The sequence below is a fragment of the Aedes albopictus genome, chromosome 3 (assembly GCF_035046485.1).
Source record: "Aedes albopictus strain Foshan chromosome 3, AalbF5, whole genome shotgun sequence".
Classification (NCBI taxonomy): Eukaryota; Metazoa; Arthropoda; class Insecta; order Diptera; family Culicidae; genus Aedes; species Aedes albopictus.
In genome coordinates, this window is record NC_085138.1 from 288890633 (window position 1) to 288962721 (window position 72089).

The window sequence follows — 72089 nt, forward strand, 5'->3', positions numbered from 1 at the left end:
TGCTCACTGTGATTTTGGGATCATAAATCGGATTTTGTTTCTGGTTTACTGTTCCATTCATCGTGCTCTGTCGGGAACTCTTCGCGTTTATTGCCATGTTGTAATGCAAATCAAAGAAAACTATTTTATTGGTTCGTAAATTATTAGTACTTTGTCATATAGGTAGGATTGCAATGAGGAATGTAATGAAGCATTATGCGTAATTATGGTAAAAACTAGAACCACAGACGTAACACTGACGAAATTTCCATCGCCCACGGTTTAGCGATAAATTTAAATCTCCGATGTTGTTTGTTACTTTCACAACCAGACAGAGGCGCGCGAATCGTTTTTGTTCGCGTTTGACGTTACCCACTAGCGCCTACTGTTGACGAAATTGCAAAGCATAGTGCTTTGCGCAATATCGTCGCCAGCAGGTGCTAGTGTTTAAGGGATGACGGTAAAGCACTGTAGAGTTTACTGGCAGTAACGAGCCTGGATAAAACAAAGAGGAGAAACGTCAAAATTGGAACAGTCGATCTAGTGGTTATCCCCATAGTTCCAATCGAGCAGGAGACCTGTCAAAACAACAAGGATTCTCCACTTTGGTATAGGCTCAGTGTACCAGTTATGGCTATAGTACCTCAAATTCGCCATAGTTGATTGTCAACAAGGGGCGTGCAACTCTAAACTTTCTAGTAATATTACTTTTTGTCTCACGATAGTATTGCTTAGTATTTCTAGTATCGCCAATAGATTTAGATCGAAGCAGCTGTTGCTATCGTGGTTGTTATGCACATCCTACTAGCTCTGCTTCCCAAAACAAATTGTCAGCCTAGCTGTCAGCCGCTTCGTTACCACTTGGTCAGTATTGATATGTTTCGGTTAAAATGTAATATATTATGGTAAGTAACAGGCATACAATGGGAAGCCGATGTAATAATTTATTTCAATAATTATATAATTCATCTTCTAGCCGCTGATCTTATACTCTGGGAGCCGAAACGATACATTCGGAGGACGGATTTTATACAGTTTTTCGCTCAAACAGGATCAATAATTCAATCGCGTTCCGGAAGTATGCAATTGTCGAAAGAGAATCCAGTGACTAGAAATATCTGAAATGCCTTTGTCCCCAACGTGGTTCCACGATCAACACTCCCATCGAACGTGATCCAGATAAAAAAAAAAACAGCGTGACGTAATTGATCCAGAAGCTGTTGAGGTAAACCTATCAACTACGGAGGCACGGAGAAGCCATTTTTGAGAAATGTGGAGGAAAATAAACTATCAAATTGCTCAATTTAGTTTTTTGTACTTTACTCTAATTGAATTATGCAAAACTAGAACGACTGAAAATTTGACTTATGTGATTTTGAGTAAATCTAAGATTTTGTTAAAACACATCCTCATTAATCCTATATACTAATCCGTCCTGTACAGTGGACATTCGGAAACCAAGAGTGTAGCGATCATCTTGAGTAGAAAGCGTATTCTTGAATCCGCCGCTCAATCTCGTGTAGAGAGCAACAACGGACAAAATCTGTGTTACAATCGCTATTATAAGCTAAAGCTTATCAATTAACCATCAGCAGCAATCATTGAAAATTACCAGTTGGTTTTCAAGATGTGGACTCTATAAAACGAGAGATGGTGTCTGTGTCCCACAAGATTCTACGTCCCAGGTCCTTTGAACACAATTCAATTTTTATACATATTCCAGACACGGTGACGTTTGTTTCACTTTGCACTTCATCCCAGCCAGCTGCTTGCTTGGATGCAGATTTTAGGATAGTATTTTCTAGTATTTCTTAGTATTAAAGTATACCAGAAGAAGTTTAGAGTTGCAGGCCCCTTGATTGTCAATCTTTAACGATGCAAATCATCAAAAAAAAAATATGTGAACAATGGATCACGTTCATAAACGATGACTGCACTCATTTAAAGTTCACATTTTGCTCAAATTATGATAGAAATAAATAATTTTCCTTAAAATTTCGGCTTCCTTGCACCCTATTTCGCCATAGTGTACCAGTTATGGCAAATCCCATAAGGAATGCATGTAAATAGTGCGAAGTGGAACCGAAATTAAAAAGTATGTCCATAACTCGTACAGGGTTCCTATCATTGGCACACGCCGTAATAAATAGTAAAAGTGGGTTTAACTCAGATTTTATATTTTTCCTGTAAAGTATGAAAACAAATCTATCATTTGACATATCGACGACATTTGTCGGTCTTCTTCTTATTTTTGTAGAAGTAGTTTTTCTTAGGTAGTGCGATAACTGGTACAGGCACCCTACTCGAGACACTTTAACTGGCAGCATTCTTAAACTTTTTCTTCCCCATCTCAGTTCGGAATTTGATCAGAAACAGGTTACCTGCAGGTTAAATGCAGGTTGCCTGGACGACTACTGTTGACTACACGCAAAACAAGAAAAGCTACCAAAAATTGAGATATGCCTTTTCTACCAATTTATGTATTATATTAAAAACGTACAGTAAATGTGATAAATCATAATCCATTCGTTGTATTGAGATGCGCTACATGGTTTCACAGGTTCCATACCACTACACACAAACACCTCTATTCAAACCCGAGAAGTTGAACCGGGTTGCGTCTAAAATTTACTTTCGCTTCGCTGCTGAGCTTCGCGTCCTATTGTCTACTAGGAATTTTCCACTTGCAAACAGTACACTGCTGGATGCGGGCTTTTCAGTGCACCATGGGTCTAGAGTCGCATTTACGAAGACAAAAATGCTTCTGCTAACTTCCGTCATTTTTTTTTTGTATTAGGCGGTTACAAATATTTATTTCACTTTTCGTCCCACCACTTTTTGGCGGGTTGAGGGGGGGGGATAAAAATAATAAAGCATTTGATATGAAAAATATTTAAAACTCACCGGATTTGTTAAAGAATTTTCACTAAAGCCCGATATTTCGATAAATATTTTTTTTATCTGCCCCCTCAAAATGCATAATCCAAAAAAATTTTGAAAGGGGGGGGGGAGACAACAAGTCAAAATTAAATTTGTATCAGCCTTATTGTAAAATGAGTACGGTCACTCTGGTGTGACTTATCCAAAAATCTGCCGATTAATTATTCTCTATACAATTTCAAAATGTTCTACACAGCTGTAGCAAATTTGCACAAAAAAAACATCCAAATGATTAAAACTTTTCGAAAAGTTTTCAATAAATTGCACCGTAATCCGGGGTCAAATTGATCACTTTAAAACAACTTTTGCGGATAACATCAGTGCCTGTTCAAATATTGCCAAAAGAATTTCTGTAAGACCAGTACCCAGCGGGTCTCCATGGAACCATGTGACAGAATTTTGTTCAACTTTTTTTTCCCTTTGGACATATTTTAGTCGAGTCCAACGGTACATGAAGACCAATACATTAGTCTCAAACTTTCAAAATTTAATTTAATTCGATTCGCTTAATCCTAAGGTACAGTACATTTAATTAATGGAAGTCAAATTTGATACATTTAATTAATGGAAGTACATTTGATAAATGGAAGTCAAATAATGAGTATTCTACTCGAAGGGCTTTAATTTCGTGTAGTGTTAATCAATCAAGCCCAAATTTGTACCAATTATATCTAATTCATTGAGGAACAAGTAATCAAAATTTAAATAGTTTTAGTGGACTTAGTAAAAGGTTACATCTTGCTAAAAATGTTTTAGGCAATTTATAAAACTTTTGTATATACATACCACTAGGCAGCGCTAGAGGTCAAGCAAATTTTAAATTTCATATATCTCAGAACTCTGGTTACTTACAAAGTAGGTGTCTTCGACAATGTTGTTTGGTAGGTCAAGGGCTTACAGTTAGTGGTCCACTTTTTTTCAAAATTTCGCCACTAGGAAGCGCTAGTTACACATTTTCAAAATTATGCAAATGAATGATTTTTTTTCGTAAAGTTATCAAAAAACTGTAATTTTGTTTTCTTTGGACGTATTAAAGTCAAGTCAAAGGTTTTTCAAAGAGTTATGTATTAGTCATAAATGTGCGAAATTTCATTTCATTCGATTCACTTAATTATGAGATATAGCAGTTTAACGAAGAACACTCAAATGTGAACTAACTTTATGTAAAACTATCCAATCGAGCTCAAATTTGTATCATTTATAGCTTATTAGTTGTCCAATTAGCAGATAAAATTTAAGATTTTTCCCTACACTTTATAAAAAGTTACAGCTTGCTGAATATTTTCAAGATAATAAGTAAAAGTTGCATGCTTCTACTAATTTGCAACTACCGCCGTCTACTGGCAGAATCTTGAACTAATCAGCTAATCAACTGAAAGGCCTTAATAAACCAAACAACATTGCCGAAGAAATCAACTTTCTAAGTGATCAGATTCCTGAGATATAGGGGAGACTGAGCAGACTTGATCCCTTTTTCTTAATTTACATGAAACTTTAAGAAAAAACACAAAACTAGATCCGATTTCCGTACAAAATGGCAGGTAAACATCTATTGCAAGTTAATACACAACAGAAGGCCTTCAAATTATTGTTAAAGTTTTCAAAACTGTGTTTTTATGAAGGCATGTCTTATGATGTATTTTTCAAAAATGGGTGACACTTGATCCCCCTTTGAGCATATGATTTATTTAAAGGGAAAATAATTCCAGAGTCTTCCTATTCATTTTATTTTCGAGTTTTCTTGTATTTTCGATGAATATGGAGTGTTTTAAATTGAAGATTTCCTTCAATTTTTAAGGATATGCCGTATTTTCAAATTGGGGACACTTGATCCCCTTTTCTTGGTTTGTACTAAAGTTATAATTATCTTACACATTTTATCGTTGAATAGACTAGAATTTCGAGTAAATAGAGGCTTCCGAATAGAATTTTATTTTTCACATGTATAATGTGTGTGTAATCCTCGAGGGATCAAGTCTCCCCATGTCACTGTTGTGTATACTAAGCTGAATTAATTAAAATATGTTAACAACAACCTTATTTGGATAAATAAGTTTGAAAGTATTTTATTTGAACTGTCCCAAGTAACAATTTAAGTTTTATGCATTACTCAGAGGGTGTTTTAAAACAACGCGCATAAAACTCTGGTCAATGCATATTTATCTTCAAAACCTCCACCAAGAGGTTTTGGAGATCAAAATATGTCTAGTTGGCCCACCCTGGAGAGGATTGTGAAATGTATGTTTATACTCACAACCAAAGCATAAAGGTTACACGATCATTGCTTAGAAGACTATTTGAAAACCAAATACAAACTGTAAATAAAACGACACAGCTTTTGTGATAGCTATGATAATGCCGCTTTACCTAGATGAATGATTTTCTTGCTAGAAAATGATTTTATCGTAACTCTTTTGAATTTATAAATCTCATTCGACTTTGACGGATAAGCGTCTAGGAAAGAAAAAAAAAAGAGGTAAACAAAACTGCAAATTTTAGCGCAAGTGCTTCTTTTAACTTCGACGTGAAATATTTATCTCCCAGTGCTGAAGTTCCATGTGCAAAACAAGATTTATTGTGAAATGTACCTGAAAATATGTAAAATTCTTAGTGCCCCCTCGGAACTCGTTGAATTTGATATAAATTATGTATTACAAAAAAAAGCCGCCCGTACTCAAGTTTGTTAGGAAATATGGTATTTCTTATATACGTGTTGCAACAGTGTAAATTTGTGTTTTTTTTAGATCTTGCATACATATTTTCATCACCTATAGTTGGTTTATAAAGCAAAAACTCACTAAACAGTGCAAACCGTCATTGTAAAAAAATGTCGAAGAGGAGAAAGCAACATGGACGACCTTGAATCAAGATTTTTTCTGTAGTTATGTTGTTTTGCTTTTAAGAAATCCGAAAGAAGAGCAAATTGTTTCGATTTCGCATTTATGGATGCCATACTGTTCTTATAAATGCCAATTGCAGATCGCTTAGTTATTTTTCAGCTTTTATTCTAACCAAGCAGCATTTATCATTATTTTGACAGCTGGAGCGCAGTGTTTTCGTTTAAACCTAGGGTTCAACTGAGATTGTGCTGTTCTGTTGTATTTTTATTACCGTTTTTATTGATTTGAGCTGGTCGAAAGGACTGATCTGTAGAGCTACATAGCCTGTATTCCGCGATCGCCGAGAATGACTTCCTATAGGAAGTCTATAGCAGTTGACACGATTCACCGTCGTCCGTGTACCAAATTGGTTTGAGACGTTATCTGCTTGGTGTACTCCAATAGCAATTGCATCTACAGTTCTTGTACTGGATGTTTGATGGGGATGCCGGCGCAGACCACTCGACCGCCGGAAAAATGATCATCAAGAACACTTATCGGGATTATACTCGTAAAAATAATTAAAGTGGAAGCCGACTGCCCGTATAGATATGACGAAAGACGACATTGTTTCTACACCTGTGTGTTTCGATAGTTGTTAGCGGTGCTTCTCATTGAAAGGATGAAACACATATGAACGAGAATAATGCATTGCGTAAAGTTGTTCAGTATTATATGTGGGTGACCCTAATTTGCTCATTTTTTTCGCTTGAAAGGTGTTTTTTTTCTTCCGAATGTCAACATGTGTCTGTATTGAAAATAAAAGATGCAGAGGGAAGTATTTTATAATAGGGGGATTCACTTAACAGCGTAAACTGATTAAACTGATTAAACGTCGCGATCACCAAGGCAATCTTTGATGATTTCTTTCGCAAAATCATGAAACATTTCAAATAAGCAGAAAATCATGGTTTACGCAGCAATTTAATCTGTTTAGTGAGTACCCCTAATAACTATTTCCCAGGCCAAGTAGCAAGACATTTCTTTTTTTTTAATCCGTGTCGGGTATTTCCATCACTGCGACCAGTTTTTTGATCTATTGTGACATATGCCCCTGATAAGTTTTATTATAGCTATGTATATCAAGATGACGTACCACTATTGTGAGTGATCGCCATCGTTTGATTAATAGCATTAACCCAGCACGGTTCGACATTTCGAATGAACTGCACTACCGTACTGGGTGTTGTTCTCCAAATGTCAGAGGGTTCTAACAGCCCCTTGACGAAGAACTTACGTCTTGTTGTAAAGAGTGCCGGACAGTGGCACAGTAGATGTTCCGAGTCTTCTTTATCTGTGCCGCAAAAGCGACACATATCATCTTGAAGTTTTCCCATAAGCTTCAAGTGATATCGGCTCGGACAATGACCTGTTATAAGCCCAGTATATACGCTTAGATCTTTTTTGGAAAGATCCAGTATTTTACAAGTCTTAGAAACATTTGGAATAATAAATCGCCTTGCTTGTCTTGCTATACAAGTGTTTTTCCAATTGTTCGTCACTTTCGAATGTTCTCTTATTTTGAACTCCATTCGCAAAGCACAGGCAGATAGCCCACAAAAAGGTTCGGGCCCTATGAACTGAAGAGATGATCCAAGCCTTGCTAATTCATCGGCTCTTTCATTTCCATCAATTCCACAATGGCCAGGAACCCAATATAAGTTGACCTGATTACGACAGGACAGATCTTGAAGTGATTTAATGCACTCCCAAACATGTTTTGATGTACATACCGCTGACTTCAAAGCATTTAGTGCTGCTTGACTGTCAGACAATATGCATATATTTGAATGCCTATAGTTTCTTTGCAAACATATATTAGAGCATTCTAAAATTGCTTGAATTTCTGCCTGGAATACAGTTGGATACTTTCCCATGGGTATCGACAGGTTTATCCCTGGGCCAGTTACTCCTGCTCCCACTTTGTTGTTCAATTTTGAACCGTCTGTATAAAAAATAATCGATCCTGGTCGAAATTCTGGACCACCGACTCGCCACGAACTTCGATCAGGGTCATACACTTTAAACATACGGTCAAAATTGTACTTTTTCTCCATCCAGTCTTCGTTGTTCATAACTATGGAGTTTATGCCAAAAGTTTTTAGAATACTAAGATGCCCATTAAGGTCACCTTCCAAGAGGTTCGTAGATCTTTTGATTCTTAGAGCGCTCTTTTCAGCTTCAAATTGTATAAATTGATGTAATGGAAGCATGTGTAATAAAGCATCCAATGCCAATGAAGGAGTGCTTCTCAATGCTCCAGTTATTGAGAGAGTCGCTAGTCTTTGTAATCTTCCTAGTTTTCTCTGAGCGACGGATTCTGTGGTTTTCTGCCACCAGACCAGTGAGGCATAGGTAATCCTGGGTCTCACGATTGCCGAAAAGATCCAATAAATCATTTTCGGTTTCAATCCCCACTGCTTACCAAATGTTTTTTTGCTTATCTAAAGAGCATTTGTCGCTTTTGTGATTATCTGCTCTAGGTGTGAATTCCAATTCAGTTTGCTGTCAAGGACTACTCCGAGGTACTTGACTGTATTTGAAAGATCTATAGATATGCCTTTCAAGTATAAATTATTTATAGAAAATTTTCTCCTCTTTGTAAATGGTACAATAGTAGTTTTTGAAGGATTTACATTCAATCCTTCCCTATCACACCACGATGAGATACAATTTAGAGCAGTTTGCATTCTGTTTGCGATGATTTGGTCATATTTCCCACGAACTATTATGACTATATCGTCTGCGAAACCAATTATTTCAAATCCCTGTGATTCTAAGTTTTTCAGAAGATCATCAACTATCAAAGACCACAGAAGAGGTGATAAGACGCCTCCTTGTGGGCACCCTTTCACTGCTCTAACAGATATAGAGGAGCTTCCAAGGTTTGCTGATATCTCCCTTTTGGCTAACATTTCATTAATCCAATCAACAACACATTTATTGAAACCTCGTTTCATCATGGCCGTTGCTATTGAATTATGAGATGAATTATCAAAAGCTCCCTCAATGTCAAGAAAAGCAGAAAGAGCAATTTCTTTGGCATTAAGAGATTTTTCAAGTTTTGTAACAAGCTTATGTAATGCTGTTACTGATGATTTACCCTCTTGGTAAGCAAACTGGTGTTTGCTGAGAGGATTTTCAATAACATATGATGATTTTATGTGCTCATCAATTATTTTTTCCATAGTTTTTAGTAGTACAGACGATAAGCTTATTGGCCTAAAGGATTTTGGCAGTGTTTTATCCTTTTTATTGGCCTTGGGGATAAAAATCACCCGTACTTGTCGCCACCCTACTGGAATGTAACTTAAAGATAAGCTGGCTTGGAAAAGTTTAGTTAAAATAGGTGTTAAAATCGCCTTTCCCTTCTGCAGTAGTATAAGAATTCCATCCCTACCAGGTGATTTGAAGGGTGCAAAGGAGTCAATCGCCCATTCAACTTTCTTTTCAGTAAATATTTGTTTGGCCAAAGTGCAACTATCGATCCTGTCTCTATTTGATCCAGTCGTTCCGCTCATTATTTCATGATCATACGTCCTGGTTTCAATAACGCCAGTTTCTGTTACAGCTGAACTTTGGTCTTCAGTTGAATTGATTACTGAACAGGGAAAATGTGTTTTCATCATCAACTCTAACGTTTCATTTGCAGAATTTGTAAAAGTCCCATTTTCTTTTTTCAGTGTTCCCAACCCGTTAGAATGATCCTTTGCAAGGATTTTTTGCAACCTGGCGGTTTCTGGAGTAGTTTCAATGCTTTCACATGTATGCCTCCAGTTAATCCTTTTTGATCTTCTTATTTCTTTATTATAATTTGTAAGGGATTCCTTATATGGGCCCCACTGTTGAGTTCGTTTAGCCCAGTTAAACATTTTCCGGGTTTTCTTTCGAAGTTTGGCTAATCGGTTATTCCACCATGGAACATCTCTGTTTGTTGAGCGTTCTTTAGCAGTGCAACTTTTATTAAATGCATTCAAAATCAAATTTGATATTTGTTTTGAACTTTCTTCAAGTTCTGTGCATGATTTTGAGGATGTTTGTAATGTGTTTACTCCAGCTCTCAGCTCTGAATTGTAAAGCTCCCAGTAGCAAGACATAATGCCATTTTCTCTATACTGGAACCGATCAGCTTTATTCTGGTTTTTGAAATAACAAAACAGAATTGAACATTGAACATTTTATCAAGACAATTTTAAACTCAAAGCGACCAGTTTTATTGTGGTGGCTTTTTTCTGGCCAAAGTCTACGCTCCATTAAGATTTCAAAATTTTTGTATGGAAAAGAGTCTACGACGGGGAGGAGGGGGTCTGAGATGGCCAAAATTTGGTCTACGTGGTTTATGAACAGCCCCTTAGAGAGTTGGTGTCTTCGGCAATATTATTTGGCTGGTCAAGAACTAACAAATGATGGGCCATTAGATTAAAAATTCCACCACTAGGTGGCGCTAGTGAGCAAACAAATTTTATATTCCATATATCTCAGGGCGCTGATCACTTAGAAAGTTGATGTCTTCGGTGATGTTGTAAGGTTGGTTAAGGCCTCTCAGTTGATTAGCTGATTGGTTCAAGGTTCTGCCAGTAGACGGCGCTAGTTGCAAATTAATGGAAGCATGCAACTTTTATTTATTATTTCGAATATATTCAGCAAGCAGTAACTTTTTGTAAAGTACACCAAATATTCTCAATTTTTACCTGCCAGTTACACAACTAGTCAGCTATAAACGGTACAAATTTGGGCTCGATTGGATAGCTTTACATGAAGTTGGAGCAACTCTAGTAAAGTAATTCATATTTGAGTGTTCTTCGTAAAATTGCTATATCTCTGGATTAAGTGAACCGAATGAAATGAATTGCCGCACATTTATCACTAATACATAGCTCTTTAAAAAAGCTTTGACTTGACTAAGACACGTTCAAAGAAAACAAATTTACAGTTTGTTGATTACTTCACGAAAAAAAAATCAATCATTTGAATGATTTTGCAAATGGGTAACTAGCGCCGCCTAGTGACGAAATTTCGAAACCAGTGGACCATTAACTATATGCCTTTGACTAACTGAATAACATTGCCGAAGACACCAACATTTCTAAGTGGTGAGAGTTCTGAGATATATGAAATTTAAAATTTGCTTGACCTCTGGAATTTCCAATTAAACGATCCATCACGAAATCGTAAATAAAATTATTAGAAAACACAGTTTTGAACCAGATAAATCACCTTAACATAACAATAATGTGGAATAGGGTCAACAATTAAAAGGAAACTTTCTAAAACACAATATGTGTCTAAAAACTAAAAGTTTGTCTTCGTAAATACGTCTCTGGACCCATTGTGCAATGTGGCGGCTGTATCGCTTCCATAACCAAGCCACGTTTGTATTACACTCAGCGAAGTAAACTACCGAATTTTATCAAAATAGCTTATGAAATTTAGCCATAACTGTAAAGTATGGATGCCATAAGAATACCTTATGAAAATTGAACATGCTTATTATGACCTAATTACATAAGATAAACTTATGAAAAGAGCAGAAAAATCACAAAATTATGCAGACTGGAATCGATCCATGAACGTCGAGATCACTGAGCTCGTGCCCAACCCACGTGGCTATCGACGCTTGAGAATATCGTGTTGCTAAATGTGTATAAAAGCCAAACTGTGAGTCGATTCTGCGTCATATACCGACCTTATGAAAATCGTTCTAGCCGTTATGAATTTTTTAAAGGCCATTTCATAATCTAGACCTTATGATTATCTTAGGTTTATTTGCCTGAGTGTATTAATGATGGCTTTCAGCCTCTGATTTATCCATGTGTACAGCGAAAAAAACTAGCGAAATTCATCGAAATACCTTATGAAAATTTGCTATAACTAATTATTATGGATGACATAAGAATACCTTATGAAAATTGATCGTGCTTGCTATGACAAATTTCATAAGATAGACTTATGAAAAGAACAAAAAAATCTTTAAATAATGCAGACTGGATTCGATCCATGAACGTCGGGATCACCGAGCCCGTGTTTTATCCATACGGCTACCGACGCTTGAGAATACCATGTTGCTAAACATGAATAAAAGCTAAGCTGTGAGACGATTTTACGTCATAGAGTGACCTTATGAAGTTCATCCGTATCATTATGAATTATTTAAAGGCCGTTTCATAAGTTGGGCCTTATGGAATTCTTAAGGTTATTTGGCTGAGTGTAGTTGTAGTCGTGCTTGTTAGAACGCAGGGTACTGTGTATCACCATGATAGTGTGTCGGTTCGATTCCCGCCGCCGCCCGTATTCTTTTTAAACATGTTTTGGCAATTGATGCCGCCGCTGCTGCCATGACCAGTCTAAAAATAGATCAAATAATGAGAAACCGGTGCGACAAAGCACACGCACACATGCGAAATTTTCCTTTTCCAGATTCTAGGAAGCCAATACAATTTTTGGTATACTGCCACCTTCCAATTTTTGTATTTGCAAAGCCTTAATACAATATTTGTATATGTTTCATACCGCATTGTATTAGAATCTGCCATTCTCTGGTTGCGTGTAGTGAATCCCAAATCAACCCATTCCAAATATCCAACTCCTTGACACCTATGGGAGCGTCGGTGAGTCGCTGACCTATTGTAAAGTAGGTGTTATATCATCACATCCTTTCCTATCCTCGTAACAGAGAAGATGGGCGTGGCCGGGCATGGAAGTTTTCATGTCTTTTTACTTCATCCTCTGATTGGATAGCCGTTCCTTCCCAAATAGCATTCTATAAGCAATTAGGAATATTAAAGTTTTAACATGACAACTTTCAGTATGCAATCTACGAATTTCTCCGTTACCACACAACGCATGCTGTTGGGATCCGTCGGATCGGTCTGTTCCGTTAAAGAAACTAAAGTTTTCAAAGAAAAAAGGTTATTGCAACCATAACAAATTGCAAATGCGCCATAGAAAATCGGAAAGCGCTCCATAAAGAATGAGCATATGTTCCATGAAAATATGCAATGTTACCCATAAATAACTGAAAACGTTCCATACTTTATAAAAAATGTACCGATAAAACATAAAATTTTCTCATTAAAAGTGAAATATTGCACCAATAAATAATACTGAAATGTTCCATAATAAAATACAAATGCTCCATAGAAAAGTGCAAACACTCCATAAAAAATAAAATTGTACCCACAGAAAATTGAATATTGCTCCATAGAAAAATAAAATTGCACCATAAAAAATTGAAATTGCACCATAGAAAATAGAGAAATGTTCCATAAGTATTATCAAACTGCACCACATAAAATACAATTTGATCCATAAAAAGTTGAAAATTCTCCATAACTTTAAGCATTTGCACCACTAAAGCAGTGCATTGTAAAGCAATTCAGCCCTGTCGAATTAAATTATGAGAATATGCTATCTATGGAGGACTTTCGATTTTTCATGGAGCAATTAATATTTTCTGTGGTGCAGTTTGATAATACTTATGGAAAATTCATATATTTTCTATGGTGCAATTTCAATTTTTTATGGTGCAATTCAATTTTTCTATGGAGCAATATTCAATTTTCTATGGGTACAATTTTATTTTTTTATGGAGCATTTGTATTTTTCTATGGAGCATTTGTATTTTATTGTGGAGCATTTCAGTATTATTTATTGGTGAGAAATTTCTTTTTTATTGAGAAAATTTCATGTTTTACCGGTACATTTTTTATAAAATATGGAACTTTTTCAATTATTTATGGGTAACATTGCACGTTTTCATGGAACGTATGTTCATTCTTTATGGAGCGCTTTTTGATTTTCTATGGAGCGTTTCTATTTGTTTATGGGTGCAATAAATAAGCTGCCGTTTTCAAAAACGAGAAACAGTCCCACTCAGCATACTCTTCGACATTATATTTACAATGATAATCAATAGTGTGACGAAAAATATCACTGAATATTAGCCATAGCCAGAAAAAATGAAGCAGACCGTTGCAGTACCTACTGAACGACTTGTTTTCGAGAAACGACTCATTCGAAGAAAAACTTCTGGGAAAACTTTATTTGGGGAACTAGAGTGACTTGACGTTGAATCAGCAAAATATGTTTGTGCCTTTTTCGTACACCAAGGTGTACCGAAAGGCTATATGTTCACTCCAAAAATGAAATCTTGATAGAACCCCCGGAGGGCCAAGTCTTATATACCAATCGATTCAGTTCAACGAGTTGAGATGATGTTTGTGTGTGTGTGTGCATGTGTGTGTGTATGTATGTGTGTGTGTGTGTGTGTGTGTGTGTGTGTGTGTGTGTGTGTGTGTGTGTGTGTGTGTGTGTGTGTGTGTGTGTGTGTGTGTGTGTGTGTGTGTGTGTGTGTGTGTGTGTGTGTGTGTGTGTGTGTGTGTGTGTGTGTGTGTGTGTGTGTGTGTGTGTGTGTGTGTGTGTGTGTGTGTGTGCGTGTGTATGTGTACAAAAATGTCACCTCACTTTTGGATAGTAAATATCATCCGATTTCAACGCATTAGGTTTCAATCGACGCGGAATATTGTCCCATTGTTTCCTATTGAAAATGGTTTGAATCGACCCAGCCGTTCCGGAGTTATGGCCATTTAGGTGTTCCGGACCGGTACCTCAGGAAGGGGCCAGATATGAAATTGCAACAAACCCATGCGTGCGACCCATCAAACCACGGCATTTTCGTTCATCTGATGAACGGTAAGCAGGAAAATAGTCGCAGACTATATCTGAACCGGTAGTGTTCCGGAACCGGTTCCGGGTGTCCCGCCGGAAGTGGCCAAATATAAAAGTGTACCAAACCCATGCATGCGACACATCAAAACGCAGCTTTTTGTATAACCTGATGAACGGTAGACAGGAAAATAGTCTAAGACCATATCTAAACCGGTAGCATACCGAAACCGGTTCCGGGTGTCCCGCTGGAAGTGGCCAAATGTAAAAGTGAAACAAACCCATGTATGTAACACATCAAATCACCGCTTTTTCTGTAACCTGATGATTGGTAAACAAGAAAATAGTCTCTGATATCTGATCTGGTAGTGTTCCGGAACCGGTTCCGGGTATCCCGCCGGAAGTGGCCAAATATAAAAGTGAACCAAACCCATGCATGTAACACATCAAATCGCAGCTTTTTCTATAACCTGATGAACGGTAAATAGGAAAATAGTCGTGCACTATATCTGACCGGTAGTGTTACGGAACCGGTTTCGGATCATATCTGAACTGGTAGCATCCCGGTACCGGTTCCTGATGTCCTGCCGGAAGTGGCCTAATTCATACACGCGACACATCAAATCGTAGTCTTTTCGATAACTTGTACGATCAGCAAGAAAATAAGCTAAGCCCACATTAGAAACTACGGATAGTGTTCCGGAATCGGTTCGAGGTGTCTCGCTGAAAATGGCCGAATGCAAAAAACAATCCAAAAATATATTCGCGACACATCAAATGGCATTTAAGGTATCCTGATGAACGGTTACAAAGAAAAAATATCCCAGACCATGCTTGGGAGAACTAGTAGTGTCCCGGAATCGGTTCCCGGTGTCCCTCCGGATGTGGTCAAATGTAGAAGGGAACCAAACTCCATGCATGCGCTTCATCAAATCGTGGTTTTTTCGATATGCTGATGAACGGTTATTAAAAAAATCAGCTGAGATTACGTTCCACAACCGGTTTCAGGTGTCCCGCCGGAATTGGTCAAATGTAAAAATGAATCATGTAAATTTTCCGGAACCGGTTAAGATTGTCCCACTGTAAATAAACATATATAAAAGTGGATCAAACCCATGCCTGCGGTATCAAATCGGTTTTTTGTCAGTAACCTGATGCGTGGATAATAAGAAAATAGGCACAGTCCACATAAGTTAACACCGGTAAGTATTTTTAAATCCGGGCAACCTGATTAACAGTTTTCATAAACTAGTGAACATAAGGTAGTGTTCCAGAATAATTTCCGGGGGTCTCGTAAGCAATACAAAATATACTGAGACTACACGCAACCTGAGATTGGCAGATTCTAATACAATTGGGTATGGAACATATACAAATGGCTAAAATATAAACGACTCATAAGAAAGTGATCATTCGTCATAAATAATTCCAAAAGTCCCAGTGAAGAAACAGGGGTGTAAGCAGTAATAAATAACAAAAGTTCCATAAACAAATAGAAAAGTGCATAAATAAATCAAAAGTTTCCATAAATAATTGATTTTTGAGCAATTAAAAACGTCAAAAATGCAATGAAAAATTCAACTGTTGCAATAAAAAAAGCCAATTTTCCCACCAAAAAACTTCGAATTTTCCATAAATAAATCAGATTTTTCCATAATAAATTAGGAAATTCACAATAAAAAAATATCTAAAAAGCAATAAATAATTCAAAAAGTGCAATAACAAAAAAATAAATTATCAATAAATGTCAAAAAAACGAGCAATAAACGTAAATGCATTTTGAGCCAAAAATTACATAGACCATGCGGCGAAGCCGCATAGAGGATTGAGGAACTGAGGCGGCAGAAGGCCGCCGAAGTTTCCGATATCCGATGCACCGCAACTGCATCGATTCGGTTCTAGGCAAACCACAGATTCAAGAATTTGCCCGGTATAATGCAAACATAGATGTTATCCCTTTTTTTAGGTCCGACGAGCGGTAGCGAGTTCGGACAGCAAGCAATTGCTTGGTAAATTGCAATCATAGTTACGCAAGCTTTTCAGTCGATTCAATCATATAAGTGCGATTCAGCATTTCACTGTCTCATACTTTTCTGCATTTGTTTTTCATGGGTAATTTCGTCATTTTTTATTGCATTTTTTGAATTTTTTATTGCTTTTTCGATATTTTTTTATTATGAATTTTCTAATTTATTATGGAAAAATCGAATTTTTTTATGGAAAATTCGAAGTTATTTGGTAAGAAAATTGGCTTTTTTTATTGCAACAATTGATTTATTCATTGCATTTTTGACGTTTTTAATTGCTCAAAAATCAATTATTTATGGAAACTTTTGATTTATTTATGCATTTTTCTATTTGTTTATGGACCTTTTGTTATTTATTACTGCTTACACCCCTGTTTCTTCACTGGGACTTTTCGAATTATTTATGGGAAATTTTGTATTTATTATGGAACGTTTAATTGTCTGCCGTTGTAGCCGTGCTGGTTAGAGCGCAGGGTACTGTGAATCACCATTATAGTGCCTCGGTTCGATTCCCGCCGCTGCCGTATTTCTTTTTAAACATGTATTAGTATTTGATGCCGCCGCTGCTGCCATGATCAGTCTAAAAATAGAACAAATAATGAGAAACCAGTGCGACAGAGCACACGCACACATGCGAAATTTTCCTTTTCCAGATTCTAGGAAGCCAATACAATTTTTGGTATACTGCCACCTACCAATTTTTGTATTTGCAAGGCCCTAATACAATATTTGTATATGGCAGACAATTAAACGTATATTGTATTAGGGCCTTGCAAATACAAAAATTGGTAGGTGGCAGTATACCAAAAATTGTATTGGCTTCCTAGAATCTGGAAAAGGAAAATTTCGCATGTGTGCGTGTGCTCTGTCGCACTGGTTTCTCATTATTTGTTCTATTTTTAGACTGATCATGGCAGCAGCGGCGGCATCAAATACTAATACATGTTTAAAAAGAAATACGGCAGCGGCGGGAATCGAACCGAGGCACTATAATGGTGATTCACAGTACCCTGCGCTCTAACCAGCACGGCTACAACTGTACATGGATAGACAAGAGGCTGAAAGCCATCATCATCTACACAAACGTGGCTTGGAGATGGAAGTGATACAGCCGCCACACTGCACAATGGGTCCAGAGCCGTATTTGCAAAGACAAAACTGTTTACTTCAGCTTTAAGTTTTTAGCCACAAATTGTGTTTTAGAAAGTTTATTTTCAATTGTTGACCCTATTCCCTATTATTGTTTTGTTAGGGTGGTTCGTCTGGTTAAACTGATTCAAAAATCTGCTTTCTAATAATTTTATTTGCGATGCCATGATGGATGGTGATGGATCGTTTAATTAGAAATTCCACCAATAAACGGCAAATTTAAAATTTCATATATCTCAGGACTCTCACCACTTAGAAAGTTGGTGTCTTCGACAACGTTGTTAAGTGAGTCAAGGGCTTACAGTTAATGGTCCACTAGGCGGCGCTAGTTACACATTTGCAAAATCATTCAAATGATTGATATTTTTTCGTGAAGTAATCAACAAGCTGTAAGTTTGTTTTCTTTGAACGTGTCTAAGTCAAGTCAAAGGTTTTTCAAAGAGCTATGTATTAGTCATAATTGTGCAATGTCGCATTTCATTCGGTTCACTTGATCCAGAGATATAGCAATTAAACGAAGAACACTCAAATATGAACTACTTTTTTAGAGTTGCTCCAATTTTATGTAAAGTTATCCAATCGAGTTCAAATTTGTACCGTTTATAGCTTACTAGTTGTGCAATTGGCAGGAAAAATTTGAGAATATTTGGTGCATTTTTGAAAAAGTTACAGCTTGCTGAATATATTTGAAATAATAAATAAAAGTTGCATGCTTCAATTAATTCGTAACTAGCGCCGCCTACTGACAGAACCTTGAATTAATCAGATAATCAACTGAGCGGCCGTAACCAACCTAACAACATCGCCGAAGACATCAACTTTCTAAGTGATCTGAGTCCTGAGATATATGGAATATAATATTTGTTTGCTCACTAGCGCTGCCTTGTGGTGGAATTTTGAATCAAAAGGCTCATCATTTGTTAGTTCTTGACCAGCCAAATAATATTAATAATAATAATAATAATTAATTAATAATATTAATATTAATAAAGACAAATCAATCAAATCAATCGAATGTTTTATTTTTGTAAATTTGCTATAACTTTGTAAAACATTCTGATATTGTATAGAGGATAATTAATCAGCAGATTTTTGGATAAGCCACACTTGATTGACCGTAATCATTTCACAATAATGAAAAAAAAAGAAATGGCAGAAACATTTTTGTCTTCGTAAATACGACTCTAGACCCATTGTGCACTGAAAAGCTCGCATCCAGCAGGTTGCTGTTTGCAAGTGGAAAATTCCATGTAGACAATAGGACGCGAAGCTCAGCAGCGAAGCGAAAGTTATTTTTAGACGCAACCCGGTTCAACTTCTCGGGTTTGAATGGAGGTGTTTGTGTGTAGTGGTATGGAAGCTATGGAACCGTGTTGCGCATCTTAATACAACGAATGGATTATGATTTATCACATTTTCTGTACGTTTTTAATACATAAATTGGTAGAAAAGGCATATCTCAATTTTTGGTAGCTTTTCTTGTTTTGCGTGTACATAAGAGGCTACCGATGGTGTTGCAGAAGCAGCGTTGGGTGCTTCAGCGGAATTACGAAAGTGAACTAAATCAAAACAAGCGATGGATATGTGTAAGAGAACCAAAAACCTAAAAAAACTAAAGCGATCTCATTAAATCACACAATTTTAGATTCCTGAGACGTAAATTTACAGTAGGATGGGTCAACGTTATATGGAAAAATTAAAATTTAAGCGCATCAGCCCCGAACATTCTTTAAAATCATTATTTGCGTCTAAAATTACTGCACAAAATTTTGATGCGACTGGAGAGCGAGCTCTGTAATGTGGGTTATATTTGAATGTGATATAACATTGGCAATTCAAATTACTACATAACAAATTTTACATGGATCTTGTAACCAATGATAACAAAATATAGCATAAAGTGTGCACATTAAACTTTGTCAAAATGATCTATGAAAAAGTTAAATCCTGGCTAGTAATTGTCATCTTGGTATGAATCATCCTCCAGTGAAGATTATCAAACAGTCAACTGAAAGGTCTGATACTTTCGGCTCTGCCCATACGTTGAACATAACGTAGGAATAAGTGCCCCAATTCGATGATTACCTTGAATTTCTAAATAAAGTATTCTCATGATTCAGAAATTCGTAGGTGGTACACGCAAAAACGCAAAAACTTGGCTCAAAAATGTGTTCGGCCTGCACATTTTTAGTAAACATCCATGCCGCACATGACTGTGTTGGAAACATACATTTTTTTTAAATTGCTCGTACGCTCACATGAGCATGTATTTTGCAATAATTTCGACATTGAAACCTCACTGGGTTTATGAACCACCTTCAAATACCGAAAAATATTGATATTTTGCAAAAATGTGAGCGTACGAGCAATTTAAAAAAATGTGTGTTTCCAACACATTCCCTGTGCGGCATGGGTGTTACCCAAAAATGAGAGTTTTTATTTTAGAGAGTACAGTCCCAGATGGCTGTTATGAGCATTTCCTCCTTCTCGTCCGTTACAAAAGCACAGAGATTTGGGCCCCAAATTTTGGAGCTGATCACTGACTCTAAGGCAAGATTGATTGCGTCGACGGAAAGATTATAAGTACATATTCGACGAGAAAGGCACTATCACCACTAGGTGGATTAATCTGTTTTTTTTTTTTTCAAAACGACTCTTTCAAACTGCATGCCCTTGAATCATACGAAATGGGTGACTCCATATTTCAGATTGAATGAACTCATAAATAGTGATTCTCAAAGGGTAGGTCAAGCACCTTTCGCCCAAGATTTCTAATTTCTTTCCACAATTTTACAACGAAACCTTGAGATTACCCTTACACTCTCCCATGCCATGTAACGCAAACCATGTCGCACATAAAACTTACACGTTACTCGACGCAATTTCACCGCATCGGAAATGTGACATGTACTGGCCACTCCATAGACCATAAATATTTGCATAACATGTCCACTGCGCCTCTGTCGTGACAGTTCATTCCAGCATAACTCAAACTCTCCGACTGTCATTGGCTCAGCTGCTCCTGCAATCGGCTGCTGGCTGCAGCTGCTACCGGCCGGCGACCTGACTGCACACATCCATCGGGGCTAAACGCGATGGACAAATCCAGAAGCCCAGTTGACGGCCATCGTCGTAGTCGTCGTCGGTTGGATATGGTTGGTATGCAAAAAAGGGGATCCCAAACGCAACATCTCACGAGAATTTATCTCATGTTTCAATTTTATAGATCTATTCTCCTGATGATGGAGCAATTGATGGCCCCATATGTGTGCAATTTGAATAGCCCTCGGAGCATGTCCGTGGACATTTCAGCTCTGCTGTAGCCTTGCTCGCAGCGCGGAGTCTTGACCTAGGCCGCAAGGATCGCGTCGCCGAAGGGGTAATTTTATTGTCGACTTCATTGTTTCGTTTTGCATAAATTTTCGTTGATCTATGAGTTTATCGACACTTTTCATCCGAGTCCGTCGCTGGAACCAATATGGCTCTGCTGCTCCCGTGGTCATCTTCATGATGGTCATTTGAATAACTCGGCCGCGTCAAGCTGGTTGCACCGCCGTTGCACATCGGGAATGGGATTTATCTGATTTATCACCTGTTTTGCGAGATAGCGCGTCGTTCACTGATTGACGATAAATATCGCAGCTTGACACTCTATGGGTATTGGGTATTGTGTTTGTTCTTCTCTGGGCCTTAGTTTCAGTCAGTCAATGAGGCTGTTCGGGGGCTAGAACTGTAGCAGCAGCGCATCCTCCTCTGTTCAAGAAGTTGAACTCATGGGTTAATCGCCGTGGTCTCTCCCTAACCCGAATATGCAAATCAGTGTGAGGTGAACTTCATGATCTGGAATCAGGGGTGTGCTGCGGTTGTGAGGTTCGCGATCGATTCCAGTTCAAGCTAACCAAAACAAACCTTCGCATGCCAACGTGCAGTAACCAAAACCACTGTGGGAACGATCATTCTTCTTTTTCAAGACCAACCGAAGACCAGAGCAACAGTTTTTTTTTTGCTGTTTGCAATGCAGATTTCGTGGCATATTTGCATGTTTCGATGAATAATAAAATACATTCTCCAACATTGTTTCCGTGTAAATTAAAGCATTGATGTTTGTCGTCGTTCTGTACGTTGGAAGGTTATGCTCACGCGCTACCATGCATGCCTGCATCTCAGTGTAGAGCTCGGAAGGGAACTTAAACGCTTGAACATTACCGGGTGATGGGTGCTGCTTGCTGCCTGCCCACCATTCACCGGCGCGCTGTTCCTGCTTTGGTTTTACTTAGATTTTGTTCGCATTTGGTGATCGAGGTGCATTCCGGGAGATAAACGGAAGAAGGTGAGACGATGATATCACATACCATTGAGAGTGGCGCACAGTGCAAAATCGAGGACAAAAGTTGATTCAGTTTCGTTATCGTGACTGCTATCTGCACGAATTCTAAAGGTTGTGTTTGTTCGTTAGTTGTATGGAAGTAAGCATGTTTGTCAGCTAAATGTATTCGAATCATTGGAATGTCATGAGCCTTGTTTTAGTTCTGATTGAAAGTGTTTAGAAGAATACGTTAAAATATCTAATTTAGTCTGTTTTAATATTCATTTTTATTTCCGAGGCCAGCCAAACAACAGTCAGTCAAGAGTTTATTAAAAATGTTTTGAACATTATTTCTTGTCATGCAGTTTTTTTTTACAAAATCCAGTTTTATTCCAAATCTTTTGCGCAGCATGAAAATCTTTGGGTTTTATCTTTTTGACGTAGGACTACGTCTCTCTTTTCTATACCGGGTGTCATTCTAAATTTTCAGAAATCGCCCGCGTTACGTTTAAAATGGAGATTTTGAGTTGTCGTTCCGGTTCCTCATCCGATGCGAGGTTGTGAATCCATTGGTCATAGAAAATTTGGAAAAGCTGCTCGAACAGAATCCTCAAACTCGTTTTATGAGTGTGTACTACTGGTACATGACGCTGGAGGTAAGCCCATCTCCGGTTAACACCAATCGTGACAATTTCTCAAACTTCGACAGCTCCTCAGTGGATTTTGATCTCTCTATGAAGGAAAAGGTCACCGGTATTCCGGAATCTTTTCGTTCCGTAGGTATTCCACAGATTTTTGCAAGTAAGTTCGGGCATGTTGGCGGGGACAGACAGTTCTTCACAGATGATTCGACTGGGTTCGGTGTCTACAACGAATTTCACAGCGCCACCTACATGCTTCAAAAGCTATGTTCGGTATACATTGCTGAGCTAGCGGCTATATACTACACCTTAGAGTACATTTGCACTCTTCCACCTGAGCACTACTTCATTTTTACCGACAGTCTAAGTTCTCTGGAGGCTGTTCGGTCAATGAAACGGATGAAGCACTCAGCGTACTTCCTGAATGGAATACGCCAAGTATTGTGTGCTTTGACCAAACGCTCATACACCATCACCATAGCTTGGGTCCCTTCACATTGCTCGATTCCGGGCAATGAGAAGGCGGACTCGCTGGCTAAGGTGGGCGCTAGCGAAGGCGATATTTACGAGCGTCAAATCGCCTTCGACGATTTTTTTTTAATTGGCCCGTCAGGAGACCTTGATCAGCTGGCCACAAATGGAGAGATGGGTAGATGGTTGCACTCCATCATTCCATAGGTGTTGAAGAAGTCATGGTTCAAAGGGTTGGCTTTGAGCCGCGATTTCATTCGTGTAATGTGTCGGTTGATATCCAACCACTATTTGTTGAACGCACATACCTTCCGTGTTGGGCTCTCAGGAAGCAATCTCTGTGTCTGTGGCGTGGCTTACCAGAATATCGAACATGTCGTGTGGGGATGCAATGAGTATCGTGAGGTCGATCTGAGTTGCATGAAATTCTCCGGGTCCGAGGAAAACAACAGAAACCCGTTAGAGAAGTGTTGGCAGACCTTGATTTAGAATACATGAATCTCATGTATCAGTTTTTGAAACGTGTTGAAGTCAGAGTTTGATGTACGTTCCTTGTTTACGTTGTCCGCCGTTTGGTTTTGCTGTTCGCGCCTGTCTGTCGTCCCCGCCTACCGTTTGTCTTCTTCTTGCCGTTGTCTACCGATAAAGCCCTTGCTTTTTTGTTCCATTTCAGATAAGGACATTTTGTCCCATCAATGTTTTTAGTATAAGTTTTTTTTTTTGGTTTTTATTTCTGTGTATTTTAACTAACGCTAATTCTACACTTCTTTTAGTATAAGTTAGCAAATAATTTAGTTCAAGAACCCTAAATCCCTCCTTCCCAATTATTATTATTTTTTATATCCCTAACCTCGAAACAGCCGCGAGTACTTCGGCTCCCCAAACTAATATAGCATTAAGGCAGTAAATATTGTAAAATGTAAAATATATTGTAAAAAAAACAACAACAAATTATTTCGGCTCAGTTATGCCCATGAGGCGCCCGAGCCTTCCAAATAAACGAATATAAAAAAACCAAGTTAATCCACCTAGTGGTGATAATGCCTTTCTCGTCGTATATGTTCTCACGACCTTTCCGTCGACGTAAGTCAAAGTGTTCCTGAATCCTGATATTTAAAAAAAAGTAAGCATCTTATCAAGGCCATCATTGAAATGACTTAAACCCTATTGATGGCACAGTCCGACGTTATGTTCAACGTATAAGCAGTAGCGTGGTTCAAAAAATCGTTTTTGCTCCACACCGCTTATTCGATTCGTAACCAGATTCTATGCCTTCTCCCAAAATTTGAGCTCATTTGGTTGAAAATTGAGACTGCACAAGCCTTTCAAAGTTTGTATGGGAATTACTATGGGAAAACGATGTTTTTCATTCAATCGACCGTAGTATTTCCCCAAGTGCCCTAGAGTGTTAGTTGACCCTTGGTACTTCTAGGTTTCTCTATCAGCTACAACTTTGCCGAAGACCGCATTCAAATCGCATGCCTCATTAATTAGTTACCGATTTTTATCCAGAATGGAAATCTTTACTCATGATGGTTAAACTATTCGGTGGGCATCACTGCATTTTGCAGTGAAACATAGTAGCCATGATTTCAGTGTGCTATCTTTGGCGCCATATGCAGCAATGTTGCCTGCTGGGAAGCTGGAGGATCATTGCTAAAGTTTGTCCGGTTGGATACAAATCGATAATTAATTAATGGGGCGTCCGATTTGTATGCGGTCTTCAGCAAAGTTGTTGCTGATAGAGTAGCCTAGGAGTACCAAGGATCAATTAATCCTCTAGGGCACTTGGGAAAATGCTATGGTCGATTGAATGAAAAACATCGTTTTTCCATAGTAATTCCCATACAAACTTTGAAAGGCTTGCCCGAGCAAAGGCGGATAACAAAATGATAACAATTTCTGTTACCAGGTTATCATTCGTTTGATAATTGAGTTTGTTATCATTTAGGTTGAATTAAGAGCCAACATAACAAAAATGATAACTCATATTTACTTCTCGAATACCAAAATTATAAGAAGTTAAGTTATCATTGAGTTCAAGTTGATAACTAATTGTGTTATACAAAATTTTGTTCAACATTTCGTTTAGTTATCAACATGAAAAAATACATCTGACTGATAACTGGTTTTGTTATCACTTAGTTATCATTTAGAGCTATTTTATCGACCAAAATAGTAAAAATCTACTTTACCGACATCGTCAGCTATTGAAAAAAGTTTCGTATAATTTACAACCAATGTTTTCAACTATTGCGCCCAGGCGGGTCTCGAACCCTGATCGAGTGATTGTCGGTCGCAGCCGATAGCCGCTATACCAACGGAACTCATTGAGTGTGGGAGTAATAAAGAGCTACGCTTTCGTGCTGCAGTCGCATTGTATGCGGAAAACGGAATCTATTTTTAGATTCGAGGTTCATCAGACTCTCAGTTTTGGGAAAGCTTTGAAATGTGCGTTTGGAAACAGATAACATATTTTCTGCAATTCAGTGTCATAATTTCTATTTTATATTTCTCATTTCAGTATCATAATGGCCAACTTTTCCGTACCGGTTCATAATGCAACTGAAATGAGTTGTATAATGAAAAATAGTTGCATAATGTTCATAATGCAACTCATTTGAGTTGCATTATGAACATTATGCAACTCAAATGAGTTGCATTATGAAAAAATCATTGCATAAAATTTTGTATGGAACTCGTTGCAAAACTCGATTTTTTCAGCACTTTTCGTATTTATCCAACTCGGCAAGCCTCGTTGGATAAATGTACGACTCGTGCTGAAAAAATCAACTTTTTGCAACTCGTCACATAAATAACTATTGTTATCATTTAGTATTTTTATGTTATCGCGATAGACCAAAATTATCGATAACTAAATTCGTTATCGTCTGGTTATCATCAATTGAAGAAGATGATAACAAAAATAACAAAATGATAACACTGATAACACAGTTTATTATCAAAGTCATATCACTTTGTTATCCGCCTTTGCTCGGGTGTGCAGTCTCAATTTTCAACCAAATGAGCTCAAATTTTGGGAGAAGGCATAGAATCTGATTTCGAATCGAATAAGCGGTGTGGAGCAAAAACGATTTTTTGAACCACGCTAAAGCAGAGCTGAATAATATCAGATTTCTCTGTTGACTGCTTGAGCACCTTCACTAACACTGGGGGCTGATCAATATCAACACGATACTAACAAGCTAAGATATAACTTTTAACACAATCACAGATCACTTTGCGGTCTTCGATAAAGTCTTTTCTGCTCATTCTTGATTATGTTTTATTGACCGTTGAAAACAATAACGTAGTGAGTATAGTGAGACGTCTGTTTGTATGTGGGTTTAATTTGGCAAGATTTTGTTCTCTTACACATATTTATCGCTTGCATTGATTTTATTTATTTTCGTAGTTCCGGCGAAGCACCAAACACTGGTTGTGCAACCCTACCGGTAGTCTCTAATGTGGTATGAGCCTATTTTCTAGTTAACCGTTCCTCAGGTTATTTAAAAGTCGTGATGTGATGTGTCGCATGGTACATTTGGTTACTTTCGATGCGATACTGGAACAGGTTCCGGAGCACCACCAGGTTTACCAAATATTGAGACTATTTTATTGCTAACGTACATTAGGTTACCTGAAAAACACGTTTTGATTTATCTTATGCATGGGTACAGATCACTTTTACATTTGACCCCTTCCGGTGGGACACCCAGAACTGGTTTCGGGACACTACCGGTTATCTAAAATGGTCTGAAGCTATGTTCTTACGAATCGATCATCGTGTTATCAAAAAAGGGTCTCTAGTTGGCCTAGTGGTTGGATCGCCAATCCGGAAACGGCGAGTTCGATTCCCGTTCCGGTTGGAAAAATTTTCTGGACTTCCTGGGTATTGTGTATCATTGTACTTGCCTCACAATATACAAATTCATGCAATGACAGGCAAAGAAAACCCTTCAATTAATAACTGTGGAAGTGCTTTAAAGAACACTAAGTTGAAGAGAGGCAGGCCAATTTCCAATGCGAACGTCGAGCCATAAAGAAGAAGAAATTATCACAAAATCTGCTGTTTGATGTACTGTCAAACCCCGCGTATCCATCACTCTTTAATACGACACTTTTTAATTTGTATCCCGCTCATTCGACTTTTGTCGAATTAAAAAATGATCAAATGTCACAGTGTCATACACTGTAAGTACGGATGATCCGATATTGTGGTGTTACTCACACTCAGGGCCCGATTTACAAATGTGGGGGCCCGGGGCCACAGTGTTGTGGGGCCCTCTTTTTAAAGGATATTTTTTTTTCCTTGTAGAAAAATCCAGAAAATATGAAGAATTCTTCCATAAATTAGGGTAGTTATTGGAGAAATTATTCTAGCTTAATAAGCGTAACTAGAAAAAAAAGCAATCTAAGTAATACAGATATCCAGATATGAAAATCTAGTCTGAAGTCGATTGTAAAAGAAATTTTATCAAATAAATAACGCTTTATCCGAGAGTGTTCATATTATTAGATTCCATTGATCAAGTCGAAATTCATGAGAAAGTTCTTTAAGAAATTTAAAACTAGATTTTTGAGGAGACATTTTCGATAAATTTCAAATAAAATGTATAGCGTTATCTTTGGGGCAGTTATTGCAAAAGCTCCAAATAGAATTTCTTGCGGAATCATTGATGAAATCTATAGAGTTGCTAACCGATTACCAAGTTTCTTTTTTATGGAACTTGAGCATAAACATTTCTAACGCAACTTCGAGAGATGTTTCTGGTGTACGCGCAAAATAATTGTTAAGAACTCTTTGTGAAACTTCAAGAGGCAAAAATCCATAGTGGTATTTTTAGCGGAAATTCTAATAAAAGCTGCTGAAGAAATTTCATCGGATATCCATAATGAGTTCTTGGTGGAATTTCTGTTTTATTTTGAATAGAATTATAAGTGAATTTCGCAATAATCTTTGACGGATGAATTTTTAGCCAATTAAAAAAAAATGTTTGCAAAACTTTAAATATTTCAGGATCTTTCAAGAATTTCTTCACAAATATCTACTGCAATTTTTATAAGGATCCTATGGATTTGTTAAGAGTTCGCCTTAAATTACACATTTAAGCCAGGAAGAAAAATTCGTCATGAATTTAATCATATTAAAGAAAATCGGATTAGATCTTTGCAATAAAAAAATCCAGTCAAAATTCTTGCTAATTTTTTCAAAGAAATGTTTCAACAATTCTGGGTTTTGATTTGAATAATTCATAAGTTTGGTTAGTGGAATCGAACTCTACAACTCAAAAAACTTTTCTTCATTCGGATAGAAACACTTCCAAATCTTCAAAGAACTATATAGGAAATGTTTAGAAATAATATAAATAATTTTCGAAAGAAATAAACACGAATTTTCAGCAGAAACTTTTCGACTCTCTATTCCATAGAGTTTAAGATTTAATCCAAAACTCAGGTGAAGATGATCATTCCGAACCATACAAATCTTAACAACTTTCAGAAGAAGTTTTAAATTTTATAAAAAGGCAGATATCTGCTTCTTTCTAATTTGAAGCACAATATTTCACACACATCTTGATAGTAGACGTACTTGTGATAAAAATTAAAGCAGGATGTTTCTAGCACTACTTTTTTCGATTCCCATTGGAAGTTAGATTTTGTGGGGGCCCCTAAAATGTGGGGGCCCGGGGCCATGGCCCCCTTAAATCCGGCCCTGCTCACACCCGCAGCGGCTTCTCGTGCAGCTGCTTCTCCCGAAAGTTCAAATTTAATGCTTTCCTACACCTGATCCGTTTGGTGATCAACCGCAGTGAACCTCGGATCGGAAGCCAACAATCGTAAAAAGAACAAGCTATCAATTCGTACCACCACAATATCTGTAAGATTGGTGTTCTAAAACAAATCATACATTCTAAATAAAACTAAAATAGAGTTTGTTTATCGAATTAAAAGTTCTCGCAGGTTATTTGACAGCAATCATTGTCGAATTTCACATTTTACCACTTTCGGTTCACATTTTAGCACTTACTGATTGTCCATGATATGGTCTTAGACTAGTTTCATGCAAATTGTTGATCAGTTTTCTTTAAAAGTCGCAAATTGATGTAATGCATGTGTGGGTTTGGTTCATTTGTGCATTTCACCAGTCTGGCGAGGCACTCGAATCTGGTTCCGGAACACTACCGGTAAATGTGGCCTGAGACTTTTTTCTTGCTGATCGTTCTTCGCGTTATCGAAGAAGCCGTTATTCAATGTGTGCGTTTGGTTCCGTTCGACATTTGACCACTTCCGTCGGGCCACATGGAATCGGTTTCAGCACACTATTGGTTTTCCAAAGTATGGTCTATGATTTTTTTTACTTGTTAACCGTTCATCAGGTTACCTAAACATCATTTAATGTGTCGAATTTATGGGTTTGGTTCTCCTTTACATTTGACCACTTCCAATGGGGCAACCGTAATCGGTTGCGGAACACTACAGGTTGTCCCCAATATGGCCGGAAACTTTTTTTTGCCAAATCAAAATACCTAAAAATCCGCGATTTGTTGTGTCACTTGCATGGGTTTCGTTTAGCTGTATTACCTGTATACCATATATTTCGTTTAGCACGTATGAAAACAAAAAGAACGGAATCAATCGGTGTCGTAATTGCTTGTTTTCGAATAAGATGAATATGAATAACACTCTTAAACTATGGCAATTTACACTATTATCATTATACTAACCTTCTCCTTTCAAAGTACATTGTCGAAGACTTGACTTTGTGATCTTTAACATCGCGATCGTTTTTTCGGCCAACGACCGGAGCCGCTTGACCTTAGCTTTCTGGAAACAAACGAAAAAATAAGTTTAGTAAATCAAAAACACGGCTTGATTTGGGGTTTGGTGGTTCAAATACATACTAGGGTAAAAATATAATTTGGACATGCACGGCGATATATGTCTTGTTCCGGAGAGCTAATAAAAGTAGATACTTCTGAATATCGATTATTGTTGAAAATACGTTGAAAATACGCCTAATAATTAAGAGTTTACTTCAAAATTATCGAAAATGTAAATTATTTCACTAAAACCCCTCAAATGCACAGGTATGCAAGACGACATACAATTCATAGCCACATATAATATTCACCTCACAATGGTTGAATTAATAATTGTAAGAAATTTAAAAGCTTTTTTGCAATGAAAAATGTTCAATAAAGAAGCATTAGGCAGCCAATCTCTTAACGTACTTCTAGAACGCTTAAAATAGGAGGTGTCTAAAATACATTACACGTTTTCTACTGAAAATATATTTTGGTCATCTGACGAACTACATGGGGAAGCTGTGCGATTGCATACTTGGAGGCGTATTATGTGGTTCTGGCTATATTTCCTCCATTTTAACAAAAACTGTAATAGTTTTTAAAATAGATGACTGTTAAGCGGAGAAATTTGATTATTTGTAAGAAAATATTTGTTAATTTATGCTACTTCCATGATTTAGCAGTACTCTTGGTTAAACATTGTAATAATTGCCCTGTCCAAATTATATATACCTGAGGGTGTCCAAAACATATATTCGATGTCCAAAATGCAATTCTAACAGGCGATTGGAAATTGTGATTTTCTCAGCTTAAAATGCTTTCGTTAAGGTTTTTGTCACCAGGAACGCAAAGTACAATCATATTATAAGCGTATTAGTAACTTTGCAAAATAATCAATTGTTTTCTAAGGAAGCTAGGGTACGATTTTTCCAACGTTGTCCTCAGCCTGTCCAAAATACATGAATTACCGTAATGCTTTTACCACAGACCAACATACGTTACGAATAACAAATGTAAACTAAGTTATTATTGTTTACTTTATACAGTAGACGTTCGCTCGGTGCAAACGGTTTAACTGCAAGTCCGCTAAGTGCAACAATTTTGCAGTTATCGCACCGCTATCCAACAGCATTTGACAACTGTTACGAATTACATTCGGTAACTGAAACGTTAACATGTTGCACTTACCGCACGTCTACTGTAGCAAGATGCAGCCGTTTCCTTAAAATGTTATCCACAAAATGTTTAGAGAACTCAAACAGGGGTTTAGAGAACAAAAACAGAGGATCGATGACGAGAAATCGATAATGTCAGTTAGGCCCTAATGTAAAACCAGTACAAATATTAAATACAAATTTTTGGTAGAGTAAGGCCAGTAGTACACAGGGTCAAATATTCGACAAGGAAAGAACTCAAGAAACAACATCAGTTTGACACTATGGAAATTCGATCGAGTCAAACAAGATGTTTGAGCGTTGGTTTCTTTTTGGGCAAATATTTGACCCTGTGTACTAACAGCTTAAGCGATACTTCCCAACGCTTTCTCCTGCTTGCTGACGGGCCATTTTCTTTTTACCGTGCTGCCACTGCTGTTCATTCTGTTGTTGTTGTTGCTGATGGACGTACTGGTTTTGCAGCATCATACTATGGTAGTTCCTCAAGTTCTCGTAGTGCTGCTGCTGTTCACGGTGGAAAGCATGGTGTTGTTGTTGTTGTTGTTTATAATTCACATCGTCATGATAATAATTAGGGTCCTATTGAATGTTAAATTCTGCTCTTATATTTTGTAATATTATCACAACAATAAGAAATATTCATTAAGAAATAGAAAACTGCCTAAGTGCCAGGGGGATGACGAAGGGCCAGAATAATCAATCCAGCATCCGATTCAGTATGGCGCCCAATGTTTTGTTTTGATTGCTTAATTCATGGAAAAATGCACTTTAAACATCGACACTGCTTCGCAATATCGTGCAAAGTGATAAAGAAATATAAACAATCATAAAAAACAACAACAATTTCGTTTGAAATGTGTGATTTTCGAAATAAGCACTAGCAACACACGAGCCGCACACTCGAAAATCAGAAGCAAGTTAGGGTAAACCGACCAGAAAGTGGGTACCAAAACGCTCCGTACCAAAAACGATGATCACGGAACTACAAATCAACCCAAATTTAAGTTCTTTTGACGCAATCCCACACCTCCGTGGAATTACTCAAACTTGCGTCAAGCAGCGATTGTGGTCACTAGGTAGTTCTCGTTTGATCGCTGCAAAAATTTTCACCCACCGGTAAGTTATTTTCACCCAGCGGAGGCCTTATTTGACGCAAATTTGCGTTTAGTTAAAATAACCCCAATTTGGCTTCTTCCACGGATGTGTCGGTGCTTCTCTCTTCGTTTTTGACATTAATCGTATGGGGAGAGGGAGAAAAGAACCCAATGCCACAGACAAACAGACGTAACACCTTGAACGATTTTCATGGAAATCCATCGCCCAGTTCACACTACCATCACCTGGTGGAAAAGTTGCACGAATCACTGTGTTGTGCAATATCGTCAACAGAAGGCGCTAGTGTAAAACGTCAAACGCATAGAAAACCGATGCGAGCGCCTCTGTTTTTAAGAGCCACAACTATGAAAATTTATAATGATCGTTAACCCTTCAGCGCGCGCGCTGTTGTAAAAAGTACAACACTACCAAAAAACCTCGCTTTTCGTATACAGCGCGAGCGCGGTGCAGTTTTGGATTGCTTGATGGCGCGCGTCCTGGAAGGTTAAAAGCGTAGTCGTAGTTCTCTGGGCAAAGTCTACGCTCCATACAAATTTAAAAATTTTTGATGCACAAAAGTGTACGAGAGGGGGAGGGAAATGTTTTCTGAGATGACAACAATTTGGTTCACGTGGTTTATAAATAGCTTGTATGCTCGGTAGTTTCAGAATTTGCTCGAGCCTCCTCCTATGTTGTGATAATCTTTTCGGCATTGGCCAAGGATAATTCGCCTTTGCTTACCAATTGTTGCTAAGGTTCTTGTCTTTGATACCAGCTATTAAGCGGATCCAAAATAGCAACATCTTTGAAATGTTCAAATCCGCAAAATTCGACTTGAAGCTTTAAGTTTAAAATAAAATCCTCTGTGCTTTCATGTGGATTTCGTACTCGGGTACCTACTTAATTGGTACCTCTGTACCAGATCCGGGTCAGTTTTATCAAGGTGATTTTTAAGCTCAGTCACAATACCACCCAGTGCTGCCTGTTTAAAATTTCCAGTAGGTGTAGGGTATACAAAAATTTGAATTCTGAGAAAAATACTGGGTCACTCATTGTTATAAAATAAGCCATTTAGTCTTCCTCCTTAAAGTCTTTTGTCGTTCCAAGATAAGATTCCAAAAAGTAATTAAAAACGGTTGTTTTTCTTTTGGAGCTAAATTATAGAAAGCGGCAACAGACCAAAGATTTGGTCTGCTTGAACACCATGTGACCTTTGGTCTTGTACCGCAGTGATACTCCTTCACGAGTTTACTCGCTGTCTCACGAGATTTATCGTCAAACTGCTGAGCGTTAGTTTGCTTTACATAGGATAGGATTTCCAGAATAACTGCGTACCGTCTGATGAGTTCCTCGGAAAATTCTTCAACTTTTTTCGGATTTAAAAAAAGAAGTAATGTGCCTGCTCCTCCAGAACTCAATAAGTCTCATTTCAATCTTTAATCGACGTTGAACCAGTTTGTTTGTTCTTCTACTACTCTTTTCCGCTGTATTTATCTCTTTGTTGTAGATGCATAGCAAGTTGTTCATCTCTATTGGAGTTGCTTTGCATATGTGTGGATTTTGTGGATGTCATTGAATTTATTTATCGCCTTAAATTCAATTATGATGAATTGCATCTCAAATGTCGCCTTGATGTTTCTTTCCTTCGTGTAAAAATCAAGAGAAGCCAGCTAATCTATTTGCTCAGTGATGTTCCTTTTTTTTTCTGCGACAAAAACAATGTGAATGAGTACTGGATTCGAATAGGTCTGCAGGACCGTGATTTCGGGTGAAATTGATCGACGTGAGGGCAATTTTTATTTGTCAAAAATGAAGCTTCGAACTTAAAACAATTTGTAGAAAATGATCATAATCTGGCTCAAGGGTTATTGAATGATAAGTTTACATGTTTGACAGTCAATTAGTCCCATATTTCTGTGAAATTTAATATTTTCTGAAACTGCGTGTTTGGCGAATTACAAAGACACTTTCATTTTTTGACGTAGGACTACGTCTTTATTTTCTATTCCGGGGTACACTTTGCAAAAACCAAAAATCGACCGCGTCACGAAATTATGAAAGATTTCAAACGTTAATAACTCAAAAAGTAAACGATGGATTTTTCGGATAATAGCTCGAATCGATGGGAAAACTGCACAACAATTTTCTACAATACTTGAAAGTTACTATTTTCAATCATAAACTATTGAAAAATTGAAAATTGTTGACCCATCTTTTCACTGACCAATCACGTGCAAGCAGAATTTTGGATTTTTCCTTGCGGTATAAAAGCATTCTGCTTCTTCTCATCTTCCATCAGTCTTCTTCGATGCTTCGACGAGAGCGCATCAGCGGAGCGCCCGTGGAGTATAAATTAAAATCTTCTTCTCCTTTTCGCTCAGTGTTCTTCCGTGCGTCGTCGAGTGCGGAGGGTCGGCGAGAGCGCTTTTGCGTTTCGCTTGCTCTGCCCATTCTTCACCAGACTGTCGAGCGTGGCAGACGGACGGACGCTGCCAACCGAGCAGTAGCGGCGGCGGTGAAATCAAATTTTCATCATCGGAGCGTGCGTCATTTGCACTTGCAACAACGGAGCCAGCACCATCGTCGAAGAAAGTGATCAAGCAGATTTGATTTTGCGAAATTAAATTTAAACAGTCCTTCTAAGGGCTAGAAATCGAATTTTCCACAGGAGTTAATACCGAATTTTCAACAAGCGCCGACATTTTGAAACAAACCACTGCAAAAGCGCCGCTGGGCGCGGTAGATGCACCGCCGGCAACCGAGATGGTGGCTCATTCGCATTTTCCCAGTGCGGCAGCGGATGGGAAGACAGCAACTGGGAATAATTATTTACATCATCGGAGCTAACCCGGTCCCGCGTGAGTTGAAATTTCGACATCGAAGCTAGTATCTGCGATGAACAAATTCCTTCCTAAAGTTGACCACATTATGGTTTCGTGAAATCAAATTTAAACCGAATTCTCCTAGAAAGTGCCGACATTTCAAAACTAACTTGAACGAATGCGTCGTGTGGAAATTAAATCGCGCTTTCTTGCATCTATGATAGATTTGATTTTGAATCTGCCAAAGTAGAGTGATATTAAAGAATTAAATTAAATTAAATCTATATATATAAAAGTCAATGTATGTATGTTTGTATGTTCGTATGTTTGTATGTTTATTTGTTTGTATGTATGTATGTATGTTCCAGCATAACTCTGGAATGCCTCATCCAATTTCAACCAAATTTGGTATACACATTTGTTAGATTAAGGGGGTGGTTATAAGGGTATTGGAATTCAAGATGGCGGCTCGGGTTCCAAGATGGCGGCCAAAACGTCAGAATGCATGCTATTTAACGGTAAATCTTTTACGGATACTATGCATTGTGGGTATCTATCGATTGGGGTTGATGAGAAGAAGTCAAAAATTGATATTCGACGCCATTTTGGGATCCAAGATGGTGGACCATAATCTAAGATGGCGGACTATAATCCAAGATGGCGGACCATAATGCAAGATGACGGCCATGGAATGGTGAATTGAGCTATGGTACCATGCAATATGGATATCTATCGAACGGGCTTGATGAGTAGAAGTCAAAAATCAATATCCGACGCCATTTTAGAATCCAAGATGGCGGACTATAAATCCAAGATGGCGGCCATGAAATGGTGGTTTGAGCTATGATACCATGCAGGATGGGTATCTATCGATCGGGCTTGATGAGTAAAAGTAAAAAATCAATACCCGACGCCATTTTGGAAGCCAAGATGGCGGATTATAAATCCAAGATAGCGGCCATGGTATGGAGAATTGAGCTATGATACCATGCAATATGGGTATCTATCGATCGGGCTTGATGAGTAGAAGTCAAAAATCAATACCCGACGCCATTTAGGAATCCAAGATGGTGGACTATAAATCCAAGATGGCGGCCATGGAATGGTGAATTGAGCTATGGTGCCATGCAATATGGATATCTATCGATCGGGCTTGATGAGTAGAAGTCAAAAATCAATATCCGTCGCCATTTTGGAACCCAAGATGGCGGACTATGAATCCAAGATGGCGGCCATGGAATGGTGAATTGAGCTATGGTGCCATGCAATATGGGTATCTATCGATCGGGCTTGATGAGTAGAAGTAAAAAATCAATACCCGACGCCATTTAGGAATCCAAGATGGTGGACTATAAATCCAAGATGGCGGCCATGGAATGGTGAATTGAGCTATGGTGCCATGCAATATGGATATCTATCGATCGGGCTTGATGAGTAGAAGTCAAAAATCAATATACGACGCCATTTTTGAATCCAAGATGGCGGACTACAAATCCAAGATGGCGGCTGTGGAATGGTGGTTTGAGCTATGATACCATGCAAGATGGATATCTATCGATCGGGCTTGATGAGTAGAAGTCAAAAATCAATATCCGACGCCATTTTGGAATCCAAGATGGCGGACTATAAATCCAAGATGGCGGCCATGGAATGGTGGTTTGAGCTATACCATGCAGGATGGGTATCTATCGATTGGGCTTGATGAGTAAAAGTCAAAAATCAATACCCGACGCCATTTTGGAATCCAAGATGGCGGACTATGAATCCAAGATAGCGGCCATGGAATGGTGGTTTGGGCTATGATACCATGCAATATGGGTATCTATCGATCGGGCTTGATGAGTAGAAGTCAAAAATCCATACCCGACGCCATTTTGGAATCCAAGATGGCGGACTACAAATCCAAGATGGCGGCTATGGAATGGTGGCTTGAGCTATGATACCATGCAAGATGGGTATCTATCGATCGGGCTTGATGAGTAGAAGTAAAAAATCAATATCCGACGCCATTTTAAAGTCCAAGATGGCGAACTATAAATCCAAGATCGTGGCCATGAAATGGTGGATTGAGCTAGATACCATGCAATATGAATATCTATCGATCGGGCTTGACGAGTAGAAGTCAAAAATCAATATACGACGCCATTTTGGAATCCAAGATGGCGGACTACAAATCCAAGATGGCGGCTATGGAATGGTGGTTTGAGCTATGATACCATGCAGGATGGGTATCTATCGATTGGGCTTGATGGGTAAAAGTCAAAAATCAATACCCGACGCCATTTTGGAATCCAAGATGGCGGACTATAAATCCAAGATGGCGGCCATGAAATGGTGAATTGAGCTATGATACCATGCAATATGGGTATCTATCGATCGAGCTTGATGAGTAGAAGTCAAAAATCAATATACGACGCCATTTTGGAATCCAAGATGGCGGACTACAAATCCAAGATGGCGGCCATGGAATGATGGTTTGAGCTATGATACCATGCAATATGGGTATCTATCGATCGGGCTTGACGAGTAGAAGTCAAAAATCAATATACGACGCCGTTTTGGAATCCAAGATGGCGGACTATAAATCCAAGATGGCGGCCATGGAATGGTGGTTTGAGCTATGATACCATGCAGGATGGGTATCTATCGATCGGGCTTGATGAGTAAAAGTAAAAAATCAATACCCGACGCCATTTTGGAATCCAAGATGGCGGACTATAAATCCAAGATGGCGGCCATGGAATGATGGTTTGAGCTATGATACCATGCAATATGGGTATCTATCGATCGGGCTTGATGAGTAGAAGTCAAAAATCAATATCCGTTGCCATTTTGGAACCCAAGATGGCGGACTATGAATCCAATATGGCGGCCATGGAATGGTGGATTGAGCTATGGTACCATGCAATATGGATATCTATCGATCGGGCTTGATGAGTAGAAATCAAAAATCAATATCCGACTCCATTTTAGAATCCAAGATGGCGGACTATAAATCCAAGATGACGGCCATGGAATGGTGGTTTGAGCTATGATACCATGCAATACAGGTATCTATCGATCGGGCTTGATGAGTAGAAGTAAAATATCAATACCCGACGCCATTTAGGAATCCAAGATTGTGGACTATAAATCCAAGATGGCGGCCATGGAATGGTGAATTGAGCTATTATACCATGCAATATGGATATCTATCGATCGGGCTTGATGAGTAGAAGTCAAAAATCAATATACGACGCCATTTTAGAATCCAAGATGGCGGACTATAAATCCAAGATGGCGGCCATGAAATGGTGGATTGAGCTATGATACCATGTAATATGGGTATCTATCGATCGGGCTTGATGAGTAGAAGTAAAAAATCAATACCCGACGCCATTTAGGAATCCAAGATGGCGGACTATAAATCCAAGATAACGGCCATGGAATGGTGAATTGAGTTTATGATACCATGCACCCATTTTGCATGGTATCATAACTCAATTCACCATTCCATGGCCGTTATCTTGGATTTATAGTCCGTCATCTTGGATTCCAAAATGGCGTCGATCGGGCTTGATGAGTAGAAGTCAAAAATCAATGCATACCCAACGCTTTTGTGGAATTCAAGATGGCAGACTATAAATCCAATATGGCAGCCATAGAATGATGGTTTGAGCTATGATACCATGCAATATGGGTGTTTATCGATCGAGCTTGATGAGTAGAAGTAAAAAAACAATATCCGATTGCATTTTGGGATCCAATATGGCGGACTGTAAACCAGATGCAATGCTGGTTTGAGCTATGATTCCATGCAATATGAATACCTACTGAATCCAAGATGGCTGATAATAATCTAAGATGGCGGCCATGGAATGGAGGATTAAGCTATGATACCATGCAAAATGAGTATGTATCGATTGGGCTTGATGAGTAGAAGTCAAAACTCAATACCCGACGCCATTTTGGAATCCAAGATGGCAGACTATAAACTCAACATGGCGGTCATGGAATGGTGGATTAAGCTATGATATCATGCAATATGGGTATCTATCGATCGGGCTTGATGAGTAGAAGTCAAAAATCAATATCCGACGTTATTTTAGAATTCAAAATGTTGGACTATAATTCAAGATGGCGCGCCATAATCCAAGATGGCGACCATGGAATGGTGATTTGAGCCATGACACTATGCATTATGAGCATCTATTGATCGGGATTAATAAATAGAAGTTAAAATCGATGTATGACGCCATTTTGAAATCAAAGATGGCGGACCCTAATCCAAGACGCCGGACCCTAATCCAGGATGGCGGGCCCTAATCCAAGATGGCGGGCATGAGCTATGATACCATGCAATATGGATATCTATGGATCGGGCTTGATGAGTAGAAGTCAAAAATCGATATGCCGGCATTTTTAAATCCAAGATGGCGGACAATAAATCCAAGATGGCGGCCATGGAATGATGATTTGCACTTTAATATCATGCATAGTGATGTCGCAAATTAATCGATTATCCCAACTAATCGATTAATCGTTCAACTAATCGATTAAATTTTAATCGAGTAGCGCCTTATTCGATTATTCCGATAATCGATTATTTGTTTCGATTATTTCATCGATTATTAAAAAACGTGGTACACAGAAACAGTCATCGTACTCTACTCGCTTCCCGTCGATCATCTTTTCAACACTAGTTTGTGTTATGGGATAAAAAAAGAACACTAGACCGTAGGGACCCTAGAAGTGATATAGTGAAGGAATTTTTGAAAAATATTGGAACGGGGCTTCACAGTTTATGACCATGGGAACTTGGGGTGTTCCTAGAAGTGATATAGTGAAGGAATTTTTGAAAAATATTGGAACGGGGCTTCACAGTTTATGACCATGGGAACTTGGGGTGTTCAATTGATATGTTGTTTAGAACGTGCATATATTTAGGCGCTTTCGAATGCTCACAGCTTTTTAAAATAACATTTGTAGGGTTTTTTTTTACAAATCTCAATGTTGTCTGGATCAAGCAGCGCCAAAGTTTTGATTATGTTTTTTTCCAATGCATTGCCACTTGTTCTTGGTAAATCAATCATAATAGAATCTAAATCTGGTTTTGAACCTCTTAACAAAGCGTAGTTTTACGAAATAGAATCAATTCTGTAAATTGGAACAGGATTACACCAATAAACGCCTAAACGTATGTAATTCCATTGCAGAAACATGTCCCGTAAACAATCTGCTCTACATCAACGTTCTGACTATTTTTTTGAATAAAAGGCCACTTATTTTCGGTAAATCGATCATAGTAGATTCCAAATCTGGCCTTGAATCTCTTAATGAAGCGTTTATGAATTGGAATCATTTTTGTAAATTGAGACGGAAATCTCCATACACCGATAAACGCCTTAAAGTAGGCAATGCCCATGTAAATTCAAGTAGATAGAAAAATAGAGCTGTTGTGTTAAAAATTTGTATAAAAACCCTAATTAATCCACCTAGCGGTGATGATGCCTTTCTCGTGCTTTAAAATATCCTTTCAACAAAACTCAAGCGACGTGTTGATGACATTGACATAAATACAAAATGGAAACTGCTTGCTAAATCTACTCAATATGGATACATTTTATTTTAGCATAACATCCAATATTCAGAAAATATAATACAACGATCCAAAATTCAAACCAATCAAGTGTTATGAAGCCGCAAACTTTCGAAACGTTATTTTAGATTTAGGGGGATTAGGGGCATAATGGACACCCGGGGCGAAATGGACACCCCTGCTATTGCCAAAACCGTTGACTTTTATGTAAAACTTTTAATGCATAAGTGTAAAGGAACAAGGCATGGATCTATTTTTCAAAAGTACCATTTATATTGCTCCAAAATAACCAAAATATCATTGAAATTGAAATATGTTTTTCATATGGTGAAATTCTTATAATTTAGAAGCAGCATTAAATAAGGTATTACGAGTGTTGGATTGTGTCCACCATAAAAACAAGTGAATTGTTACCTTATCTACATGTATACGAAGATTTAGAAATGGATAAAGTATTTTATTTTTGATCATAATTTACTTAAAATAGCAATTTTATTGTTGTAGTCGATTCGGGGCGAAATGAACACTGGCAATTACGAATGGATGTACGTGCATTGCATACTGTTAGGCTTTTTAGAGAGTTTGGAAAAAATCAATCCGATTATTCTAGCCTAAAGTTTATTTAATTAACTTTGATGTTATGTAAACTCGTCTAATATGAAGTATTATATCTGTGGTATTGATCTCCGTTGGCAAATTACTTAACTGGTCGATGTAACCAAAGAATTAGCAAAAAATATGCAGGGGTGTCCATTATGCCCCGATGGGTGTCCATTTCGCCCCGTGCCTTTCCTGCCAGCCCTGAAAAACACACGGTTTACAATTCATTATTTCTTCACAATAAAGACATTCTACCTGCTGTAAATGATTGAAAGGCGTAGGAAACAAGTTAAAGCTTTATGTCTACTGATAATATGTTAAGTTTTACTCTGTTATACAGGCCTAACGTACTCATTTGCTTAGGGTGTCCATTATGCCCCTAATCCCCCTACCGGTCATCATTTTTTGACTCCGGATATCTACCCCAACTAAACTAAGCGCCATCTTGAACATTGAGACACCATCTTGGATGTTCTGGTATTCATTTTTGGGCTCTGCACCTAAAATTACATAAAATATTCACCGTTTCGAATTTTGGCATGTCGTTTATGATTTTCTGGTTTACCAGTTTTGGACAAATACCTGCATTCTTCCCCATTCAAACTATAGTTATATTGCAGACCTTGTGAAACAGCGCACAGCTTGGGTTTTCTGATTACAAATTTTGAATTCTGGACATATTTCCATACAAAATATACCCATAATGCAAGAATTTAAAACCCTATCAAATAGGCGCAAACTTGAATACTGGTCCATTATCTTGGATTTTGGAGCGCTATCTTGGATACTCTGGAGGACTCCGAACATATTTCCCATACCAAATACACTTATTTTACATAGTTTTAGAGCTCAAAATTCATTAAAACAGCCGCCATCTTCTGTTGACGCGATCAAATTCTTATATTTCCATTCAATGTTGACCCATCCTGCTATAAATTTACACCTTAGGAATCTGGAATGGTACGATTTGATGAGATCGCTTTAGTTTTGTCTATATTTTGTTCTCTTTCATATATGAGAACTTAGACCTATGCGTCACTGTTGTTCATACCTAACGTTTATCAGGCCGTTAAACGAAGCCACGATTTAATTTTTCACATGAACGTTGGTTCTGCTACACGACAGCCAGTCTGTAATGTGCTCTAAGTCTATTTTCTTGCTAACTGTTCATCAGGTTATCGCAAAAGCCACGATTTGATGTGTCACATGCCTGAATTTGGTTTACTTTTACATTTGGCCTCTTCCGGCCACTCAAAACCGATTCCGAAACACTTGCTGGCCGTTCATTAGGTAATCTAAAAAGCCGCTATTTGATGTGATGCATACACGGGTTTGTTTCTCTTTCAGATTTGACCACTTCGGCGGGAACCCCGGAACCGGTTCCGGAACACTACTGGTTCAGATATGGTCTGAGATGATTTTCCTGCTCATTGTCCACCAGGTAATCGAAAATGCCGTGGTTTGATGTGTCGCATGTAAGGGTTTGGTTCACTTGTATATTTGGCCACGTCCAGCGGAACGCTTAGAACCGGTTCCGGAACACTACCGGTTCAGATATAGTCTGAGATGATTTTCCTGCTCATTGTCCATCAGGTAATCCAAAATGCCGTGGTTTGATGTGTCGCATGCATAGGTTTGGTTCACTTGTATATTTGGCCACTTCCAGCGGAACACCCAGAACCGTTTCCGGAACACTACTGGTTCAGATATGGTCTGAGATGGTTTTCCTGCTCATTGTCCATCAGGTCATCGAAAATGCCGTGGTTTGATGTGTCGGTTTGGTTCAACTGTATTTTTGGCCACTTCCAGTGGAACGCCTAGAACCGGTTCCGAAACACTACCGGTTCAGATATGGTCTGAGATGATTTTCCTGCTCATTGTCCATCAGGTAATCGAAAATGCCGTGGTTTGATGTGTCGCATGTAAGGGTTTGGTTCAATTGTATATTTGGCCACTTCCAGCGGGACGCCTAGAACCGGTTCCGGAACACTACCGGTTCAGATATGGTCTTAGACTATTTTCCTGCTTACCGCTCATCAGGTTATCGAAAATGCCATGGTTTGATGTGTCGCATGCATAGGTTTGATGCATTTTCATATCTGGTCCCTTCCTGGGGTACCGTTCCGGAACACCTAAATGGCCATATCTCCGGAACGGCTGGACCGATCCGAACCATTTTCAATAGGAAACAATGGGACCAGATTCCGCGTCGAATGAACCGTCGGTCATTGAAATCGGTTGAGGTTTACTGCCAAAAAGTGATGTGAGTTTTTTTGTACACACTCACACATACACACACACACACGCACACACATACACACACACACACAGACATCACCTCAATTCGTCGAGCTGAGTTGATTGGTATATATGACTCGACGCTCCGGGGCTTCTATCAAAAAGTCATTTTTGGAGTGAACATATAGCCTTTCCAGTACACTTAGTGTACGAGAAAGGCAAAAACTTCGAAAACAACTTAAATAAAGGAAACTTATTATGCGTAGCATATAATCATATGTTAATGTACCGTAAAAATATATATTTTTCATAAATACCGTAATCCGGGGTAACATTGATCAAAATTTACGATTTTTCTTTAGTAGTTCTCTTGTAGAAGCAAACGTTACATGTTTTATACTTTTAAAACAAGTACTGGCAATCTTCGTTTGTGTTAGACTACTTTGAAAAGTATGTTCAAACTTTAAAACATTTTTAAACAAGTTTTTGATCAAATTTTTGATTTTGTTGATTTGGGGTAACATTGATCATGTCAGTAAACAATGTTCGTTTGTGTTGAAAACACCCTTATTAACTGAATTCGGGGTCCCTGATTTCGAATATGTTGTCCAAATTCATACAGCTTACCTACTTTTTAAGTTATTTTAGGATTAAAATCCTATAAACCAAGAATAACGCCTAAAGGAAGGCAATTACTTAGGAAGACTAATCTTAATAAATCGTCTATTTAATTGAAAAGGAGCACTTTCAGTTTGTTTCAGTTTTGTTGATGAAATTTAACTTTGACATGTCATGTTAAGTTAATACAATGATTTCGAACCTCAAATGTAGGGGGATTAGGAGCATAATGGACACCCGGGGCGAAATGGACACCCCTGGTTTTGCCGAAACCGTTGAGTTTTATGTAAAACTTTAAATGCATAAGTCTAAAGCAACAAGTCATTGTTCTATTTTTCAAAAGTACAATTTATATTCCTTCAAAATAACCAAAATATCATTGAAATTGAAGTATGTTTCTCATATGGTGGATTTCTTATAATTTCGAAGCAGCAGCAAATAAGGTATTACGAGTGTTTGAGTGTGTCCACCTTATCTACATGTATCTACATGTATACGCAGATTTAGCAATAGATGAAGTATTATATTTTTGATCAGAACTTACTCAAAATAGCAATTTCAATGTTGTAGTCGATTCGGGGCGAAATTAACACTGGCAATTATGAATGGATGTACGCGCGTTGCATACTGTTAGGCGTTTTAGAGAGTTTGGAAAAAATCAATCCGATTATTTTAGCCTAAATTTTATTTAATTAACTTTGATGTTATGTAAACTCGTCTAAGATGGCGTATCATGGTATGGATCTCCGTAGGCAAATTACTTAACTGGTCGATATGATCAAAGATACAGCATAAAATATGCAGGGGTGTCCATTATGCCCCGATGGGTGTCCATTTCGCCCCGTAACTTTCCTGCCAGCCCAAAAAAAACACACGGGTTACAATTCATCATTTCTTCACAATAATGACATTCTACCTGCTATAAATGATTGAAATACATAGGAAACAAGTTAAAGTTGTAAGCCAACTGATAATATGTTAAGATTTTGTCTGTTATACAGGCCTAACATACTCATTTGCTTAGGGTGTCTTGTCTATTATGCCCCCAATCCCCCTATATCCCCCTATATATATCACAAAATTTTAACAACAGCTTGAAATTAAATACCAGAGTATTGCATACTGTTAGGCGTTTATCAGGGTACGGAGGTTTCTGTTCTGTTTCAATTTACAAAATTGAATTCAATTTGTAAAAAAAAAATACTTCGTTAAGAGATTCAAAGCCAAATTTGGATTCTATTATGATTGATCTACCGGAAACAAACGGCAATAACCATTATTTAACACAATCAATGGCTTATTAGCTAATTTTCCAAACGTGTCCGTCTTACCCACTCTACCGGTCCGTTTCAACCGCACAGTTGAAAAACATAACTTTGGAGATCACTTTTTAATTACCCTAAAAGTCAGAAAATCCAATTTAATTGCAAAATCGGTTTCCACACTGTAAAGTATTTTAGTTTAAGTATATTTTATGGGAATAAAATTTAAATTACCGGATTGTTAAACTGTCAAAATTGAGAGTTTCCTAAGCATAAAAATAAGCTATAAAAATACAAACAGAACAGCAGATTGCTGCAGTCACCACGTTGCGAAACAATATCATTCACAAATGTTATCATAGCATATTCACGTTGTTCTTTAAAGTTTGTTGATTATCATACAACGCGATTCATAAGAAGGCAGTGGAAAAGTTGTCCATCTCAGTTTACGTAGAGCAAATAGCAAGAATTTCTTTTGCACCGATTCTATGCATTCTTCATCAGTTTTCATATGGGGACCAAACAATACTACAATATTCAAGAATCGATCTCACAATGTATAATGTTTTGATAGTGTATGGATCGTGAAAGTTGATAGGCACCTACTACTAAATCGCCTTATAAACCCCAGCATGTTGGTATCTTTAATGCAGCCAAAACAAAGCGGATCGCTGTACCAGCGATAAACCGTGCAAATGTTTAAGAAAATACTATAATAAAAATAATCGATTACCAGGAATAATCGATTAATTATAGCCGATTAATCGAATCGATAATCGCCATGGCAAAACATAATCGATTACCGACTAATCGATTATTTGAAATTTTGCGACATCACTAATCATGCAATATGGGTATTCATCGATCGGGCTTGATAAGCAGAAGTTAAAATCGATATTTACGCCATTTTGAAATTCAAGATGGCGGACTGTAAATCTAAGATGGCGGTCATGAGCTATGATACCATGCAATATGGATATCTATCGATCAGGTTTGATGAGTAGAAATCAAAAATCGATGTTTGACGCCATTTTTGAATCCATGGTGCTGGACTATAAACCCAAGATGGTGGACCATAATCCAAGATGGAGGCCATGGAATGGTGATTTAAGCAATTTTACCATGCAATATGGGTATCTTAAATCGATATCGAACGTCATTTTGAAAACCAAGATAGCGGACCGTAAATCATTCGTTTACCATAAAATATATAACAACCTCTGGCAATTTTTTGCGTTGTAACTGTATGGAGGACTGAGGAACATCGGCGGCAGAAAGCCGCCGATGTTCCGAAAGTCCGATGCGCCGTGTTTGCGTCGATTCACTTCTAGGCGAACAGCATATCCAAGCATTTGCCCGGTAGAATGCGAACAGAGGTGTTATTCCTTTTTAAAGTCCGACGAGCGTAAGCGAGTCGGACAGCAAGCGTTTACATGTTGTAACGCAAATATATTTGTACAGATTAAGAAATTGATAGGTCACTGAGCACGCAACGAAAACTTATTTGAAACGTCCATGTTTTCGTAACATTTGTCTATGGAACCTGAGATGTATAAAAGCTTAACACTTTTTCAAAGTGCCGTTGAGAAATGGTGAGAGCACATGATTTAGCTTTAATTTATTTTGAACTGTTTGTTGTCAAAGCAAAACATGAAGAATCATGAGCTATGAAACTAATAAATTTAGCAAATACTATGTGGCCATGTTGGCAGAAACGAAAATAAAATTCAAGTTATGGTATTGAACTTGATCTTCTCTCGTCAGCTTAGTCTTTTTCTTTTGAACACAGCTACTGTTTTTAATTGAATGGCTTTTTTGATTTTCATTCTATAAATTTGTATGTTGTGCGGTCAATACAATGCCAAGCTATGCCGTACAAATGTATCATTTGATTTATAGTTTAGTAAACTAAGTATGCTTCGGAACTCTAGCTTTTTGACAGTATTTTCATATGGCTTTTATGTCACCTGGAATCTCTTCATCTTCAGCATAGTCTTCGGCTATGATGGACTTCGCATTTGCTTCAATCTTCCTTAATAAACAAACCCGAGCAAAGCCGGGTCATTCAGCTAGTTATCTATAATTATCAATTTTCTTCAATTCATACAACATTTAGGATTGAAGAATGAAAATGAAAATCGTTGACCGGTGTTGCCAAATTACAATATAATTTTCCATCGCAATAATTTGATTAATTTACACTGATTTGGCCAATAAGCCTTCAAGAAAATCGTATGAAACATAGTTTGTCAAGGATAATTTATAGATAATGAGCAGTCTACTTATTAGCAATAGTTTAATAATGTTTAAGATTAAATAATATTAAATAACTATTAACTTGTGCTACATCTCTTTGATTGCAGGTAAATCTGCATGGCATCACTGATTTTTACCCCTCTCTCGTCTAGCCAATCACGTGCGAGAGGGGAATCCAAATTTTTGCGGCGTATATAAGCTAACTGCTTCTTCTCATCTTCCATCAGTCTTCTTCGATGCCTCGACGAGAGCGCATCAGCGGAGCGCGCTCGTGGAGTATAAATTTAAATCTTCTTCTCGTTTTCGCTCAGTATTCTTCTGTGCGTCATCGAGTGCGGTGGGATCGGCGAGAGCGCTTTTGCGTTTCGCTTTCTCATTCTTCTCATTCTCCACACTGTCGAGCGCGGCAGACGGACGGACGCTGCCAACCGAGCAGTAGCGGCGGCGGTGAAATCAAATCACCGCCAAATTTTCATCTTCGCTCCGCGCGTGATTTGCATCGGAGCCAGCACCATCGTCGAAGCAACTCGTCCCCTTAGTGCTAGAACTGGGTAACTCGAAAATCAGAGTTTCGAGAAAAACGACTTTGAAAATTTGACAATTTTTCATGCGGTTGTTCCAAAGGTATGGAGCCTATAAAATAATATTTTTTTATTATTGATTGCTTACTTAGCTTCTACTCTTTCTACTACAAGAAAAAGTTTTGAACTATTTTGGTTTAAACCTTTGATTAAAACAATAAATAATTGAAAAATTGTTGAGTTACCTAGTTATAGTACTCAAAATACAACACAAATAATGGAGGAGATGTTCTGAGATACCTAGTTTTTACCACTATTGATATCATCTTTTCAGTTTTCTTGTTGCAGTTTGCAAATTTAAAAGGGTTCACATATTGAAATCAACGTGTAGTTACCGAATTTGCTAGGATGCCTGCTATATCACCACATGACACCTCAAAATGTTCATAAAATAATCGTCTACGAACAATCACAGTTTTAGCTAAATCAATACAAGTAAAATATTTTAATTTTTTTGGCCTAAAATGTAAAACAGTAGTAGATTTTCAATCTACTAACAAAAAAATGACTAGTTACATTTTCACGTCCAAGCGTCCGATAGATTTTAACCTGTGCGATTGGAAATAGATATGATTTTCTCAGTTACCTAGTTATAGCACTCAGTTCTTGTATTCTACACTGAGATACCTAGTTTTGAAACTGGTGAATATTTTCGTCGTTTTTAATCATAATTCATTGGTCTTTGGATATATAATAGAGCTCAAAAAGCTCGATATAATGGTATATTCAACTCAAAAACGTCAAATTTCGAGTTACCTAGTTCTAGCATTAAGGGGACGAACTGATCTCCAGGATTTCAAGAAGATTTGATTTTGCGAAATCAAATTTAAACAGTCCTTCTAAGGGCTAGAAATCGAATTTTCCACAGGAGTTAATACTAAATTTTCCTAGCAAGTGCCGACATTTTGAAACAAACCACTGCAAAAGCACCGCTGGGCGCGGTAGACGCACCGCCGGCAACCGAGCAGGTGGCGATGGTGGCTCATTCGCATTTTCCCAGTGCGGCAGCGGATGGGAAGACAGCAAATGGGAATAATTATTTACTTCATCGGAGCTAACCCGGTCCCGCGTGAATTAAAATTTCGACATCGGAGCCAGCACCATCGTCGAACAAATCTCTTCTACAAGTTGATCACATTTTGATATCGCGAAATCAAATTTAAACAGCCCTTGTGAGGGCTACAATTCTGAATTTTCTGCAAGAGTTATTACCCAATTCTCCTAGAATTAGGTGTCGACATTTCGAAACCAACTACTACGAAGGCACCGTGCGGAAATTAATGGTTAACTCTTAAGTGAAATATCTATCTTCTTCTTTATGGCACGACGTCCCCACTGGGACTTGGCCTGCCTCGCTTCAACTTAGTGTTCTTTGAGCACTTCCGCAGTTATTAATTGAAGGGCTTTCTTTGCCTGTCATCGCATGAATTTGTATATTTTGAGGCAAGTACAATGATACACCATGCCCAGGGAGTCGAGAAAGTTTCCCCGACCGGAACGGGAATCGAACCCGCCGTCTCCGGATTGGCGATCCATAGCCACGGGGGTGAATCTTCATCACAAAAAGAGCCGCTCGTTTGATTGCAGGACACTAGCGAACCTGGTGATGGAAAGAAAGCTTTTCTGTACAGCGAGCATAAGGCGGGAGCGAGGCACGCTTTGATGATTTTTTATTTCTCCAAGGAAATTCATTCCAATCTGGTTCTCCAAGCCGAAATTTTACGACTTCCACCTCGAAACCTCACATTTGTTCGAAGATACACATCTGTTCTGTGCCATAGCCTTAACCACTAGGCTAACTGGAGACCCCGAAATCTCTATCGGTAGTTCTGAAAAGGACTGAATGGTTAATTGGTAGTAGACTTGGCATCAGTTTTGGAAAATTGATGTCCATTGCTTTCCTCTTGCCGATCGGATTCTAACTAACTCTTCTGCCTATTCACCAACCAATGTGCCCTTCTCGCCGAACGCCGTTCTTCAGGCTCTTCTTGACGAACCGTGCTAGTATCGCGTTTATAGTTGTTATATGTAGTGAAATCCAATTTGAACAGTTACCGAATTGAAAACACGTAAATTCCAACATTTCAAAACCTACTAGTACAAAGCCGCCGTGCAGAAATTAATGATTAACTCTTGAGAGAAATTTCTATCGGTAGTCCTGAAAAGGACTGAATGGTAAATTGGTAGAGGACTTGGCAGCAGTCTTGTGAAATTTACGGCCATGGCAAAATTGTTTGAAATGCTTATGGAAGGAGTAAGGACATGAAAGAGTAATTTGCAGCAACAAACCTCCGTCGTAAGGAACTTATGCAATTCTAGGATATAATATCCCTTCTACAAGAATCATCACACTACTGAATCCAAGTCATCGTGGTCCTACGTCACCCTTTCGTACAACCCCTAGGGTTATACCCTTGTAGTTTTTTTTGTTACCGTTTAATGTTTATAGCTGCAAAGTGTTAGCTAAACCCGATTTCGTCATCAAAAGTTCTCTAAATATCGATATTTATGCATAAAATTGTACCGTAAAACGGGGTATCTTTGATAATGCGGGTAACTTTGATAGTGCGGCAGGCATTGAGTAATTTATCTTATAACTAGGGCGTTGGTTCCCTTATTAAGCATGTGGCTCCCATTTTCATCCTACGAAAAACAAAGGATTGAAGTGCTGTTTGTTTTGTTTCTAATTTTTGTATTTTTTGTTAGAAGTGAGCACCCATGAAAACAAAAAGAACGGAATCAATCGGTGCCGTAATCGCTTGTTTTCGGATAGGATGAATATGGGAGCGTGAGATTACTGATGGCACACATACCCTATGATTTCTTTAGCTAGTTAAGAAAAAGGTCAACGTTAATCAATTCTATACACATTGAAGTTCATCTTAGACGAATTTTCATTAAAATCTAGTTTATATACAACTTTTTGGGCAAAAAATAAAAATTGTTGATATTTTTGTCATTTATCAACCAGTGGTGGAATTACTCGCATCGTGAAGCAATTCGCGAGTGTAAAGCCAACACAAGGTTTACTCACGATTCCGAGAGTAAACAGTGTGTGAGTTTATTCGCACCCGCCTGCTTCGTGAGTACGAAGCAAAACAAAAACAGAAACACTCATGAGGTTTTATTCGTGAAGACATAGTGGAGGTGCGGGAAGTGCATTTTATTGTGGTTATAATAGCAAATCTAGTGATTATCCAACATAAACTAATGCTTTATGCTTCCTTGTTCCTGAAAAGCAGCACTGCCAGTCGTTAAAATGCGTTTTTCGTCAAAATGCAAAAAAACTCACGAAGCTTCGCGAATCACATGCGAGTGCTTGCCAGCTTCGTTTACTCACGAATAAAGAAGTGCGAGTATTCTCGGGCCGCTGTTGTTCGCGAGTATGTTTGTTTTGGTTAGTGTCTGCTCAGCTGCAATCTTCATCATTTTCCATCTCTGTTATCAACCCCTTCAAACAATCTGCTATACGACTTCGTTAAAACTATTTTTTCAATGAATGGACTTTTATTCTCGATAGATTCATCATAGTAGACTCCAAATCTGGCCTTGAATCTCTTAACGAAGTGTGTTTTTACGAAATGGAAGCAATTTTGTAAATTGGGGTATTAATCTCCATACATTGATAAACGCCTAAAAGTTTGCAATGCCCTTGTAATTTCATGTAGATAAATATGTGTTGTTCAAAATTTGTTAATAAAACATTAAAAACTACCCAAAAAAAGAAAACTAACCATGAATAGCATGTAATCAAATATTGATCTACCGTTAAGCATTTATTATTACAAAGATAATGATTTTTGATAGCTAAATTTATTGTGTTTTGCACTCAATACTCAACTAACTCATTTTTATATGTAGAATTTAGTAAATAATCAATGTTTTGATATAAAAAATCTATCTAATATATTCCACAAGCCTTCGCTTATCATGTTCATACTCCTAAGATTTCAATTTGTGATTAGTTTTTGAGATTTGATGTGTTTTTAGGGCATTGTCAAAGTTACCCCAAAATGAAAATCTGATTTTCGATTATATGAAAAACTAAAAGTTATCCAAAATATTTCAGATTATCGAATCTTTTAATTGCAATTGATAACTGATACTCCAGTACTTGTTTTAAAAATATAAAACTCGGGGAAATACTGTTACATGTAAAAATATTAGGAAAATTCGCTGAAAAACTATCAAAATTACCCCATTTTACGGTACTTTTGCTAAGGTAATGGCTTGTTTAGTATGCAAATTGTATAGTTTTTGGCGTTTTCTTTAGATTTATTAACTTAAATAATTAAGGATTTATCTAACTTGTATAACTTTTACAAAGCTTTTCGCATTCTGGGGTGGTTAATTCAGATGAAAAATTTATTTTCAGCACTTACAAAAACATTTCACTGACTGATCAATTTCACCCCGAAACTAAAATTAGGGGTATTAGGGGCATAATGGACACCCTAAGCAAATGAGTATGTTAGGCCTGTATAACAGACAAAAACTTGACATATTATCAGTTGACTTACAACTTTAACTTGTTTCCTACGTATTTCAATCATTTACAGCTGGTAGAATGCCATTATTGTGAAGAAATAATGAATTGAAAACCGTGTGTTTTTTGGGGCTGGCAGCAAAGGTACGGGGTGAAATGGACACCCATCGGGGCATAATGGACACCCCTGCATATTTTATGCTGTATCTTTGAGAATATTGACCAGTTAAGTAATTTGCCAACGGAGATCAATACCACAGATATAATACTCCATCTTAGACGAGTTTACATAACTTCAAAGTTAATTAAATAAATTTTGGGCTAAAATAATCGGATTGAATTTTTTCAAACTCTTTAAAACGCCTAACAGTATGCAACGCGCGTACATCCATTCATAATTGCCAGTGTTCATTTCGCCCCGAATAGACTACAACATTGAAATTGCTATTTTCAGTGTGTTCTGATCAAAAATATAATACTTCATCCATTGCTAAATCAACGTATACATGTAGATAAGCTAACAATTCACTTGTTTGTATGGTGGACACACTCAATCACTCGTAATACCTTATTTGCTGCTGCTTCGAAATTATAAGAAATCTACCATATGAAAAACATACTTCAATTTCAATGATATTTTGGTTATTGTTACGACATCGCAAGAGAGCACGACTGATCCACCGGGCGGTCAGCTTTCGAGTGACAAAAGCACTTTAGATCAAAAATGTGTAGAACGAAAGTAAAACAGAGGGAAAACAATAACAAACACAGTTAAGATTTCGTTGGCAGTTAGCTGTTAGAGTAAAGCTACCTAAGATTTCTTTCATACTAAAAGCTAAAAGGTCGTGGTATATGCGAAGATAGGATACCAATTCTTGTAAGTTATATAAGATTTATTAGTATTTACAAGCTGTATTAATTTGAATACATTGTTTCAGTTTGAGCTGCCACAAAACAGTGCTGCTGCAAAAATATGGTTTAAATATCCGAACAGTTATTTTAAAGGAATAATAATGGTATTTTTGAAAAATAGAACAATGTCTTGTTCCTTTACACTTATGCATTGAAAGTTTTACATAAAAGTCAACGGTTTCGGCAAAAACAGGGGTGTCCATTTCGCCCCGGGTGTCCATTATGCCCCTAATCCCCCTACAGATTTTTGGCTATCTGTTTGCATAGAGCCGCACCAGAGTGCAACTGCAATTAAGCCAGTCCGAGAATCCTACAAATGTTAATTTAAGCAACGGTGAGCATTTTCTTTATTTTATTCCTAATTCTTTGCAAAGTTTTGAAAACCTATGTAAGATTTATGCAGAACCAGAACTAGCCGCATTTCTATTTGTTCCGTATAGGGGGATTAGGGGCATAATGGACACCCGGGGCGAAATGGACACCCCTGTTTTTGCCGAAACCGTTGACTTTTATGTAAAACTTTCAATGCATAAGTGTAAAGAAACAAGTCATTGTTCTATTTATCAAAATAACCATTTATATTCATTCAAAATAACCAAAATATCATTGAAAATGAAGTATGTTTATCATATGGTGGATTTCTTATAATTTCGAAGCAGCATAAAATAAGGTATTACGAGTGATTGAGTGTATCCACCATACAAACAAGTGAATTGTTAGCTTATCTACATGTATACGTAGATTTAGCAATGGATGAAGTATTATATTTTTGATCAGAACTTACTGAAAATAGCAATTTCAATGTTGTAGTCTATTCGGGGCGAAATGAACACTGGCAATTATGAATGGATGTACGCGCGCTGCATACTGTTAGGCGTTTTAGAGAGTTCGAAAAATTCAATCCGATTATTTTAGCCTAAAATTTATTTAATTAACTTTGAAGTTATGTAGACTCGTCTAAGATGGAGTATTATATCTGTGGTATTGATCTCCGCAGGCAAATTACTTAACTGGTCGATATTCTCAAAGATACAGCATAAAATATGCAGGGGTGTCCATTATGCCCCGATGGGTGTCCATTTCGCCCCGTACCTTTCCTGACAGCCCCAAAAAACACACGGTTTTCAATTCATTATTTCTTCACAATAATGACATTCTACCAGCTATAAATGATTGAAATACGCAGGAAACAAGTTAAAGTTGTAAGTCAACTGATAATATGTTAAGTTTTTGTCTGTTATACAGGCCTAACATACTCATTTGCTTAGGGTGTCCATTATGCCCCTAATACCCCTACGATAAATGATAACGCTGGTTGGAACTATATTTAAGGGAAAGCGGATGTATTGGATCATTGAGAATAAAGATGGTATTACTTAGGTCAAATGTTTGACCAAAAACAAACCAATTTTCAAACATCATGATTTGATCGAATTACCATTAGTGTCAAACAGACGTTCGCTTTTTAGTTCATTCTTTGTCAAGTACCATGATTTCGGGTGAATTTGCCAGTGGAGTGAAAGTGATCGACGAGAGGGTCATTTTTATTTGTTGAGAATAACGTCTTAAACTTGAAACAATTTGTAAAAATGTTCATCATCTGGCTCAAGAGTTATTGAATGAACATTGAACATGTTTTACAGCCAGTCACATATTTTCCTAAACTGCCTGTCAACTTCAAAGACACTTTCAAACTTTTGTAGCTATGTCGCAAATGTAATGAATACTCAAATGAATGTTTGTAGCTGCCAAATATTCGGTAAACCCGATTTCGTCATCAAAAATACTATATATACTTTGCATAAAATTGTACTTCTTCGGAAGTTCTAAATATTCAGTATTTAAATTGCATACTTTCAGGCGTTTTTTTTAAAGATTTAAGATTTAAAAAATGCACGCTTCTGATACACAGCGTGAGCAGCATGGCGTCGTCGCAGATAGTCAAAGACGCGACTGCTCGAGGATTCAATTTCTAACTTTAATAATTAAAAACTTAGTAAACTTGTAAAAAATTTGCATAGCTTTTCGCATTCCGGAGTGGGTAATTCAGGAGGAAAAAATATTTTCAGCACTTACAAAAACATTTCAGATCAATTTCACCACATTAAAATTTTTGATTTATTTCAAATGATATTTTTGTAATGAAATGATTTGCAGTAGAACTTTTATTCTCGTGAACTGAGGAAATCCATGGTCGTACTTGTTTTAAAGCATTAAATTTAAGCAATTTTCTAAAATTGAACTATTTTGTATAAATTTCAATGTTTGGACCAACGTCTCCTGTTAGGGTGAAACATAAGGAGAAATGAAGCCAATTTGAAATAGAAAGAAGCATCGTTAAATATATTTTAGAGAATTCATATCCATAATAGTCATAAATTACATACAAATGAACGAAACTAAATAAAATCAATCATAATAATGACTTATTCAGAACAAAATGAGATTTGTTCAATTTTTCTTAGACAAAAAAAAAATCAAATAAGGCGACACAGCATAACTAGATTTCCTCTACGAACGATTTACTCGTATAGTTCATAATTTAGCATGTTTTTATTCAATAGGGTAATTCATGTATTTTGGACAGGCTAAGGACAACGTTAGAAAAATCGTCCCCTAGTTTCCTTAGAAAGCAATTGAATATTTTGCAAAGTTACTAATACGCTCATAATAGATTGTACTTTGCATTCCTGGTGACAAAAACCTTAACAAAAGCATTTTAAGCTGAGAAAATCACAATTTACAATCGCTTGTTAGAATTGCATTTTGGACACCGAATATATGTTTTGGACACCCTCAGGTATATATAATTTGGACAGGGCCATTATCTCAATGTTTAGCCATGGATACTGCTAAATCATGGAAGTAGCATACATTAACACATATTTTCTTGCAAATAATCAAATTTCTTCGCTTAACAGGCATTTAACTTGATAACTATTACAGTTTTTGTTAAAATCGAGGAAATATCACCAGACCCACAGAATACGCCTCCAAGTATGCAATCGCATAACATCCTCATGTAGATCGTCAGATGACCAAAATATATTTACAGTAGAAAACTTGTAATGTATTTTGGACACCACCTATTTTAGGCGTTCTAGATGAATGTTAAGAGATTGGCTGCCCAATACTTCTTTATTGATCAGTTTTCATTGCAATAAGGCTTTTAAATTTCTTACAATTATCAATTCAACTATTTTGAGATGAATATTGTATGTGACTGTGAAGTGTATGTCGTCTTGCATACCTGTGCATTTGAGGGGTTTTAGTGAAATATTTTACATTTTCGATAATTTTGAAGTAAATTCTTAATTGTTAAGCGTATTTTCAACGTAAATCATCAGAATAGGGTCTGTTTGATCCAACAATCGTTATTCAGAAGTATCTACTTTTATAAGCTCTCCGGAACAAGACATACGTCGCAGTGCATGTCCAAATTATATACATGTCCAAATTATATTTTTTACCCTACACTGCATCAACAATATTTTTCCACAGCATCAACACGAGTGATTTTGCTGGACACTGAATTAACGTACACATCATTACTATTGTCTCATTTGTCGGTTTTGGGGTGGTTCCCCATTTTCATTTTCGTCAGTCGTTGCGAAGCTTATGCGAGCAGTATGAGTAAGGAAAACAATTTTTGGAATATTATGATAACAATGGAAAATCCTACAAACCACAGCATCGTGAGCTAATAAAAATGTTTTCATCGGTCATTCTTTCAAATTGGGAAAGGGGAAAATTTCTGCTTCCCAATTTTTTTTTAAAAGGACCCAAATGGTAGTGCGAGAGTTGGCAACTGAAACGGGGGAGTCTTTGTAGGTACGTCCCTCGAGAAGGAGGTATGCACCCGGGGGGATTACTGTATATGCGATATTGAAACTTATTTATTTATTTATTTATTTATATCATTATATCATCAACTGTGTGCTATACCAATCATCTCGGCTTCTTGGGCTTGGCTTGATTGTGATGTCCGGGATAGGGATGCATCGAACGAGTGCTCGTGAAATATCGGACAAGCCGTGTTTAAGTAGAAAGGTTCTGAATTAAAACAGTTCATTTCTGAATGATCTGGAAGTATCGTGGACAGTTTTATTCCAGTGGACGTTTGTACAAGGAAGGCCAAGATTTTCTAAACGCTTTTTTTTAGCAAAGCCCCATTAGTTAGAATTGAAAAACCGCCTGTGGTGGCCAGAATAGCATAGTCGATACCTTTGTAGGCCGTTACAGCAATATTTTAGTTCTAAATCAATGTTGACTTCGGTAGACTCGTTCGTTTTTATATTAGGGTAATTCATGTATTTTGGACAGGCTAAGGACAACGTTAGAAAAATCGTCCCCTAGTTTCCTTAGAAAGCAATTGAATATTTTGCAAAGTTACTAATACGCTCATAATAGATTGTACTTTGCATTCCTGGTGACAAAAACCTTAACAAAAGCATTTTAAGCTGAGAAAATCACAATTTACAATCGCTTGTTAGAATTGCATTTTGGACACCGAATATATGTTTTGGACACCCTCAGGTATATATAATTTGGACAGGGCCATTATCTCAATGTTTAGCCATGGATACTGCTAAATCATGGAAGTAGCATACATTAACACATATTTTCTTGCAAATAATCAAATTTCTTCGCTTAACAGGCATTTAACTTGATAACTATTACAGTTTTTGTTAAAATCGAGGAAATATCACCAGACCCACAGAATACGCCTCCAAGTATGCAATCGCATAACATCCTCATGTAGATCGTCAGATGACCAAAATATATTTACAGTAGAAAACTTGTAATGTATTTTGGACACCACCTATTTTAGGCGTTCTAGATGAATGTTAAGAGATTGGCTGCCCAATACTTCTTTATTGATCAGTTTTCATTGCAATAAGGCTTTTAAATTTCTTACAATTATCAATTCAACTATTTTGAGATGAATATTGTATGTGACTGTGAAGTGTATGTCGTCTTACATACCTGTGCATTTGAGGGGTTTTAGTGAAATATTTTACATTTTCGATAATTTTGAAGTAAATTCTTAATTGTTAAGCGTATTTTCAACGTAAATCATCAGAATAGGGTCTGTTTGATCCAACAATCGTTATTCAGAAGTATCTACTTTTATAAGCTCTCCGGAACAAGACATACGTCGCAGTGCATGTCCAAATTATATACATGTCCAAATTATATTTTTTACCCTATTTATCATTGTTCGCAATATTATTTTATTTAATTTTGCCAATGATAAAGCTTTATCGAATTTGGCTCTATTTCACTTTTACTAGGGGGTGACATTGGGCCAAACGCTAAGATTCAAACAAACCAATTCAATGTGAGAAAATATCGCATGCAAAGAATTAGCAAAAATGATTGAAATACGTAGGTGATATTTGTAAGGCAACTAAAATATGTTAAGTTTTTCTCTTTTATACAGACCTAGCGCACTCATTCGATTAGGGTGTCCATTATGCCTCTAATCTCCCTATGCATAAAATAATGTAAATACTCTCAGCTGTTTTAATTCACATTTGTAGGGTTCTCGTACTGATTGTATTGCTTTTGCAAGGCCCAAAGGCACCCTACCACCAAAATGGATTAGGTATTTGTACTACAGCTCGATTAAATATGGTGTTCGCGCATCCCACGAACGCTGTCACCTAGACGCACTCAGCCGCAGCAGCGTATATTCAACTAGAGTAGTTTTTGTCTGTGTTTTCTTCTGCTGCTAGTAGCAAGCAGCCCGACGACTATTGTCGTAGTCGATCAGGGCTGCGTGGTGCTAGCTTGCCAGCGCATCCTTTTGTCATAGAGCAGGGAGCACTGCCTCTCTGTGGTGCGCAATAAAACTTAGTCAAAAGTAGTTCATCGTTACCTTTTCCTCCGGGTGATTAGGGCACAACATGGGATGGGACCTGATCAACCGCTGGACGAAACATTGGTGCCGTAACCAGGATCTCGGTCGGAAAACGTTCTGGAAGGTTCTTTTGACATCCGCCATTGCAATCAATCATTTGCAATTGCAGAACAATCCACCGCTGTGGTCGCACCATTACATTCGTCATCCCTGAAGACGCTGTTGTATTGCTGTTGCTGCTAATTGAATTAGATTCAAGGCTCGATTTATCGGTCCGATTATCTTCCCAGGGTCTCACAGGTACCCTTTAGATCGTTTGTTTCCTCCATTCGATGCACTTTTGTCATTCCTGATACTTTGGACTCTGCGTTAACTGCCTCTACGAGCAACGTGCATCACGCGGGAAAGTTGCGCCATTGCTGTGGGTGATTCCGCGAAAACCTTCGCTTCGCTATCACTGTTAAGCCCTCCGACGTCATCTTTTCTAGCAACCGACGACCCTGCTGATTGAATGTTAATTGGGTCATCCTTGGCCATTGTTACGTCACTCCGACTGTTACTGATCGCCTTTTCGGGACTCTACAGGCTGGTGTCTATTCCGTAAGGCCCCTTTGGATTTTCGGACCATCTCCGACACCGTACCGAATCGAAAAGGAGATTGGTGGATAGTGCTTCGATTTCGTTCAGCTCTCACGCCATTTTGAGGAAGGCTTCGGCACCAACCAACAATCATCCGCTGATTTCCATTCGCTTTTTGAAGTCGATTCCTGCCAGACACTACGACGCCCTGTAACTATTTCGGCGATTTGGATCACGAATAGCGTGGACGGCGCTCGAGACTGTTCTGCTTAACGTTTTTGATAATTCAGGGTACGCTTTGCCTTGGAAAAGGTGAGTACCTTTCCCAAGTGGTTAAATTTCCAAACGTCCGGTCTACCGTGGTCTTTTTTTCTGGACAGATCTCGCCGACTCCAACGATCGTTTTGAGTTGTCGAGCCTCTACCATGGCGGACTACGAGGTGCTCATCGGGAGGAGAGACACGCTGCTTGCTACTTTGGGTCGGGCAGAGACTTTCGTCGCCAACTACGATGCAGGACGGGACCAAGGCCAAGTACCGCTGAGACTGAACCACGTCGACAACATCTGGATTAACCTCGAATCGGTGCAGGGCCAGCTTCAGGATACGGAGAGATCAGCAGAAGATCAATCAAATTTAATTAACATCTCCAACAAAACAACTGCACCAGCTGCGCGGCTACAGGGAGTGTGCGATTCGAGTGCATTCTGTTACGATGAGGACTAGTCAGCGCCACATACGTAGTAGAACAGAGAGAGAGAGAGAGAGCCGAAGTTTCTGAGCGTCAATCTTAAGTTACTTTACTGTGCGTAAATTGTGATATCAATTCAGGAAGCTTAACAAGCGAAAAAAGAAGTGATACCGATGAGAAGTGCGTGCCACAGATTGGGAATTGGTCGAATGGAAGAGTGTCGGTTAAAAAATGTCCAATGGTCAAGTGATTTCGCAACGCGTCGGGAAGTGATGCAACCGAGAACACCCACAATAGGGGTAATGCAGGAATTGTTCTGTTCTTGGGATGTGCAATGTCAAGGTGGGAACGATCCGGAGGGGAAACAGAATGCCATACAATTTGCCATAACCGCCAGTAGCATGGTGCAGCAGCAGAACGAGACGGTGATTAGTCAACGATCATTATACCGGGATATTGCTGAATCGCAATAATGAAACAAACGCCGAACGAGTCCGAGCAACCCGAGACACAGACTCCGCCCTTAGTCGATGCCCACCAATGCGTGAGTAAACTCAAATTGGCAATCATCATCATAACGCACGAACCCCACCAACCGTTGCCAAATCGGTTTGAAAATGACAACCTATCCTCTCGGTGAACAGTGGGTTGATATATTTAGCAACCAGATCCAACCGTTGCTATCGCGATGTATATCATCTTCTTTACGATTTCAATCTGAATAACAAACTAAAACAAGACAGCTTTCTACAAGCAAAATATGATCTTTGATAATCTTCAAAACTGTTGTTCTCTCATGCATTTCAGATTGCGTTTGTCACAATTGAAAACATTGAAGATAAACTTTAATGCCGGGCGAGGTTTGAACGGTGAATTTCTTTACCAGAATATACGAAAACTTTCTTGAATTTTTCACCTGGAACGTGGAAATGTCTTCGGCAATCAGGACCTGCAAGGCCCAAGACGAATAAAAAATAGGTGGCATACAATTAATGAAAGCGTCCGCAAAGAATGCTTCTCCAAAAGTCACTCCGCAATTCTTCAGCAATTCCTTCAGGGATTTCTCAAGGAATTCCATGGGGAATGTCTTATGGTTTTTCTTGAGGTTCCTTGAGATTCTTCTAAAAATTCCTTCAGAGTATCTTCAGGGAATCCTCGAGAGTTTCCATCAGGGGTTTTTTAGTCATTTCACTAGGAAACCCTCCAGAAGTACCTTCTGAGACCGGTCCGTCAGGAGTTCCGTCTGGGATCCGTCTTGAAGATCATTCAAGGATTTCTCTAGAAATTTCGTGAGGAATTCTTTCGGAGCATCCTCACCGTTTTTTTTTTTTGATTTTCAAGGAATTGCCTCGGCGATTCCACCAGAAATTCCTCTCGGGGATTCCTCTAGGAATGCCGGATTTCTCCATGAATGCCTTCGGGAATTCGCTCGTGGATTCCTCCAGGAATGCCCAAGGGGATTCATCCTGGAATTCCCTCAGGGATTGCTCTCGGTCTTCCTTCAGCGATTCTAAAGGCCGTTCATACCTGAATCCGGACACAGAAAAAATATTCTAGAAAAACAACAGCATGTTTTTGATCCATATTTTTTAATTCATATTATAAACAAATGTAATACTCAACACCACAGCATATAGACTTATATGGATTTACGCGCACTTTCTTGTTTACACCTTTCGTGAATCTTTTCACGGTGAATTTGTCGATAAGCAATATGTCACTGAGAAAAAAAATTATTGGATCGTTGGCACCTCTACACTGCTTTTTGAGGTCGTCCTTCATCATAGACCAGTAATAGACCAGTATGATTTGATTCGTCGCAGCTGTGGATGGTTTGGTGGGTAACAATCCTTGGTTACATAAGCAACGTTGTTTTGATGGTACCAAGTGATTGTATCTTTAACGTAATGGCAAATGGCCAAATCTGACCAGAACAAGGTCACATGTTTTTTTTTGTTCAGAAAAGAGACACTTTTGGCGGCATTCTTCCGGAAAAATCTCATCGTATATTTTGTTACAAAAATCTGAAGTTTTAGCTCTCACGAACATATTGCTTGCCATACTTAATATCTTTCGGGGAATTTGGTTTTAAATTTTCGTTTCAGACGTTCAGGATCTTCTTTATGGTAAGTTTGTTTTGTTAAAATCCTGTCCTGTGAAATATTTGAACTTTTTTGAGGCAGTATGTTTCATCGTCCATTACAACTCAACGGAATTTTGGGAGGATTTGTTAATAAAGAATACGTATTTTCAAAGCTTTTGTTCAAAACAGATTTCCTACGTGCTAACTCAGATGGTGCCATCCTGAATACGGAAGGTGATTTGGAGATCAATGTATTTTATTTTCGTTCGTATAGAGTAATGCGGGGCAAAAGTTCGCACGGGGCAAAAGTTCGCAGTGGGTCTTTCTCTGAACACGAGTTAAAACCCCAAACAAATTTGTATGGGTTCGATACATAGTCAGGCCAGTTACTCGTCAACAAAAATTGAAACGATTTCGTTATGGTGTGGCAGAGTTTTGCGAAAAAATGTGTTTCTAGGTGTTTTGATATAATTTTTAGGCTTTTGGAATAAGAATTTGTAGTAACAGGAAGAAGAAGAATCTCTTAACCTCTTGATGCCGGAGAATTGTAATTCCATAGTAGTTTGAGAGGTGCACTCGAATAAACAATAAACTACTAGTGCTTCTTGCAGAAAGGGACATTGTTAAAACCTTGACGGTGGGGCAAAAGTTCGCAGTAGCTGTGGGGCAAAAGTTCGCACTAGATTTCTGAATGTAGCACATCAATATAATTACAGAATCTCTGAAGCAATGATGGCTTCGTATAGTAACTACTATATATGTATAATATGTGTGGTATGCACCCTAAAATCGTTCCGGCAGAGGGTTTAACTAAGTTTTGTAAAGATCGATTGTAAGGCAAATATTATGTTCACCCATTTAAATCAAGAAATTAAAAATGGCTAAAACATTTTAAAACATTTTCTTCGTCATCCTCGTCGAGTCTTTTCGTATGTTTCTGAAGGTCATGTTATGTTCATCTACTCTACCGGGGATTTTCATAGTTTAGTTTGTAAATTCACAGTTATAATTCATCACTATTCTGACGGAGATAAGATTCGATTACGGTCCCGTTCAATAGTTTTGCAGCATATTTGATTTTTTTTTTCAAGTATTTTGTGCAACACGTATCTCTTTGATTACCCCACAATGTATTTTGATAGCTTCAGTAATGCTGGAAAGGACAGCTTCAAGTTAATAGTTGTGGAAGTCTTCATAAAATACATTGTAAACCAAAGCTGAACACCAGGTCGTATTCCAGTTGGGCCGTAATGCTAAGAACAGAAAGAAACAGATTTCACGGCTAGAGTGAAAGGACGAACATGAATTACCATGAAATAAATGAACAACACACTAATAAACTACGCTGTTCAAGGTGCGAACTTTTGCCCCGCATAATGCGAACTTTTGCCCCCACTATGGGGCAAAAGTTCGCATTGGAGTATTTGTATTAAAAATTGTATTACTAAAACTACGAATAGAACGTGAAAAAATCTAGTACTACGTTTTGAAGGTTACATGATAGGGACCCGTTTAACGAAGAAAAACGATATTATTTTCTTTTCGTTTGATAGCTATTTTATGAAGTCTGTTAGGTGCGAACTTTTGCCCCGCATTACTCTATGTATCAGTCTTCAGCATAGAAAGTTTCATCCCATTCCGTGGTAATTTGACTAAGAAACAGGATAAATACGTTGTCCGGATTTTGGTGTGAACGGCCTTTACCAGGTCTTTCCATCCGGGATTCCCCCGATAATTCGATTCGGGATTCCAGCGAGAACTCCATCCGGGATTATTCGGGAATTACTCCCAGGATTCCCCGCGAATAGCTCCCGGGATTATTCTAGGATTCCCCCGGAAATTCCTTCCGAGATTCCCCCGGGAATTACATCTGGGATTCCCGACTAGAAAATTATAATAAAAATATATCATAATCGATCCTAACAAACCGTGATATTTATAACTCATTCTGATATAATATTGTTCAACATCCTTGGTGTTTTCAAAGTACTATAACTCAATTATATCACATTATGTTTTAAATGGTGTTTGATAATTCATTGTATTATCGTTTAATTTACAATTACAAAATTGTATCAAATTTTGATAGAAACTAGTAATTCTGAGGCAAAAAATTATATCACATTTTGTTATAATTTTGATATGATTGTAACAAAATAGGTTATAATCTTGATTAGAGCAGTGCACTTTTTGTTACAATTTTAGTTATTTTAACATCATCCTGCATCTAGTCTATAACAATATATGTTATAGAGAAATATTATAAAATCATAACATAATATGATATAAACTTGATATAATTTTCTAGACGGGTTCCCCCGGGAATTCCTTCCTGGATTCCCCCGGAAATTCCTTCCGGGATTCCCTCGACAATTCCTTCCGGGAGTCCGCAGAAGTTCCTTTCGGGATTTCCTCTGGAATTCCTTCTGGAATTCCCCCGGCAGTACCTACAAAGTTATCCTCAGAAATGAATTCAGAGATTTTTCCAGGGCATGTCTTCCGGATTTTCCCGGCATTTCCTTTCGGAATTTCTCCGTGAATTCCTTTCGGGATTTTCCCGGGAATTCCTTCTAGGATTAACCTGGGCATTATCCTGAGAATTCTGGGATTCCCCTGGCAGTTCCTACGAAGATAATTTTAGAAATGCTTTCAGGGATTTCTTCAGAAGTACTGTCATGGAGTCGACTCATCATCAATAAATTCATTCAAGGATATCTCCAGTGTTTCCTTCAAGGAGTTCTACCAAGGATTCTTCCAGGCGTTTCTTCAGGGATTCCTTCAAGGATCTCTCCAGGGATTCCATCAGAGATTCCTCAAGAAATTTTTCAGGGATTACTCCAGAAATTTCTCCATGGATTAATAAATTCAAACAAAACACTTGAAGAATCATCATCATTCTAGAACTTTCGTACAATTGAATACAATAAAATGAGTAACTACAAATGATGTTGTCATTTATTTGCTTCTCTGTATTTTGTTAGCTATATGAAGTACTACTACCAACCACCGGAGCAGAGATGAGCTGGTATTTTACCAACGATGATGTGAACGCACGGTGCGAAAACGGGTGGCTATCAGAACTGAAACCGATTTGTACACGTCTACTACTCACCGACTTACTACGCACTGCACAATGGTCCACGAACCAGTTTTACGAGGAAAGTTGCATGCAGCGCCTTCAAATGATTTTTTAGACAAATATGGTCTTCTAAAAATAAGGTCCTCTTTCAAATGTGCATGAAAATTAGGGTGGTCCTTATTTTCAAAGAAATTCTTAACCAAACTTTTTTATTTGCAAGAATAACTGTATACATTCTTCGGGAAAGTTATAGATCTATCAATTTTGAGCAAGTTGAATTTTACAACTGGGTATTACAAAAATATTCGCTGAGTGTGCTATTGGATACCTTGTAAAGGTACTGTAAAAATCGTTATTTCCAATGTAAATTATTTGAACCTTTTTCGATGCAGAATTGAACCCAGGATTCTACACGCCAGGCTTGTAGATTGAAGGAGTTGAAGAAAGCATCCATACAAAGCGTATAGTTTGCTGCAAACAAACCATAGACACCGATGACAGCCGATAATTTTAAATCGATTGGAAGGCCATTCTCGCAGACATCTCCCGATTGTGCTTTGAAGAGATAATCATAGCAATTGAGAGCCGATCAATAAAACTATTTTCATAACTCAATTTAAAATAAATCAAAGCAACGGATTCCAACTGAATGGCAAACAAAGCGCGACGGTGCATGTGCCGCTGACCACGACCGATCAGCGACGACGATGGCAATCTTCGAAAGACCGCGCACTCGGTGGGAGATGGACCAATCTTGCCACGGACCACGGACATCTGTAGCCCCTACCCCGCCGGTGGCGGATGGCGTGTCGAGACGGAATGTGACATGTGCGCGAACAAATTGCTTGCAATTGCGTTCCACCGTTTTGCGAAAGGAGAACAATTGCCATTCTCTTTGTGGGTTTTCGATCATAATCGTCGGGGTGGGGTGTTTAGGGCGGTCGGCGTGCGGACGGAAAACTAGAATTATAGAAGCTACGACCAGCTCAGCTTGGGCTATGGACGAACAGAATCAAACAATCGATTAGAGATCGCGGAACGCTACATGGTGGGATGAAATGATAATCTTCCGCTGGATGGCGACGATGCTGATCCGGAACGAGATGGGGTAGATAGATTGTGCAACAATTGAGAGTCTATTGACAAAGCTATCATAATACTGTGGGCAAGATCCACTGTGTGTAGACGATGGTGGTCTTTCCAGACGTTCCTAGCGGTGCAAGGGAACGGCTACAGGTGCATGGCGAGTTATATCGTAATAATGGAATAATGGCGTTTAATCTAATTATCGTCTGGCGATCGGTAATCGATTTGTTATTACGACAATCCAGGGCAATTAATGCACAATTGAGTGAGATCCGGAAGAATGGATCCGAGAAGATATTTTTAGATCTGCACTTCATCTATTTACGTAAACACTATTTACTAAGCAACTATGAAGGTGTTAGTCATAATGTGATCCTTTAATTTGGAAATTGCTCAATTTAATTAAAATAATCCCACTAGCGACCATTTTTAGATGGCAAAATTGTGGTTTTTATCTAATCACACTCTTGGCTTAAATAACTTTCAAATATAATGTTTGCCTAAACGAATTACCTTTTGTAAGGCAGAAATACGTCTTCACCCCATTCATTCACCGAACAAAATCCAGTTCGGATAGCTGCAACCGTTGCACTAGATTAGGTCTTGATTTCGATAAATTATTTTTCTCAGCATGAAAACTGGATTGGTCGAACGAACGCCTTAGTTCGTTGGTCGATCCGCTCGTTCGCAACACGATGGCAGAGGGTCTCACAATTTCTTTTCCTCCGCGGTATCAACTTAGACCCGATGGATACCTCTTCTGTAGCTAGCTGTTAGGCCGATTGGCGCTGAGATATGATTAATTCTCTGAATGGTGGCCGCCGCCGTGGGCTCCTGCCGGGAAAATTGCAAGCTAAACAACACTTAATTAGCACGTCGGTGGAATCAGGTGTCGTGGATTTTGATTTCTCAATCGAGTTTGTCTGTCTGAGTTTGGTATTTGCTGAATTGAGGTGATCCATTTAGCTTCGGTGCAGGAATTACAGACACGTGCCGTAGGATAACGAATGTTTCAAGAGGTTTCTGGTTTATGTATAAAAAATAATTGAACGTTAATAAGTCTAAAATAAAGCTACCCTCAAATATCTCAAGTCTCAATTAGACCACACGAAAAAGTTCATAATGTTCAGCGGCATTTAGAAAGGAATTCACTTGCCATTCTTCCATTTGTAGATTTATGAGTCAATGGGACACACCAGAGCTAAATACCACCGATCCCAGTCGCCATCTCCATTCGCAGCAGTATGGAAAACAGTTATGGGAAAAATGTGCCCACCCCTCCTGCCAGCATTGCCGCCGAGCGTGGCATAAATCCACCAATGTTCCCCGTTGAAATTATTATCTATTCATATCTCAAATTAAAACCCGCTTACATCCCATAAATTGCCGCATATCAACAATGTTAATGCTGAGAAATATTGTCACATGAATGGATGGCAAATAAATAAATAGTCCAGAATTGGACGCTAAACTCCCTTTTTTCCTGTCCCGGATTGGCATGAGCTACTGGTTTTCCTTCTTTTCTCATTGATCTTTGAGGCTGGGTTGGAATACATATGCGGGTTACGTTCAAGCATTATAGATGTTATACTAAATGCACGTGGAATGATACATAATGACGGTAGATGATGGGAATATTCGGATTAGTGTATAGGATACAAGTTCGAAGCAACAGCATTTGCACAAGAAATGTATCCAATATGTAACAATATTAAATATCGCTGAAATTTACAGTTGTCTTTATATTCTGTAAAATTGACAAACCGAAAGTACTCGCGGATGTTTTGAAGTAAGTGATATCGAACGATTAACATTGGTTTAGAAGCATCCTATATATACAAAACAAATGATAGAGCAGGTGCAACATTTATCCTTATCAACAGCATCCACGTTGCTACACAAGACATCATACACAAACAAACGTTGAAGTAGTATGGGGCAGTCCAGGAACCACGTACACCAAATTTCGATATCCGACCTAGCAGAGCTTTGACAATGTCTGTTCTTGAATTCCGCTCTTCTAATTGAAGCTGCTCATGCATACACGGAATAAAACGATGGATTGACACAATTCAGAAGAGTATTTCACTTAGAATGTCAACCTTTAATATTTTTCAACGTTTGCATCAGACTGCTTTTCACGTTTTCGAACATTTCACCACATTTCCAGTGGAAAAGTGGGAGCATTGTTTGAATTTTTACTCTGAGCTCTACGTCCGTTCACATAATATTCTGCAACGTAATCCATGAAGGCATCCATTGACTGTGTGCAATTGTTCCCAAGCTCTTAAAATGCTTAAGGAACTAGTTCAGGAATGTCTTTGGGTGGTTAAAATGCCAACGCAACAACCTTTTTATAAAAAAAATAGAAGTGTATGACTTTTTCCAAACATATTTTGGTTCAAGTGGAAATAGCATCCATGGATTAGGAAAAGCCTGTTTTAGCGTTCATGGAGGCCATCTCGCAATCTATTATTATAATATGTGGGTCAAGCTGGCAGTGTAGTTTGTCGGCGATATTAGGCGTCAAACTACTAAAAGCCGATTTGTAGGTGCTTAAGACATGATCACCAATACCTATTTTCTCAGTTTATCTTAAAAAAAAAAACAGATTAATTCACCCTGTGGTGATAGTGCCTTTCTCGTCGAAAATGTACTCGTGATCTTTCCGTCGACGTTAGCCAAAATGTTCCTGAATCATTTTATATAGAAAAGCACAATTTTAACTTTCAAAAAGCAACAATTTTTGCTTTCATCGATTTGGGAAACTTTTCGGGTTTTGTACTATTTGGGCAGGTGTACCTATTTTGGGCACTTGCCGCTACATAAGTGACCCGATTTTGTCAGCCCCTTTTCGGAACACATTTATTGCTCTATTCAAAAACTGTAACAGTTTTTCAAACTTTTTATCCCTCTATGTTCTGCATCTGAGCAGTAGTTTGATGATAGAAATTAATAAATTGCATAAAATGTGACGGTATGAGAGCAAAAAGTTTGTCGCAAAATGGGGATGACAAAATCGGGTCCTTACTGTATAACTAAGTCAATTGCAAACGGATTGATTTGAATTTTTGTATAGAATTAGGCACGTACAGTATCTAACTTTGTACAAAAACTCAAATCAATCCGTTTGAAATTGACTTAGTTATAGCGGCAAGTGCCCAAAATAGGTACACCTGCCCAAATGGTACAAGACCCTATTCCGTACAACAGAACATAATTAAAAAATATCAGACCTCTCAGTTGACTGCTTGACCATCTCACCCCTAATCGTGCATTAGGGGTCATTATGACCCCTTTCTTTTCACTACGGCAGCGGGGTGAGCGTCAGCTAATGCATGAAAAAGATTGACTTTATTCACAATCACAGATCACTTTGTGATCCTCGACAAAGTTTTAGCACACTTTAGGCTATATTTTAGTATCATTGGTAACACGATTCATGTGAAATTTGACCTCCTTACGAAAAAATGCAGAAAATGGAAATTTTCAATTCAAATTTCAAACGCAATGAGAAGAGCAAGGGCTCAACCAGCCGCACCCAAATTGTGAGCAATAATTTTAGAAGCAAAAGGAGATTGAAGATTGAAACAACTTTATTCGGTGTTGATGCGATCAAATTATATTTTTTCCACGTTGTTCCATCCTACTACAGCGCCTGTTCGCTCGTTGCAACATGTTTACATTGCAACGAGCGAACGCCATTCGCTAATTGCAACGTCATTCTGACACTAAAGTGCATCGAAATGCACTCACAGCATGACCGACAGCACACATTTGACACTTGCTTGCTTTTTAATTGCAAATACTTGTCAAATTTTGCAATTAGTGGACTTGCAACTAAAAAGCGTTGCAACGAGCGAACGGGCGTTGCATATATTTACACCGCAGAAATCTGAAATGGTGTGATTTGATGAGATCGCCTTGGTCACGGTTTTGTTCTCTTGCATATATGAAGGCTTTGACCATTTCTTCGCTTATAATCTTACCCAAAGTTTACAGGCTATCAAAAAAGCCACGATTTGATTTATCGCTTTAACATTCATTTTGATCACTTTTATAATTCCGCTATTTGATGCGCAGCTTACATGGGTTTTGTTCAATTTTACGTTTGGCCACTTACGGCGGGACACCTGGAACCGATTCCGGTTGTCTCACATATTGACTGAGACTATGTTCTTGTCAACTGTTCATCGGGTTACCTAAAAAGCCGAATATTAATGTGGTCTGACGCTATTTTCTTGCTAACCGCTTGGCAAATTTTTGAAAAAGCTGCGACTTTAGGTGTCGCATGCACGAATTTGGTTCACTTCTATTTAATCACTTTCGATGGAACACCCGCAACCGATTCCGAAATACTATTACTAGTTCTAGATGTGGCCTGAGACTATTTTCTTGTTGATCGTTCATAAAAAAACGCCGCTATGGTTTGGTTCCCTTCTATATTTTACCACTTCCGGCGGCTTGCTCGTCTTATCACCAGTTCTGGAACACTACCGGTTCTCTCAAATATGGTCTGAGATTATGTACTGGCTAACCGTTTATCATGTTACTGAATAAGTCATTGATATGTCGCATGTATTGGATCTCTTTTACATTTAACCATTTCTGGCGGGACACCCGGAATTGGTTCCGTAACACAGTGATATGGGTTGCATCTATTTTTTTGCAACTGTTCATCATGTTACCTAAAAAGCCACGATACCTCAATGCTTGGGTTTGGTTTCACTTCCGGCCCGGAACCGGTTGCGGAACACTACCGGTACTCTCTTAAATTGTCTGATCCTATTTGCTTGCTAACGTTTATTAGGTTATCAAAAAAGCCGCGCTTTGCTGTGTCGCATGCATGGGTTTGGTTCAATTTTATATTTAGCCGCTTTTGGAGTAAAACCCGGAACTAGCTCCGGCACTACTGGCAGTCCCTAATGTGGTCTTAGCCTACTTCCGTGATAAGCGGTCATCAAGTTGTCGGAAAAGACATGATTTGATGTGCCGCATGCATAAGTTTTGTTCACTTTTATATACGGCCATTTCCGGCGGGACACCTGGAATCGGTTCCGAAACACTACCGGTTCAGATATGGTCTAAGTCTTTTTTATGCCAACCTATCATTATCAAAAAAAACCGCGCTTCGATATGTCGCATGCATGGGTTTGGTTAATCTTTATATTACGCCACTTCCGGCGGGACACCAGGAACCGGTTCCAGAACACTACCGGTT